The sequence below is a fragment of the Perissodus microlepis genome, chromosome 1 (genome assembly GCF_051167445.1).
Source record: "Perissodus microlepis isolate ML-2025 ecotype Zambia chromosome 1, ASM5116744v1, whole genome shotgun sequence".
Classification (NCBI taxonomy): Eukaryota; Metazoa; Chordata; class Actinopteri; order Cichliformes; family Cichlidae; genus Perissodus; species Perissodus microlepis.
This window is the reverse complement of record NC_140461.1, coordinates 4,681,432-4,736,903: the sequence shown is the minus strand read 5'-3', so window position 1 is coordinate 4,736,903 and position 55,472 is coordinate 4,681,432. Positions and strand designations below refer to the sequence as shown.

General features: G+C 38.1%; 3 protein-coding genes across 3 annotated transcripts in view; all 3 read right to left on the bottom strand.

The window, feature by feature from the left end:
- Window positions 1–10,058: 10,058 nt before the first annotated feature.
- On the bottom strand, window positions 10,059–23,633 carry LOC146393183 (adhesion G-protein coupled receptor G1-like). The gene is made up of 14 exons (XM_084927509.1): window positions 23,607–23,633; window positions 23,330–23,415; window positions 21,974–22,049; window positions 20,941–21,082; window positions 20,564–20,680; window positions 17,194–17,319; window positions 16,849–16,894; window positions 16,639–16,733; window positions 14,128–14,261; window positions 13,540–13,808; window positions 11,828–11,924; window positions 11,394–11,523; window positions 11,070–11,226; window positions 10,059–10,598 (listed from the first exon to the last, which is right to left on the bottom strand). Exons 2-14 carry the CDS (start codon window positions 23,412–23,414, stop codon window positions 10,489–10,491), a joined length of 1,584 nt encoding a protein of 527 aa, XP_084783635.1. The 5' UTR covers window position 23,415; window positions 23,607–23,633; the 3' UTR covers window positions 10,059–10,488.
- An 11,004-nt stretch (window positions 23,634–34,637) lies between these two features.
- Window positions 34,638–48,237, bottom strand: LOC146393182 (adhesion G-protein coupled receptor G6-like). The gene is made up of 12 exons (XM_084925053.1): window positions 48,204–48,237; window positions 47,024–47,145; window positions 44,062–44,125; window positions 43,704–43,845; window positions 43,189–43,305; window positions 42,396–42,518; window positions 42,172–42,217; window positions 41,896–41,990; window positions 36,433–36,554; window positions 36,054–36,322; window positions 35,887–35,983; window positions 34,638–34,773 (listed from the first exon to the last, which is right to left on the bottom strand). Exons 1-12 carry the CDS (start codon window positions 48,209–48,211, stop codon window positions 34,638–34,640), a joined length of 1,341 nt encoding a protein of 446 aa, XP_084781179.1. The 5' UTR covers window positions 48,212–48,237.
- A 6,868-nt stretch (window positions 48,238–55,105) lies between these two features.
- LOC146393181 (adhesion G-protein coupled receptor G5-like) overlaps window positions 55,106–55,472 on the bottom strand; it is a 4,810-nt gene continuing 4,443 nt past the window's right edge. The window contains exon 7 of the mRNA XM_084927477.1: window positions 55,106–55,472. This exon is cut by the window's right edge and continues 549 nt beyond it. The gene's annotated coding sequence lies outside the window, so the exon portion shown is untranslated.

Below are 55,472 nucleotides of genomic sequence, written 5' to 3'. Positions count from 1 at the left end.
TCGCCTTCCATCAGTATGTAACACCTTCAGTTGAGCCATAAGGCTGCGGTGAGAGTACTGACAGGGACTAGAAAGAAAGACCATATTTCTCCCATATATCCTTCTGTTTATTGGCTCCTTGTTTAACCTACAATCCCTCTCCTCACATACAAGGAATAACTAAGCAACACATTAAGTTAAAGATCTCACTTTACTCTTAAACAGTTTGGTTACCTCTGCTTTCTAAGGTTTATCAGATTAAAGACAGAAAAACACATCAAATCCCCAAACTACTGAATAACAACTTGAAGAACCCAAAAAAGACCTCAAAATGTTGATCTGAAACCAAAATCCTAAGACCTTGATCTGATTGAGAATCCACATACACTGGAGCAAGAACTATCAACAGCTGCACCGCAGATGCCTCTACTACATCCCAGTATCATATACCACAGAACACCCACAGGAATATTGTCATTGTCAAACTGTGGCAATACAGCTTTATGGAAATCCTGATGGTGTGTCTCTATTTGCCATACACCGTTACTGGATTCAAGGTATTTATAGCAACCTGTATTATGATAAAAAGGTATGGCAATTTTTACAACTTCTTAATATAACTGTCAAGAAAATGTTAAAGAAAAACATGTACGCACTTACTCATGTTTTCACCACACTTTTTAGCACAGGCTGCACAGGTGCCAATTTCTGAAACACAATTCTGAGAGAGCATGTCCAGAGAAACAAAAAGCACCAACCACCAGACTGCTGACCACTTCATCCTGTGAAGTTTAGAACAAAAACCAGCACTATTATTTCTCATCTTTAACTAACAAAAAAAAAAAAAAGAACTACATAATAAAATGATTAAGATCACAATCCTACCTCTGCATGTTGCTGAGAAAGAAAACAATCTGAAAAGAGATGAGTTGATGTAACTGCAGGAAAAAAGCAAATAAATATTCTTCCTGGCTTGGAATAGGATCATGCAATGAGAAAACCGCATGTAAATAACATTCTGACACAGAAAGAGGAAGCATAACCTGATAGAAAGCTAAATGTACTCCCACTCCTCTTTTGCCACTAACTCCGTATCACATACAGACTAATATGATTAAAATATTAAATGAAATTTGAATCTATTCAGTTAGTGATGAAGAAACTGTATAGATTTTATCTAGCTGTACGTCCCGCTGGAATTCCCAACACAAGAGTGGATGCAGGATAATTGATTTGGTTTGGAGATATTTACATGTTTCAGCAACTTGTCCTTACAGGTATACCGAATGTAAGGAGTTTATTCTCCATGCAATTTGCCATACCAGTACGCTACTACATTTGTGTGAATGTGTGTGTGAATGGGTGGATGACTGGATGTGTAAAGCGCTTTGGGGTCCTTAGGGACTAGTAAAGTGCTATACGTTGTAACACCCATTATTTCTGAGTGTGATTTCAGGTTTTGTTAAGATACAATAAATGCCATTGAGTCAAAGCATATTGGCAAGACAAAAAGATGAAACAAAAAATAGTGAAGAGGAACTTACAAATCTTGGATCCAAGTCTGTAGCCTGTGTAGTTGCAGTATTTGTTAAGGAGGCCATAGCAATGGGACTTCAGCGGTGGTAAACAATTTATTTGATTTTATGAAATGCCATCGAAAAAATTATATCAACTATTATTAAGAATTTTGTGAGAGGGTCAAGAATATATTACATATAGTGAATAACTGCATTTCTGCTGTTACCATTTGCTTTGAATCTACATTGAATAAAGTAGATTATGTGTAAACCTTCCCTTTCAGCATTTAGCCACAAATGGTATAAAAATACAGATAGAATGTGAGTCGTGTCCATTACATAAAGGCCTTGTCTGAACTTACACACTTTTAGCAGTGAAAGTATATTCACAAGTTAAAAAGTGTGAAGCAATTAGGACCTTTAACAACAGAGGAGGAAGCTACAGTTAACTACTCTTCAATGAGGAGAAATTATTTGAAAGAACTTGAATTACTGAGATACAGGGTTTGATTAATATATTTTATGGTGTACAGACTCTCAACCATCATGGCAGAATAGGAAAGGAATAAAATAATACAGAGTAAATAAAATATATTTATTTATTAACATTGCAGTGGTTTGGGCATATGATTAGGATGCCTCCTGGACACCTCTTAGCCAAGTGTTTTGGGCATGTCCTTCGGGGACAGATCCAGGACTCACTGGAAAGATTATATCTCTTGGCTGGTTTGAGAATGACTCAGCAGCAGAAAATGGTAAATGGCCTGTATTTGTATAGCGCTTTTCTATTCCCTAAGAACCCCAAAGCGCTTTACACAACCTGTCATCCACCCATTCATATACACATTCACACACTGGTGATTGCAAGCTACATTGTAGCCACAGCCACCCTGGGGTGCACTGACAGAGGCGAGGCTGCCGGACACTGGTGCCACCGGGCCCTCTGACCACCACCAGTAGGCAACTTGTCTTGCCCAAGGACACAACGACCGAGACTGTCCAAGCCGGGGCTCGAACCGGCAACCTTCCGATTACAAGGCGAACTCCCAACTCTTGAGCCACGATCGCCCCAAAAAATGCATGGTTGGATTACAATACTTTTATTGTGTTTAAAGGAAATAAGAACACTCACTGTTTTTAGTTACACTGCAACATTAAAATCATGTTAATTTTGTGGTTATGCCTCCCAGGTGTACCTATCTTCCTTCTAGTACGAATCCCTACATTTGGTAAATTTACATATTTTTTCCACTGGAAAGAAGGAAATGCCACCCACCCCTGCACCATCTGTTTACGGAAACCTGTTCTTTTTCTGTTTTTGGAAACCTGTTCTTGTCTTGTTTTATTTGTATGAAAGTGATGCAGCAGCATAAGAACTTGCTATCTTGCTTTAACCCTTCTTTCTTGCAATGTTGCAGTGGTGGCAAAGGTACAGAAATTCTGTACTTAAGTGCAAGTAAAGATCCATTCATCCATTCGCGTCCGCTTATCCTTTTCAGGGTCGCGGGGGGCGCTGGAGCCTATCCCAGCTGTCATAGGGCGAGAGGCAGGGTACACCCTGGACAGGTCGCCAGTCTGTCGCAGGGTCAACACACAGGGACAGACAACCATTCGCACTCACATTCATTCGCACATTCACACCTAGTGACAATTTGGATTATCCAATTAACCTATCCCCACAAGCTGCATGTCTTTGGACGGTGGGAGGAAGCCGGAGTACCCGGAGGGAACCCACGCAAACACGGGGAGAACATGCAAACTCCACACAGAAAGACCCCGGCCTGATGTTGGAATTGAACTCAGGACCTTCTTGCTGTGCGGCAACAGTGCTAACCACCGTGGCACCGTGCTGCCAGCAAGTAAAGATACTAGTGTTAAAAAAATACTCTAGTAAAAGTTGAAGTACTGATTTAACTTCTTTACTCAGGAAAAGGTAAAAATGTACAGGCTCTGAAATGTACTCATGGTAAGAAAGTAAAAAGTACCTCTTTGGAGGACATTTCTACCAGCTAAAATGATAAAATAAAGCTGTTTTGATGATTTTTCATATATAAATTGCAAATTATGTGCTCAATAAAAGCTGACACTCACTCTAAAAAGTAATTCAGAGGCTTAATCACTATAAATATATATACTATAAATATATATACATCCAACTTATATAATCACTATATATAAGTTGGATGAGCCTGATAAAATCTATGAATATCCTTTTAGTAATTATTTGAGTTTGATAATTTGAAATAAATGTCTGAAATGTTAACGTATGTGTTTGTGTAAAATTAAGGTATTTATTTACATTTATCTCAGACAAAAAATTCAGTATGTGGTTCACAGAATACCTTCTTTGCATGTACTTAATATTTTTGTTTAAAACTGAATCAAAATATTTGTGAAATAGGTATCTATACTCATCACTATCTTGTACTAAAATCATTAATTATTCAAATCAATATTATTTATTGTCAGCAACTATAACTGAAAAGTGTAAGTAAAACACGATAACGTAGAGTAATTGAGTACCATGAGCCTTTTTCATTGTTTTGTTCATTTAGTTCTTTGAATACTCTGAGCCTTTGTGTTTGCTCTCCTGGTTTGCCATTTATCCTTCACGTATGTAAGGCTTTGAGCTAAAAAGGGAAAAGGCTCTTGTCTTTTTAGTGCTTGTTTATTTTGAGGTAAAAACACTCTGCAAAACACACTCATTTCAGCAGGTTTGACATTTTTTCCAAAGTCGACAGTTTGTTATGCAAGATCAGCTTAGATCCTTCTAATTGTGATTGTGTGAAGGGGAGAAGCAGTGATATTATTTAGATTTAATTATAAAGGTCATGGTTGTTATTTCCTGGTGTACGTACGTTCCTGTATAAATGTGTATTAATTTACATTTTGTCTGTTACTGAAAAAACAAAAACAACCTCTGCATCACTGTGATTCTCTTTCTGTTTGGTAGCATATTTCAGTCAGAATGAAATGTGAAAATGTTGACCAACTCTTTTATTTTATGTTTTATAATAATGTTCTATTAAGAGCATTTAAAATGAAATTTACATGACTGAAATATTTCTTCACTGATCATCACCAAAGTACTACACAAAGTTATATTTATTCGCTTCATTGCAGTATTTAAAAATCACTACAATACAACTGTATTACTCTGTTATAGAATCATTCAAATAAAAAAAGGAGATTCATGAAGACACATGTTTACACTTAGTTGTAAATCTAAACAGTGCACTACAATCAATAGAAATTACTGAATGCTTTTCCAAAAGCAGTTCTCAAAAATACAACTCAAAATATTATTTTATTATTCATTATCATATTTTTATAGTGCAACTACAATGCAAAGTTGGTAGGCATCTAATTTTGACTATAGCTAATTACAGCACTTTAAAAACTTCATATGTAGTCTCTGACCTTGTTTGTTTTAATGTTGGAGAATATAATCTTGTTCATTAAAAACGCCAAAAACAACATGTAAAAAACACTTGGGGAAAAAAGAGGAAGTGTAAACTGATACAAACTTTGAGTACTTGGAGTACTGTAGTCCTGGCCCACCCCACCTTAGGCCTGACCATGCAATGTTAGGGAGCAATTCCTAAAGTAGGAATGTCATCACCTATAAAGGCTGGTGCAGAAGAACTGCTTACAAGCTCTCTCTTCTCCTTGATCAGCAATATTGTGTTTGTCTTTTGATAGTTTCTGTTCAACGATTTTCATTTTCTTTGTATTTATTTATTTTTACTTTGAGACAAAAATTTAAGTTAAAACACCCTTGAGAGATTTTAATTAAAAAAAATGAATTATTTTATCTCACATGGTATTTCTGTAAACAGCTTTACATCCTATGTATAAACCTGGTTTTGTACATTGTGTTTTTCACCAGTGGCAACAAATTGAATTTAGCGTGACCAATTGGTTGTCTTTAATTGAGATTGACTTATCCCTTAAATCAACACTAACATATATTTCTGAAGTCTGGCTTTTCTTAAATGGCTTTTTTCTAATGCAGGTTACCTTTCCCAAAATCTTTCTCCCTAATCTACCCAGACAATGCAAAATTGCGAGCCACAACAAAGTTACAAGCCATGTAAATTTTTGTGTGATATGATGATAAATACAAAGCATAACAGAAAATGGAGCTGCAAAATACATTGGGAGAACTGCTAGGGACAGTGAGCCTCAGAAGGGTTTTTGGTTGTTTTTGTTAGTTCCTGGAGCCAAAGAAAAATTTTGTACCAGCTGATGAATGTAAAGATTTATACACAAAACAAGGAAACGAAATGACAGTTAACAGTTTTCCCCCCTTTTTTGTGTAGGTTGTCTGTGTAGCCAGTTAAAATTAAAAACTTAGATAATGTCTTATCCCATAGTGTAATCTTCAGGTGCTTTATCCAAAGCATGTCTGTGAAGGTTCTCAGTCATCCAGGTCATCGTAGTCAAAGGAGCTTGCAAAGAAAAGCGTCTGGACTTCTTTAAGTTTACTTGAAGACGTTTCACCTCTCATCCGAGAAGCTTCTTCGGTTCTAAGGTCAAATGGTGGAGAGTCCCAGATATAAACCTAGTGGGAGTATCCCCCCACAGAGGGACAAAAGGACCCCCTGATGATCCTCTAATCGCCTGAGCCAAGGTGTGAAACTGGGTGTGGGTCCCAATCAGCCAGAGTTTCCAAAGCACACTCTATCAATTCACTCGCTAACTATATTCACTGTCTTTAGGGATTCACAGCTCTGGAGGCCAGTATCACTGAATTGGAGACCTGACTTTGCACCGTTGAAAAACCCAGCTAGCCAAGCCCTGTAGCCTGGGAAACTTTCTGGGGTAAAGCACTTCTTGTTAGGAGAGATGGATTGGATGGAGCAGCTCTTATTTATAGAAATCTGACCAAATTTATTAAAATTCCCCAAAAGTGACTATCCAGGCTTAGGACTAGGAGTTGCAGTGTTACTTGCCTCCCTGCAGATTCTCTATTCTTGTTATCTCCCCAAACGTCCATCTCCTTAGACACTGTGTCTGCTCCCAGACAAAAAAACAAACCAAAAATCTGGAAAAAAAAAAACAAAAACAACTATTTGAACACAAAAAGTCACTGGCTGTGGGGGTTGCGGCAGTCTTCCACTCAAGCTTTTTAATCAACCTTGTTTTCTGCCCAGTGCCCAGTCCCTGTAAGGCAGAATATGGCATTATTTTTGTGCCACTATTCTGAGCGCACGTATAAAAAAAATTGAGCCCATGTAAAAAAAATTAGCAGGTGCAAGTGTTGCATTTTGAGGAGAAATTTATTTTAAGCGAAGAAAAGCTAAATTTGAGTGAACAAAATGCATTGCTGCGTGCAAAAAATGTATTTCAATGTTTGCTATTATCCATACACACACACAATAGCAGCCCCTTTCGCATCTCCGAAAACATTAGAGCACTTTTGTAAATATGTGATGTCTTGATAAATCGAGCAGATATTTGAAGTTTACACAGCACCATTCTCGCATGAAAATATCTTAGAAGTTTATTTTGTGACCCAGAAAGAGTAATACTTCAAACTCCGCCACTCTGTGTTCCTCCGCCACTGCCTCGTTTGAGTTTTGGACGAAATGCATTCTGGGATAATGCATTTCGTCATTTCGAGCTGATTGGAGACCAGAACAGCCAATCATATTTTTTTGCATCCAAGTCTGTGATTGGCTGGTTTTGTGGCACAAATATAATGGTGTAGAGAAAGAGTTGAGCGCGCACGGGCAGAAATGTTGAGAGCTACACATTGTGAGCAAGCGCAAATGCAAAAACTGAGCGAGAGGGGCTGCTGTTGTGTGTGTGTGTATGGATAATAGCAAACACTGAAATACATTTTTTGCACCCAGCAATGAATTTTCTTCACTCAAATTTAGCTTTTCTTCGCCCAAAATAAATTTCTCCTCAAAATGCAACACTTGCACCTGCAATTTTTTTTAACACGTGCTCAATTTTTTTTTACGTGCGCTCAGAATAGTGGCACAAAAATAACGCCATACCAGAAGGGAAGAAGACAGAACACACACATATAAAGAATGCTCTTAAAACATGTGGTTATCCCAATTGAGCTTTCATCAAATCAACAAAGATGCACAGAAAAGAAGATCAGACTCAACCAGAGAGGATCAGAAGGACAAAAGGAACAATATTCTCATCCCCTATGCAGCAGGTATATCAGAGAAACTCAGGAGCGTCTTCTCCAAGCACTTAATCCCAGTGTACTTCAGACTCAGCCAAACATTCAGACAAAAACTGGTTCATCTCAAACACAAACTCCCAAACACCAAACTTAGTAACATAGTGTGTGTTATGCAATGCAGCGAGGAATGCTCAGACCTCTACATTGGAAAAACCAAACAGCCGCTTTATAAACGCATAGCACAACATAGAAGAGCCACCTCAATGGGACAAGACACAGCTGTTCATCTTTATATAGAGGTCAAAGGTCACTCTTTCGAGGATGCCAATGTTCATTTTGGACAGAGAAGACAGATGTTTTGAAAGAGGACTGAAAGACCACTGTGAACGACCATCTTTGAACAGAGGCGGAGCTTTACAACACCAAATGTCTGCCATCTATAATCCAGTTCTGAGATCTCATCCTAGACACCTTACACCCACTCACATCCTGGGCCATCTGACCACAGGAAATCACATGATAGGGTGGGGTTTGGACCCGTATGAAATATGGCCGTGGAGTAGAAACCCTGAAGACCTACCGCTATTGACGTAGCCTGACATATTTTCGTACCTTGTCTGTGGAGTCACCGCTTACAAGTCGTCATTCAAACAAAGGTGAGTCAGCTTGAGTACTGCGTTTGATTTTCCCCCGAACATTCAAATTAGTGCAGCATGAATTCATTCACGAGGGGGAAATTACAGTGAGAACATGTGGAGGTTCTGTTAGAGGGATAACATAGTGAGTTCAGTGCATTGATGTGACATTGTCCTGAAGAATTTAGTTATTCTTTATGGTTAAAGAAATTAAATAATTCTAATTATACATCGTGCTTCCATGTTTGTGTCCTGTGTCACTAAAATACATTTTATTTTAGTTTTATACATTGATTAATGACCTGCAGAATCTCCTTATCATATTAAGTGATTCATAATTGTCACTTTACGCTTTCTCCATCTTGAAAGTGATTACATCCTTGCATTACATACTTTAGGTTAATTTTCTGCAGGCAGGTTTCTGAGAGAGAACAGGCAGATTTAGAATTTAACATGCATTCTGTCCCCTTAATGTAGATGGGTGGATGTGGGTCAGCATTCCTCCTGTAGTCCACGATGAGCTCCTTGGTCTTCTCAGTGTTAAGCAGTAGGTTGTTTGTGTCGCACCACTCAGCCAGACGATCCACCTCCTCCCTGTAGGCGGCCTCATCGTTGTCCTTGATGAGGCCAATCACCGTGGTGTCATCTGCAAACTTAATGATGATGCTAAAACCACTGGTAGTTCTGCAGTCGTGGGTGAAGAGGGAGTAGAGGAAAGGGCTCATCACACAGCCTTGTGGTACCCCGGTGTTCATTGTGATTGTAGATGAGCAGCGGTTATCCAGCCGGACATGTTGGGGGCAGTTGGTCAGGAAGTCCAGTAACCATTGGCACATGAGGGAACTGATGCCCAGGTCTGTCAGTTTCCTGATGAGTTGTGAGGGGTGGATTGTATTGAATGCTGAACTGAAGTCTATAAACAGCATTCTGGCGTAGGTGTTGTTGTTGTCCAGGTGTGATAGGACAGAGTGCAGTGCGATGGAGACTGCATCCTCTGAGTTCCTGTTCTGACGGTATGCAAATTGGTGGGGGTCCACGGTGGGGGGGAGACAGAATTTGAAGTGTGCTAGGACTAGCAGCACTTTGTGATGATGGGGGTGAGGGCTACTGGGCGGTAGTCATATAGACACTTATTCCAGTGTTTATAAAAGCTTGACATATACCTTGTGTCACCATGTGTTATAACTTTCAAAGCTGTTACTGTTAAATATCTTGACTCACTCAAACAGCACATCAGTGAGTGCTTTTTCTTCAGCCACCCTTTTCATTCACTACGTGTTTATACACGTCTCTGCATTTAATCATTAGTTATTATGCTCATAGGGTGTCATGTGATTGTTGGGCTTTTCTCTGTTTACTGTATTATTGTAGGAGCTTTATTTCTTGGCATCTGGTTACCGTAGGCTGAGTTTAATGTCCGGACAATTTTAGAGTAAGTGATGCTTTTAGAGACCTGAATGTGGTTAAACCAACTCCCTATCATCAACTACACCAGTGACCTGAGGCAGAAACACCAATGTGTACAGAATGAGTATAGTTTAAACTTGGACTATCTTTTGATAAAAGCTATTTACTTTAGCCACTTACATAACAGTCATATTTAAATTTCAGCCTGTTAAAGAAGGTTCTGTCTTTATAGCTGCAGTTGGAAATGTTAATTTTACATGTTCAATAGTTCAAAACATCAGGCAGCAATATGACTGCATTCATAAACACAGATTTTAGTGAAATGTGAATGTATGCAACTCACAATGTGTGCAAATAGAGGTTCAAATATACATGATTTTATTGAAAGGATTCATATATTTTATTTTATACATGTGATAAGAAGATATAGGAAAGATATTTCAAATATCACATGAAATAGGATATAAGTATACAGCAAAACACAACAGTGATGGTGTAATCTGCATGATAATATCAAAATTACTCAGGCTACTGAAACCAATGGCAGTTGGTTCACACACAAAATGAATGAAGATGCATCATATCAGCATTTTCTACTTTCACTCCCAGAAGTGCCCTATTTTACACTGGATGTATAGTCTGTTATAATCACAAAGCATCAAACATAACATTTAAATAGTGCCTTTAAAAATTTCACAAATATCACATTCATTTAAATAATTTAAAAATCAGTCGCTGTAAACAACCTAAGGCAGAAATAATAATATCAGACAAAAATTCCAACAACTCAGTTCTTGAGCTGTTAGTTTTTGTTAAGCTTTCTGTTGGGGGAAGTTGCTTCACTGCTTATCTTAGGGGCAGAGCTTTTACCCTTTCTCAGTGACTTCACAAACCACAGGAAGATGAAGAACCCTGCACAGCATACAGGGGGAGAAACGGTGAAATAGGTTTAGGCTGTGTACAAGAAGTACAAATCATGCAAACGAAACTGATATTCAACTCTTTCAGACATTACAGTTTCATACAGAGTATATAACAGTAATGTCAAAAATCTGCCCCAAGTATAAGGATGTATATTAACATTATGCATCACTCATTCAATCCCAACACTGTAACATTCCCAAACTGGCCTATAAAAAAGTTTACATTCTTGTTATTAACTGTTTATGAGCATAAACAGGTTTCATAAACCTAAAATAAGACCCCAACATATGATTTTGTAAAAAATACCATATATAGCATAAACAGCAGCCAAATGGCTGTTGTTTAATGCATTGTTACCCTGGCGCTGCATATGCATGTTAAAAATGCCAGCTTCAGCACTCACAGTGACCGAAGTCGTTAAAGAAGTGAGATAAATGAATAGGAGCAAACTATACTGACCTTGCAGGGAGTTCAGAACACAGAAGAGGTAGAGGGCAACAGTGGTCAGGTAACCAAATGAGAAGAAAACCAGGCCCCAGGTAATCCCAAGCAGAACGCTGACACCCAGCAGGGCGCAAATTGCTTTCCTGACCTGTTTATGGTGAAGCTGCCCAAACTAATTTGTCAAAAACACAATGACATATGACACAGCAGGTTATTGACAATCTGAAGCTAACAGAGGCCTTGAATTGTGTATGAACAAAAGCTGTTCTTCAGTGTCTAATTATTGGAAATATCAATGGTTAATGTTCATTTAAAAAAGATTGCAAGAATAACTCATACCTCTTTGTTATACCCAACATTCAAAACACGCTTGACTGTCACCATAAACATGGTCATGTTAAAGAGGAACACCATGGTGAACAGTCCAGTAGTAGTGACCGCCTTCACTATTTCATTAGATATATAGCATCTACAAAGAAAGGAAACAGACAGTGATTTCATCTTACCCGTTTATATTTTTGTTGAGTGTATATAGATGACTCAGTGCCTCAGCATTGCTTAATATTTTTTTCAACTTGTTAACTTATAGTTATAGTTTATTTATATAGCACATTAGCACATTTAATTACAACAGGAGCGTTGACCAAAGTGCTGTACAAGACAATTTAAAACATTGAAATATATATTGAATCTCTAATACACATCCAAAACAGTTAATAAGTCAACATTAATTATAATTCCTAATTTTACACCCTTTAAAAGGTTTTCCTTACATTTTAGTGTCATCATGGTTTGACTTGTCTAGAAGGACATGGCCATAAAAGCCTCTGTCTATGATCACCAGCACTGACACAATCACTGCAGGAACACCTGAAACACAAGAATCGATTAGTCACTCTGAAGTTTGCTGACTAATAACCAGTGATGCGAATAATGGCATCACAAGTAACGGCGTTACTAACGGCGTTACGTTTTTAAGTTACAAGTAATCTAATTACTGATTACTATTTCTATCATTACAATGCAGTTACGGTTACTAACAAGAAAATGCTGTGCTGTCGCGTTATTATTTTTCAACAAACAGACAGCTGAAGCTGTGTTCAGCTTACCGCACATAAGTAATCTGGGCGCTACAGCTTTCAGCAGCTGTGCGCGCTCCGGCGGATGGCAATCACAATCACTTTTTGGCACAACACCTGGAGCTAAGGGGGCAAACTTTCGCATGAGTGCTGCTGTTTGACTAAGGAGGAATAAAGTAATCGTGGTAAGCCAATCATATGACCACTTCAAGGTGACAAAGCAACAAGGTGATATATACCAGTTGTGTTGATAGGCCACGTAAAACCAGAGTCATGATAATCAATATATACGCGGCGTTTTTTCCTCAATAGTTTCGTCACGTTTACTGTCTAAGGACAGCGCTAGCAAGCACTCTCTGCTTATGACCAAAAAATAAAACAGAAAACAGCCCATTCGTGTTGGTGAAAAAATGCACCATGTCGACCAATCAAAAATGATATGGCAACATGACATTTGGTTGTTTAGGAAGAGGGGGAAGTTTTAGGAGTGACTGCGAGAAAGAGCGAGAGAGAAACAGCAGAAAACGAGAGAGAGCGAGTTTTGAGATGTGAGAGATTTGTGACCTTCAGCATGTTTGGAGTGTGTAGTTAATGTGTTGTCTTGTGTAGTTAGTGTGTAGTGTTGTAGATAGTTTTGTGTTGTGTGTCAGAACAATGAGGCGCCAGGTAGAAAAAGGAGTGATACACCTGCTGCTGTCAGACCTGCAGGTATCAGGCTGTGATGTTCTCCTTTATAGTGGAGAGAAATTATTTTTTTTGGAGTGGCACAAATAATTTGTGTGGAATCTTATTTAATGCAGAACAGCTGATTGTTATGTCAACAGTTTGAAATGTGTTTTTTTTTTAAAAAGAGGGTAAAAGGTAAATTGCAGCAGATAACTTTGTTGTTGGCAAAACTTGTGCATAGGATTTTAAAATTGATCATTTATATTTGCATTTAAAGTTCTGAAATATGATTCATTAAACATGTTTGTGGTTGCTGCAGTAAAAAATATAACTTTCTACTCAGATTTTATGTTTTTTTTGTCTGATTATAGATCAATTGTTTTAATACAGAATGTCAAAATGAAAACATAACTGTAAATTCAGACGTGAGGTTGTGCTGAAAAGAATGATACCAGACAAAGTAAAATAAATCATTTTTAAAGGTCAAATGTAGAGGTAAAATTAAAAGTGGTTAAAAAATGGCCATTATACCCTGGACCCCAGAGGGTTAAACATTTTTTTTAAAGTGACTTAATAGTTACTTTTCATGTAATTAATTACTTTTAGGATCTTGTAACTAAGTAACTGAGTCAGTTACATTTTTGAAGAAGTAACTAGTAACTATAATTAATTACTTTTTCAAAGTAACTTGCCCAACACTGCTAATAACCACCGCTTCCTGTTTGAAGGATTCCACTTACCCCATCCCACCACACTGAGTTTGAGAATGTATCTGCTGACAGAAATGTTGAAGATTTTGACTAAGAGAAGGTAGAGGTGGAACCCCTCCAAGGCCATCCAGGTGAAAGTGGCCAACAGGGAGTAGTGAAGGGCAAGAGCCATGTAGAAACAGAGCCAAGTGGAGGGGTGTGCTGCCACTGCCTGACTGGGCAGGAAGTGCAGGTTGAGGAGGATCAGGGCGATGACGAGATTGATGTGAATGTTCATAGAAAGATCTTCTCTGAGTGTCCTGTTGGACAGAGAAGAAGGGATCTGTTGTAAATAACTTTCTATCAGTCATATCTTTATCTTTAAATTAAAATTTTACAAAAGAATGAAAAAAGATGACCTTTGCAAAACACAGATGGTGGGGAAAAAATTGACAAAAAAGGAAAAAAAAATGGGAAGGAGCAAAAAAAGAAACACATTGGTGCACAAATGTGCCAGAAAATGGAAGTAAATATATAGTAAATAATAATAAATACAAGGTGGAATTTACTCATTTCAGATCCTGAAAAGGGAAAAAATAATTAGAGTTTGGAAAATACAACCAGAGAAGAATAAATTACCTGTTTGTGATGAAAAGTAAAATGGTGATGACCAGGGCAGCAAGAGAAAAGCTACAGCCAATTATTGTAATGTATGATAGTATTTCCATGTCTTTTTTTGAAAGAACAGCATCCCCCCCAGACGAAGCAGAAACCTGTAGAGAAATACATATTCATGCTATCTTGTCACATTATTAGCAGGACGGATATTTTAAGTTTTACTTATCCTGTATATAAAAGATATACAAATCCTCAACTTCATGGTACATTTTTTTAAGATGACATTTAACAGTTTTTAATTCGCCAGATGTTTACCTTTACTATCTCTAACTTGTGCTGTTTTTATTTGTTATACATTAGTATTTTTTAATGTAGTTAATAGGTGCTGTTGTAACAATAGGCATTTAAAATTGAATACGTACTGGCACATTAAATCGGTTTCACCTCTGCTAGTTTAAACACAACACTGCTAATTTTACGTTAATGTGTCAGTAATAATAACCTCACAGTAAGTATACTATAAATAATTTAACTTTTAATTCTTTAAAATGAAACTTTTGGGGGTAAATACTTTGCATGGAACTTTACAATTATTCTGTTTTTTCTGTCTTTGTTTTTTTGTACCATTTCTGCCATCTAGTGGTAGAAGTATGCTGTGGACATTAATTACAGTCTTTTGCTTAACAAGAGAGGATTTGTGTACTGTATAATGGTGTATTTCTATTAGAGATGGCACGATACCACTTTTTCATGTCCGATACCGATACCAATATCATAAATTTGGATATCTGCTGATACCGATATGAATCCGATATCTTGCTGCTCTTTGTATAAGTTCATACTCAAGTTAAAAAAAATAGTTCAGCAATACTGATCAATCTAATAAACTTAAACCTACTCCATCCTCCCTATTCTGGTATTTTAAAGAATAAGCAACCTAACTAATAGGGCTCTAAAACTCCTAGCAAAAAAAAAAAAAAAAAAAAAATTGATGGGACAAAAAATCGGCCGGGTGTTTTGACCGGCCCACCATTATAGGAAAACTCATAAAGCCTTTGAATGAAAGCAAACACTGTTGTGACAGTGATGTACACTGTTTTCATGGTATATATGTATCAATCTATCAATCATTTGATGTAAGATTCAGATAATTATTTTTTAAAAGCGACACATTTTAAATGAGAATAAGAAAGAAAAGTATTTCTTTGTGCCCCCCCCCCTCTCCCTGTTAATGCCCTACCTGGCCCCCCTGGCAAAACTCTGCTAGACCCGCCCCTGCACAGTTACCAGCTGTCAGCTACAAATGATCCTGGTGTTATTTGTCTCTCAGAAACAGTTCATAACTTCCCTTCAACTCATTCATGTCACCTATAAGGTAAACCTGTTTCTCCCTCACCTGTTCAGCTCTGATGATTCAGTAAGAACATCTCCTGGTTTCATCTTCATGTTTCCCTCTCACCACATATCCAAACCGATATCATGACCCAGCAGCTTTTACAGCTGTGGCTCCATCAAACCTCAGCTGATACTAGAAAGTAATATTAAATAAATTCTAACAAGAGCTGACCAAGCTTAAACATGCTGCTGTTGTTTAACGCGACATCCGCTGGTTTCTTCTTTCGGGCGCAAAGTGGGCGATAAACAAACAAGAGAGAAAAGCCGATCAGCTGATAATTGATCAGTTTCATGATTGAAGTAGAAACAGGAGAGGGAGGGAGAGAGAATGAGAGAAGAAGAGGCAGCTGTGCAGCAAAGACACAGAATAAATTCAGCTTTGTGTCTTTTTCATTGTAGCTGAAGTCCAGGACAAACTGTGTTCCTTTTCAGCTCAGTAACATCATAGCATGCCGCCCAGCTGTATAGAAACTCCTCGTCCTAGTACTGAGGATGAAAAAGTCAGCATAACGAAAATAAACTACCCTTAAACTTGGTTTATATCTGACCCAGATAGACTGCAGGTCATAACTTCTTACCTGAAGTTCAGCTCACCTGACACTCAGACCGGTGGCCGCCTCGGCTGTCTCTTCCTCCTGCGTCCCCTTTCCCTCATCCACCTGCTGGCCTCCACCACTTGCTAATATTACTGAATCTGTGGAAGCTCCGTGATGCCACCACACGTAGTAACGAATAACGACCCTATCTAAATCCCAGTAACGATTAACACGTTCCTGATTTTGGCATAATAACTAGTTACTGTGCTTGTTACAACAATAATAACGTAGTTACTGTAACGCTTTACTTAATAACGCGTTAGTCCCAACACTGTTTATAAAGAACACAGGGCTGAATTTAGCAATAGATCTCAAACATGACACTACACATACTACATCCAGAAATGGATCTGCCACCTTTAGAGCAAATTGGATGGAAAATTTTATAGAAACCCAAGATGCAGATGGCAAATGAAGAGATGGATTAACTTCTTTGTGCAATTTTATGACTGTATTTTGTTGAAGAAAGGTTCCTTAGTTCTCAAGATATGGCATGACATTTTGTATACTGAAACACAAACAAACAAACAATCCTACCTACCATGAGCACACCGAAGTATGTGAAATGGTCACAGGAACATATGACATTACTCTGATCATGTGTCCAAATGGTGTGGCAGCCATCTGTACTAAAATCTGAAGTCAAAGTCAAAGAGATGAATGAGATGCTGCCACATTTCAATTACATCAGCTCATTCAGAAATCTATAATGGTGAGTGAAACCAGAGAAATGTCATGCTTGGTTACTCACTGTTTGTTGAAAAATTTAAGAAATGACAGGAGGGTGTCTGGGGTTGCTAAGACAAAAAGAAAGAAAGAAAGAAACAAACAAAATGTATGTTTATATCTGGTTAATATTATACATCTATATATTTCTACTTATGTTTACTGATAAAATCTACACTTCTACTTTTACATGTAACTAAATATTAACTATATTAAATATTATTACTATATATATATATATAAAAAAATACTACATTTTTACAGTAATATTTCATACATCAAAATACACAGTTATTTTGTGTTGTGTTAACTAACAATGATATAAAACCATTGAGAAAAATAGTGGAATAAACAATTAAATTGTAATTACAATTATATTCTTGTTAAATTTCATGGTGATGTTGACAGGTTGCCGAAGTCCCGATATGTTCTTGCCCTTCACACTCAGGATTGTCATTCTTCTATCATAAACTTCAAATAAGGCTCCAGGATCACTCTACAATGCAAAACTTTGGTCAGTTGGTTTGACTGTTTCTCCAGTACAATTTATGTAATATTTTCTCACTGTCCTGACTGTCTGAAAGGAAAAAAAGCAACCCAGTGAGACAGTTAATGTGTAGTGAAAGTCATTTACATCTTAGTAAAAACATTATTTCCTGATGTACCTACCTGGTTATCTCTAAATCTGTATTATTTACATTTTTGATTTACATTTTGCAAATGGCAAACTACTTACAGAACACTGTGGTTGAGTACCCCTTCCTCTTTCTAAAACATTTTGGTCTGCATAATATATGAACATGGTGACCAACTTTTACTGTTCTGAAAATTTTATCTTATTTTTTTAAGAATCAATCCGTGCACTTTTAGCTTTTTAACTCAATTAAATTCAATTTTATTTATATAGCGCCAAATCACAACAACATTCACCTCAAGGCGCTTTATATTGTACAATAGACCGTACGATAATAGATACAGAGAAAAACCCAACAATCATATGACCCCCTATGAGCAAGCACTTTGGCGACAGTGGGAAGGAAAAACTCCCTTTTAACAGGAAGAAACCTCCGGCAGAACCAGGCTCAGGGAGGGGCGGGGCCATCTGCTACGACTTGTTGGGGTGAGAGAAGGAAGACAGGATGAAAGACATGCTGTGGAAGAGAGCCAGAGATTAATAACAGGTATGATTCAATGAAGAGAGGTCTATTAACACATTGTGAGTGAGAAAGGTGACTGGAAAGGAAAAACTCAATGCATCATGGGAATCCCCCGGCAGCCTACGTCTATTGCAGCATAACTAAGGGAGGATTCAGGGTCACCTGGTCCAGCCCTAACTATATGCTTTAGCAAAAAGGAAAGTTTTATGCCTAATCTTAAAAGTAGAGATAGTGTCTGTCTCCCGAATCCAAACTGGAAGCTGGTTCCACAGAAGAGGGACCTGAAAACTGAAGGCTCTGCCTCCCATTCTACTTTTAAATACTCTAGGAACAACAAGTAGGCCTGCAGTGTGAGAGCGAAGTGCTCTAATAGGGTGATATGGTACTACAAGGTCATTAAGATATGATGGGGCCTGATTATTTAAGACCTTGTATGTGAGGAGGAGGATTTTGAATTCAATTCTGGATTTAACAGGAAGCCAATGAAGGAGAAATCTGCTCTCTCTTTCTAGTCCCTGTCAGGACTCTTGCTGCAGCATTTTGGATTAACTGAAGGCGTTTTAGCAAGTTTTTTGAGCATCCTGATAAAAATGAATTACAGTCGTCCAGCCTGGAAGTAATAAATGCATGAACTAGTTTTTCAGCGTCACTCTGAGACAGGGTATTTCTAATTTTAGAGATGTTGCACAAATGGAAGAAAGCAGTCTTACATATTTGTTTAATATGTGCGTTGAAGGACATGTTGTGGTAGAAAAATGACTCCAAGGTTCCTCACAGTGTTACTGGAGGCCAAGGTAATGCCATCCAGAGTAAGAATCTGGTTAGATACCATGTTTCTAAGTTTTTCAGGGCCGAGTACAATAACCTCAGTTTTATCTGAGTTAAGAAGCAGAAAGTTGGCGGCCATCCAGGTCTTTATGTCTTTAAGACATTCCTGCAGTTTAACTAATTGGTGTGTGTTACCTTCCTTCATGGACAGATAGTGTTGGGTGTCATCAGCGTAGCAGTGAAAATTTATGCTATGTCTTCTAATGATACTGCCTAAGGGAAGCATGTATAATGTAAACAGAATTGGTCCTAGCACTGAACCCTGTGGAACACCATAATTGACCTTAGTGTGTGAAGAGGACTCTCCATTTACATGTACAAACTGGAGTCTATTAGATAGATATGATAAAAACCACTGCCGCACAGTACCTGTAATACCTACAGCATGTTCTAATAGGATATTATGGTCAACAGTATCGAACGCTGCACTGAGGTCTAGCAGGACAAGCACAGAGATGAGTCCACTGTCAGAGGCCATAAGAAGATCATTTGTAACCTTCACTAAAGCTGTTTCTGTGCTGTGATGAGCTCTGAAACCTGACTGAAACTCTTCAAATGAGCCATTCCTCTGCAGATGATCTGTTAGCTGTTTGACAACTACTATTTCAAGGATGTTTGATATGAAAGGAAGGTTGGAGATTGGCCTATAATTAGCTAAGACTGCTGGGTCTAGAGATGGCTTTTTGAGTAAAGGTTTAACTACAGCCACCTTTAAGGCCTGTGGTACATAGCCGATTATTAGAGATAGGTTGATCATATTTAAGATTGAAGCATTAATTAATGGCAGGACTTCTTTGAGCAGTTTTGTAGGAATGGGGTCTAAAAGACACGTTGATGGTTTGGAGGAAGTAATTATTGAAGTTAACTCAGAAAGATCAATTGGAGAAAAAGACTCTAAATGAATATCAATGGTACTGAAAGTAGCTGTAGATAATATTACAGCTGTGGGATGATTATTGGTAATTTTTCATGAAGTCATTACTAGTTAACGTTAAAGGGATGGTTGGCTCAATAGAGCTCTTACTTTTTTGTCAGCCTGGCTTCAGTGCTGAAGAGAAACCTGGGGTTGTTCTTATTTTCTTCAATCAGTGACGAATAGTAAGATGTTCTGGCTTTGCAGAAGGCTTTCTTATAAAGCAGCAAACTATTTCTCCAGGCTACATGATGATCCTCTAAATTTGTGACACGCCATTTCCTCTCCAGCTTACGAGTTAGCTGCTTTAGGCTACGCGTTTGAGAATTATACCACGGAGTCAGGTACTTCTGATTTGAGGCCTTAGTTTTCACATGGAGCTACACTATCCAGAATCGTGAGGAGGTAAAATTATTAACAAGATAATTAACCAATTATTCATTAAAAAAAAATTCAGTGGAACCCCGATTTACGAATACCCCATTTAACAAAAAATTCAATTTACGAAGGTACTGAACAGCAATATTTCTGCCCGTGTTACGGCAAAATGCCCTTGTAACGAAATCCACTGGCTCTGATTGGCTGAGCCTACAATGCCCACAATGCCTTCCGAATCATGTGACATCCCCTTAGCTTTCGTAATTGCACTTCGCTGTTCCACTTGAGCGACGTATTGTTGTTCTAGTTAGCTTTTAGCCTATAGCCTATCGTTCAGCATCGCCTCACTCAAAAGGCGCAATATATATAATATATATATATAATATATATATATGTGTGTGTGTGTGTGTGTGTGTGTGTGTGTTTCACCTCTCATTCGAGAACCTAGTAGTGTAGTTTCTGACCTTGTTTGTTTCAGGGAGCTTAAGGTTGGAGAACACAATCATGTTCGTTGGTCCAAGGTTCAGTTCTTCCGGGAGTTCAACACTGACTGTCGTATTGGAGACATTCTTCAAGCCTGCCTATTATATTGTAACAAACAGAAAGAGAAGCTTTATGTCTGTTTTAGATATTTTTAAAAAATATTTGTGACAAATACGAGGAAATAATATTACTTGCTTGTGGTGAAAAGCTGAACGCTAAGGCATAGCTGTACATAATTTAGAGCTATTTTATTTAGATGTTGCTGAGATATTTCTGCATAGACCACAGTGGTGATGTTGATATTATTGGAAATCTGGAAGTAAGTATAAAAGCCAATGAGATTTTGACTTTTTCTTACTTGGCTGTCACTGGCATAAAGTGTAAGGCTTTTGAAGGGAGCAGTCGGTATAAACAGGAGAGCCACAATATTTCCAAATGATATCGATATAGTTGCATTTACATTTATGTTCTCAAGAGTCTTTTCTATGTTCTCCAAGTCCCTTGTGGAAAAAGACAAAAAAAAAAAAGATCATGTGCCATTTTGACATTGTGGAGGACTATAAATACCTTGGAGTACACATTGACACTAAACTGGACTGGGCTAAAAACACCACTGCACTTTACAGGAAGGGCCAGAGTCGTCTCTATTTTTTGAGGCGACTGAGGTCCTTCAACATCTGCCAGAAAATGCTCAGGATTTTCTATGAGTCTGTTGTGGCCAGTGCGATCCTCTATGCTGTTGCATGCTGGGGGAGCAGGCTGAGGGTCGCAGATGCCAACAGACTTAATAAACTAATCCGTAAGGCCAGTAATGTTGTGGGGATGGAGCTGGACTCCCTCAAGGTGGTGTCGGAGAGGCGGATGCTGTCCAAGATAAAGACAATGTTGGATAACACCTCCCACCCACTCCATGACATGCTGGTCAGTCACAGGAGCTCGTTCAGTGAGAGACTGAGATTACCGAAAAGCACCACTGAACGACACAGGAGATCTTTCCTGCCTGTGGCCATCTCCCTGTACAACGCATCCACTTAACACACTGGTTACTGCTACAAATACACGTTTCTTTTCCAGCTATTTATTTATTTATGAGTGACTTATGTATGTATATATATGTATATATTGTACTATTCTTAGTTAGCGTATTGTCTGTCTTGTCTTAATGTTGGTTTATAATGGAGCACTGTAACAAAAAATAATTTCCCCCAGGGATTAATAAAGTATTCTGATTCTGATTCTGATTTTGATTTATACTCTTTCATTAATTCCATAACATAGAGTAACTTAGCTTTAAATCAGAAATTAATCACATTTCTATGCAGCTTTTTTCAAATTACTTACGAATTAATAAGAAAAGAAATCTTTTCTGTGAAAAGACTGAAAATATTTACTTGATAGTGTTTGCATAGCCTCCAGTTCCTGAAAGGTTGACTTTATATTTCATACATTTCTCAGCATCAGGGCTCGCTGTAGAGTAAAATGAAATAAAAATATTAAGACCCCTTTTAACAAGTTAAGAACCACACAAGTCCCCAGAATATTCCAAAGTTCAGCTCAAAGGGCTACTTACAAGCATTTTGTTTTACACTTTTTAACATTTCACAGTTCTCCATGGAACAACTTGGGGTTTAGTATCATTCCCAACAATACTTGGGCTTGCAGATTGAGTGTCTGCACCCAACAGTCACTGTGCTGGGATACCTGTCAGCGGAACCAGACACATCACTAACTCCAGCTGCTAGAGCTGGCAAAATCAATCTTGCAAAGACTCCAATAAAGCCCACTGGATAGCTTTGGAAAATGTTAAGTAGAAGAGAAATTTCAGACATTTAATTGTATTTTCATATTTTTTACATCTTTTCCTACTGATTAGGATGCCCCCCATAGCCATTAATGCTACACTAAAGTAAATAACTTATAGAGTTAAATTTCACTGGTTTTCACTGGTCCAGCCCACATAAGATCAAAGCAGCTCTTTCAGTATCTGTAGCTTTTAATGCAAGTGAGCTGCAGCAACCCACTTACTTTAAGAAGGGCAGTCTTACTTAGACATGAACAATAAAGTCTGTTAAATTTCTCGATAAATTATCACAGGTGAGAAATATCTGATTGTGCTAAAGCAGCTCCAAGGATGAGGGTCTGCTATGCATTGAGTATAGTTGAGGGTGGGGAGTCTTGCAACGTTATGGAACGTATGAGTTCTGTAGACTATTTTGATGTCTTTACAGTATTTATAGCACCTTGATCTGTTAATATTTTTAACAAGCATAAAATTTCTACCCCGTTCATATTCAAAACCAACCCCATATAAACGGGTAATAAACACGCTGGTCAATAGTGTGGATGGCCTACTTTGTTTATCATAAGCAAGAAATAGACAGTCCTGCTTAAGTACTAGCAGGGGGAGATACTATATTTAAAGGCATCAAGTCACTAGTGAACAAGAAAGGCATGAGGCTCATTCCTTGCTCCTTCTATACCAGAAATATTTACGCTGGATGGCTAAGATGTATTTACATGTTACATGTAAATACATCTAAAAGAGACATGTTAGCAATGTTAGCAATGTCTATTTTTGCCATGACTATTTTCACGTTGACTTGAAATAGAATAGCACCCTCTTAAACATGTGTATCCATTTCATGCTTAGCAGAAGCAAAACATGACATCCGATGGTGGACCAGTGCGGCTATTACATGTTTTGCTGTGATATAAACAAAGTTAAAAATGTATATTATCTCACTTACCATTTACAGAAATTTCTGGAAAGTTCTGAGAGAAAATGTCAAGATACACAAAAAACACCAGACAAAATAAGATCCACCACTTCATCCTGTAGGGTTAAGAAGATTTATTAAGATTAAAAAATAAACAAGCAAACAAAACCTCTCTGCTTTACATTCAAATTATATACGTCTCTAAAACAATTCATGAGACATAATAATGAAATGGTTTAAGTTATTTACATTAACATTATTCGTGCATGTATGTATATGTGTGTATCATTAAAAAAGCATAGCCTACCTTTTGTCTGTTGCTGAGTTGCTGTACAAATGATTTCATCTGAAAAGAATACAGGAAGCCTCAACAGCAAAAAAACAAATGACTAAGCATATTCAGCTGTAATGTTTGCATTTACAGTTTATTTTGAGGTTGGCATGACAATATGTAAATTACACTGTCAAAAAGGAAGAGGCAGTGTCAACTGACAAAAGGCTACAGTATCTGAATTTACACTCTTCTGTGCCACTAAGTCTGTAGTAAAAATATGTGGACATTAAAAGTGTTAAACTAAATACAGGAAAATGCACATATATTCTGTCCATATATTCAGCACAAAGTTATGGTTTTCGAAGTCAGTTTATCCTGAATCTGAGTTTTTAATTTTCTTTTTCAATATTGTAGGTCAATAGAAACTGTGTGGGGAACAAAACAGCTGAAAACTACAGAGCTTTGACTTCCACAATAAAGTAAATGATATGCTTTTGAGCTGGACAAATTTACTTGGCCTCAGGCTGTTGATAAAAAATAATTAGACTCATGCTTGACTCTAGAAGTAGATGTCATATACACAGACCCTTGCAGTTAATATTAATGGAATATGCTGCTCTGAAACATACTCAGTCCTTTTCAAATTGCAAACCTCAGCCAACACTCTGACACATTATAGAAGTGGTTGCCAAAGTGTTTGTGTGTGTGGGTGCGCGTATGTGGGGGGGGTATGGATTTAAAATAATAATGGACATGTTTTTGACGGGGGTCCCACACAAACACAGAGCAGAAGTCGAATCATTGCCAAATATGCTTAGAAACCAGCTTGCTTCCTTCCAGCCAAAGACTAGAAAATATGATTAAACTTATCTTGCCTTTGGCTTCACCTGCACAACGCCGGTGCCAAGGTAGGTAGGTATCCCTGACAGAAATAGTTTTTCCTGCATCGGGAGCATGCGCTGGGCTGTCCAAATCACGGAGAAACAGTCTCCCACATTCCTGATTTTTAGTTCACAAACACTTCTTATAATGAGATGATGATGATGAGATAGCCTTTATTTGTCAGTTGCAGGTCTTTTGCCCACAACCGAGATGACAGACCTTGCTGACCGTACATACAATACACAAACATCACATTGGGGAGACATGTCAGGCTAGGTAGCGAGGAAAAAAAAACATTGAAATGTGTAACACAAAAGGATAATACAGGAATGCACAGATATCAACACACCATAGCACAATAAACACAGACAAGCAACATGGGAAAGAGTTCCAGTGTGTACATCTGATCTGGGACCGCTGCAATCTTTCGACTGCGCCTCCAGCTGACCCGATGTCCACATCAGAGGGGAGGTAAGCATTGGAGGTGGCGTTGGATCCGGGGTAGGGAGGGTGATGCGTCGGTGAGTGCTTATCAGTATCAGTATATGTATGTGTGTGCGTGTCCATAGTTCAGCTGAGACAGTGTCCTTCGCCCTGCCAGGCTAAGTAAACAGTCTTCCAGCCAACCCAGGTGGCCTTGCATGGAATGGGAAGGAAAAGACTAAACACAGTCGTTATCAGGGTGTTTTGTTCAGCTTGTTCAGCCTTGCAGCTGGCGCCAAAGGGGTATCCGCATAAGTGATGTTATTTTTTACTTTAGTGCGAACAGCTCATATGAATTTCAAAGCAGTTCTACAGTCCAACACTGGTCTCTCAATCTCCCGTTGGAGAGCTGCGAGCTTCGCCATACTTGCGTTCTGTGATGTTGTCATTTCTTGTGCTCAAGGAGCCAGTTTCTGAGAACTCACGGCAGTGTGCCTCCCCGAGATGTCATCCAATTTTTTATAATGAAATTTTGGCGATATTAGCTTTTTATAAAAACAGTGGATACAAATAATATCAGGCTGATCCTGCCCCAATTTGTTCCCTGGGTTCAAATCACGGACAAACAGTATCCCAGAATTGTTTATGGTTTTTAACCCATTTTGCACAGAGTTACTTTTTTAATGTACTGATAGCAATGTTAAATATTCTTAAAAAAAAAAAAACAATACATAAAATAATTACACCATAAAGATGCTTTGTTTAGTGGTTTATTTTATTGCAACCTTTAATTTATTGCAGTTTACTTTTATGTATTTAACTGTTTACAAAAAGGTTTGAGATGTGAAATAAACTGCAATGGAGTTTGAAACTCACACATCCAAAAATATGGATGTGTGTGGTTGGAGGATGTGTTTGTGTGGGTGCAGGGGTGGGGTCTTGTAAAACAAAGGGGGGACTAGCAAAACGGTCTTACGGCGTTACCTTCGAAAGCAATCTAAATAGCTACATTATTATTAGCATTATTTCTGTGCCACTATTCTGAGCACAGGTTAAAAAAAAACTTTTGAGCGCACGTAAAAAAAAATTTGCAGGTGCAAGTGTTGCATTTTAAGGAGAAATTTATTTTGGTCGAAGAAAAGCTAAATTTAAGTGAACAAAATTCATTGCTGCATGCAAAAAATTTATTTCACTGTTTGCTGTTATCCATACACACACACAATAGCAGCCCCTCTCGCTCAGTTTTTGCATTCACGCTCGCTCGCATTTTGTTGCTTGCGCTCTCAACATTTCTGCCCGTGCACATTCAACTCTTTCTGTACACCGTTATATTTGTGCCATAAAACCAATCAATCACAGACTTGGATGCAAAAAACTTGATTGGCTGTTTTGGTCTCCAATCAGCTTGAAATGACGAAAAGCAATATCCCAGAATGCATTTCATCCAAAACTCAAACGAGGCAGTGGCGGAGGAACACAGAGTGGTGGGGTTTGAAATATTACTCTTTCTGGATCACAAAATAAACTTTTAAGATATTTTCATGCGAGAATGGTGTTGTGTAAACTTCAAATATCTGCTTGATTTATCATATCACATATTTGTAAAAGCGCTCTAACATTTTTGGAGATGCCTGTTACCCACTAGCTGACCGGGTGGTCAAGGCGCAGCTCCCAGCACATTGTTTTCAAACCCCCCATGGTCTTCCACTACTCGAGTTAAACATATAATATATAAGTCACTTAGATCAGCGGTCCCCAACCTTTTTTGCGTCACGGAATGGCTTAATGTCAGACAATATTTTCAAGGACCAGCCTTAACATTTCACAGATAAATACAACAAAATAAAATGATACGACCAAAACAAAAACTGTGGTATTGTGTAAATATAATAATCAATACAAATTCACTGTGTAAATGTGTAACTTTATTAGCAGTGTCCTTCTGAAATGTGCCAACAACATTGAGAGTAACATCCTCCTCTCTGCCCCTTAATGCTCTTTGGTCGATATGGTAACGCAAAAATATTTATTTCAAAATAAGACACACAACACAAAACAAATGTAAAGTAAATGAAAATATATAATTCACCATACGCTAAATCAATGAGAGCCCTGTGCTTGTTTCTCTGCAACGAATGTAATGATGGATAATGGGGGACAATCACACCCGAAGTGTGCTGTAATATCCCCTGATGTAAAATGTTCTGTTCTTATTTAAACAGCTGACTCTGAATTAAGTCGAACATAAAAAATATTTAAATTGAGGAGGAAAACTTTTCATAATATGACGGGTGAAATTCAAAACAGACTTACAGCTCTCCAAAACTTCAGAATTAAATTAAACGGTCCAGGTATAAACAAAACATTACCATTTAGAAGTTATCTAAGTGACTTATATATTGTGTTTAACCCAAGTAGTGAAAGAAACGAAAAGGGTTTTTAAAACAAAGTGCCGGGAGTCCGCGCCTTCACCACCCAATCAGCCAGGGCTGGACTGGGACAAAAAATCAGCCAACTACACCACCAGGTATTACAGGAAAAACCTTAAAGCCTTTGAACTAAAACAAACGCTGTTGTGACAGTTATGTACACTGTCTTGTTGGTATATATGTATGATGTATCACCTTCATGTTTCCCTCTCACCAGATATCCAAACCGATAACATGGCCAGCAGCTTTTACAGCTGTGGCTCCAGCAAACATCAGCTGATACTAGAAAGTCATTTTAAATATATTCTAACAACAGCTGATCAAGCTTAAACATCCGCTGGTTTCCTCTTTCTGGCACAAAGAGAGACGGGACTTTCAGCAGAAAAGCCAACCAGCTGATCATTGATCAGTTTCATGATTGAAGTACCAACAGGAGAGGGAGGGGAGAGAATGAGAGAAGAGGCAGCTGTGCAGCAAAAACACAGAATAACTCCAGCTTTGTGTCCTTTTTTCATTCTAGCTGAAGTACGGGACAAATCGCTTCCTTTTCACCTCAATGCAGATGTATTGTAATTGGTCCAGCTCAGAGTTGATCATGACCAATTGGCTAATCCACCACCTTTCATTGTATAAACCGTTACAAAAACAAACAAACAAACAAACATAAAAATGAAAAATCACCATCGGCCCACCGGTCAAATGCCTGGTATGCCCAATGGCCAGTCCAGCTATGCGGTCAGCTGGTGGGTAACAGGCATCTCCGAAAACATTAGAGCACTTTTGCAAATATGTGATGTCTTGATAAATCAAGCAGATATTTGAAGTTTACACAACACCATTCTCACATGAAAATATCTTAAAAGTTTACTTTGTGACCCAGAAAGAGTAATATTTCAAACTCTGCCACTCTGTGTTTTGTACTGAGTTTTGGACGAAATGCATTCTGGGATATTGCTTTTCGTCATTTCGAGCTGATTGGAGACCAAAACAGACAATCAGACTTTTTTGCATCCAAGTCTGTGATTGGCTGGTTTTATGGCACAAATATAATGGTGTACAGAAAGAGTTGAACATGTACGGGCAGAAATGTTGAGAGCGCGAGCAATACATTGCGAGCAAGCGCAAATGCAAAAACTGAGCAAGAGGTGCTGCTATTGTGTGTGTGTGTTTGTATGGATAATAGCAAACAGTGAAATATATTTTTTTGCACGCAGCAATGAATTTTGTTCACTCAAATTTAGCTTTTCTTCACTCAAAATAAATTTCTCCTCAAAATACAACACTTGCACCTGATTTTTTTTTTTTTACCTGCACTCAGAATAGTAGCACAAAAATAACGCCATATGTCGCTAGATGCCTTATTGTAACCATGGTTTTAGGGTGGACACAAAGAAGATAAGAGGATATAAGAACAATTTACAGTGCTGTTTCAGTATGGAATTATTTCTACATGAAAGCTTAGCATGAGAAAAAACATTTTATTTTATTTACATTTTATTAGGGCGGCTTGTTGAATTTACATTTTTCATGAAGAAAACATCATGCAAATGTGAGTGGCTGCTTTGCATGTGCTGCTGCAGTTTTATGTGTGTGGGTACTTGAATGCCCTGAGTTGAACCCTGCTCATTTGAATCAACTGATCTTTGTCAGAAGTGGAGAATGAAAGCACCAGTGGTCCCCGTGGTAATTGGAGTAGTTGGGGCAGTGATCGCAATCTTGGTGACCGTTACCAGCACATCCCAGGAACGGCATCTGAGATCTATATGCAGAACAGTGCAGTCATAGGAGTAGCAAAGTTAATGCATGGGACCCTCGAGCTCCCAGGCCTCTGGTAGAGGACCTGAGCTAACTACTGCATTATATATACATGACACACACACACACACGTGTGTATAATACAATAATACAGTACCATCAAAATGGAATGTTTCATAGTACAGTGATGTGTGCAGTAACAGTACAACAAAGTTCACAACTCAATATTGCTTTAAAACAACATTATAATTGAATATGGGCTGTATGGTGGGGAGTCCAAAGTATTTAAACCCTAGTGGGTGGTATCCTTAAGGGGATCATTGACCCGCTATTAATCATGTGTCTCCCATGAGCTAAGGTGTGAAAAGAGGGGACTCTCCACATCCAGCTTTTAAAGGAACTGTAGATGCTCTTGGATGCGAGGTGAATATCCGAGAATCATCTTCAAGAATCGTCTTCAAGATTCACCTCGCAGATTTAACACTACATGCATCTACTTTCAGTACTAGTAGTAGTATTTATAGTTCCTTTGAGCAATCACTTCCTTCAAACCATCAACATGCCCATTATACCTGATTCCTACAAGACTCCCCCAAAAAGTCCTAGACTATACTCACTGTTTGAAGGCACTATTGGCCTTCAAACAAATAGTAATTAAATCATTACTTAAAAAGTCAGTACTTTACCCAGCTTCTGTGGTACAGACACCCGCCTAAATTTACGATTACGTTTAAACTTTCCTTTTGGATAAAGCATATACAGTTGTATGGCAAAGTGTTTGCCCACCTGATTTACTTTTTTTGTATGTTTGTAACAGTTAAATGTTTCAGATCATTAAACAAAATTTTAGTATTATTCAAAGATAATACAAGTAAATACATAATGCAGTTTCTAAACGATAGTTTTTATTATTAAGGGGAAATTAATCCAGACCTACATTGCCCTGTGCAAAAAAAAAGTGATTTCCTCTTAAACCCACTAAGTGGTTGGGCCACCTTTAGCAGTAAAAACTGTAAACAAGTACTTGCAATAACTGGTAATGAGTCTTTTACAGTGCTGTTGAGGAATTATGAGCCACTGATTTTTGCAGAATTGTTGTGATTCAGCCACAGTGGTAGCTTAACCTCCATGAGGTCTCTGGATGTTAAAATCAAACTAGTTACCAGTCATCAGTTACACCAGCCAAGTGACACAGACGCACAGATGTATAGAGAAGTACAGTTTGACTTGGAGTTAGGAATGGGGATTGAGAACTGGTTCTTGTAGAGAACTGGTTCCCAGAAGTTCAGTTCCTTGGAGTCAATAGCCTGCTTTCCTATCGATTCCACTTGCACTTGCACAACAATCATCTGATTTCGGCTGAGTTTGTGTGCTGGAGGAGGAAAATGCTGGCTCAGTTTGCAGCGTGAATATTGACAATACTTTTACTTTTATTGTACAAAAGCGAGAGTCTAATGGTAAAGTGAAAACTACATCCAGGACACAAACAACTGCATTATACTGATAACTGAACTTTGGCTCTTTGCGAGCACGTGCACAGCCAGAGTGCTAACTCTAAGCTAGCCAAGAACACAGAGTTATGTTAAAGCTGAGTAGATGCCGATCCCAGCTCAGCAGTCAGACTCTGAACTTCTAACAGCTAACAAAAACAATGATGAGCAGTCAGGCTGCAACCTCCATTTCTACCTGTTCATATTTCAACACAGAATCACTGTGGTGATGACTTTAAAGTCTCTGCACTGGTTTTCATCTTTTGCTGTGTGCTGTCAGATTTGTGTTTATACCTAAATAATAAGAGAAAGATCATATCTGACTTCATTAAGATGGGATTTGTGTTGGTGTGTGGGACTGTAGCCTGTAGGTTTATATTATTAACTGATAATTATGAGACAGTGTGTTTCAGATCAGAATCACAAACCAAATAATTCCGTAAGATAAGATAATATAATATAAACCTTATCCCATAAGTGGCAAATTTGCTTGATAACGTACTGCATTACTTTTTAGAAAGGTTTTCTGTGTTATATGTGTAATACATTACTTATTTCTTTTGAGCAATGACCCCAACACTGATCACAACAGATGGTAAATACCTCCAACTTTTACAAACATTTGACCACTCAGCATGTAATTAATTTGCACAAATGTGTCTTTGATATGTTGCTTAGAGATGGTGGTGACTCTCAAATCAGAGTCAATGAGAACCCAATGAGACTTGGTATCAAATTGATAGCAATAATGGAATTGCTAAAATCATCTCAATTACCATCCCTACTTGAAAAGCTTTTTTAAAAGTCAGGCTTTTTCATTTACCACTTGTAAAATCAGTATTCATATGTCAGTCTTTTAAAGGTTTGTCTTTATAGTTGCAGCTGGAAATAGTATCTTTACATGTAAAATAGTTTAAAACATCAGCAAGCAATATAATGACTGCAATCATAAATAAACATTTCAGTGAAATGTTGTAAATCAGGTATGTCAACTCAAATATACTCACACAAAGATGCCATGATGCAAAAATAGAATGAAGCTGCACAATTTCCAGTTTTTAATGTTTATATTGACATGATATCCTCTGGTAAACTCAGATACAGATACATGCTTAGATAAGCAAAATGGTACTGAAAGTATTCACAAATGCATTTTATATATGTAAGAAGACACACCTGAAGATATATTTAAAAACTTCACATAAAATATGATAAAAATGTGCAGTAATTATCTAGATAACAATACCAGAATATCAGAATTACAAATGTCAGAGCTCTACACAACTAAAACTAAGATCAGATCCTTATGCATTGTATAAAAGTAGAATAGATGACTTGACAGACAATGAACCAGGACCAATCAGGACAGAAAGATCAGGTAAGATCAGGATTTTCTGCAGAAATTATTCTCTCAGTTTCACCATTTCACAACTTTCACAGAATTGCCCTTCATAGAAGAAAAGAAACTTGAATAAACATCTTATCTAAACATAATATCTTGGAAAGATAAATCCCTCATCCCATTTCATTACACATGGTACATGGTTATACATGCAGACTATCTAAAGCCAAAATTATAATGTGAAATTAGGCAGTTCCCTGACTTTTATGCTGATGATATTCAGCTCTACTGCTCTTTTGAGCAGTAGAGCTGAACAGTTTATGGAAGTCCATAAACTGTCCTTTTAAAAACTGACTTTAAAGCTTTGAATCATGACGCTCCTGCCTATATTTCTGATCTCTTAGAACCTCCCACTCCCTCTCGCAGCCTGAGATCATCTAATCAAAGGCTGTTGGTAGTTCCCCAAACACGTTTTAAAACCAGAAGTGATAGATCTTTTAGAGTGGTGGCCCCCAGGTTGTGGAATTCTCTCCCTCCGGGATTTTATTTATTCTTTTAAACATCATCTTAGGACTCACTTATTTAGACTAGCTTTTAATTAGATTTGTACTGTATGTTTGATTGTACTGTTTTATGTTTATGTGTTTTATATTATTGTGAAGCACTTTGTGCTTTTTATCCTGTGAAGAGTGCCATATAAATCAAAAAAGTAACGTAAAGTAAAGTAAATTCCATGAACACACTTCTCGAACTCTTGTTATTTGCTGTTGATCATCTTATTGGAGGAAGTTGCTTCAGCTGATTTTTTAAGCTTTCTTAATGAACATACAAACCACAGGAAGATGAAAAAACCTGCAAGGCAAACAGAAGAGAGAGCAAGAGAGAGAGTAAAATAGAGGTTTGGACAGTGAGCCAGAAATACAAATCATGCAATAAACCTGATATTTCAACATTGTCAGATTGCTGTAAAAAACAAAAACACACCCCAACAGAAACAGTTGTATTGAAATCTACTAAAAATAGAACCATCTATTTGATAGTACAGTGGCTTGCAAAAGTATTCGGCCCCCTTGAACTTTTCCACATTTTGTCACATTACAGCCACAAACATGAATCAATTTTATTGGAATTCCATGTGAAAGACCAACACAAAGTGGTGCACACGTGAGAAGTGGAACGAAAATCATACATGATTCCAAACATTTTTGGTCTTTCACGTGGAATTCCAATAAAATTGATTCATGTTTGTGGCTGTAATGTGACAAAATGTGGAAAAGTTCAAGGGGGCCGAATACTTTTGCAAGCCACTGTAAATAATACTAACATTAAGACTAACAAGTGTGACTTTTCTTTAGTGTCTGTAAAATAATTTTTAACCCTTTCATGCATGAATTATGACTCTCAATCAGGATTTTTTTTCTTAAGTTTTTTCATTTATTTTTAGGCATAAAATGATTTTTGTATTTCTATGTGCATTTTTAACTTCATTTTTTTAAACATGTAATTTTTTCTTTTTTTTTTTTTTTAACATGGCAGGGTATGGAGTGACATGACACATCAGTGTCCAGTGTAGTGGTTAATGTGCAAGTAAACCATCAACAATGACACAAATACAAGAAAACAGCCTTCGAATAGCTGTCCGCTGTAGTCACTACTATGCACGAAAGGGTTAAATGCGCATTTTCTGGTCATTTCAACTTTTATTTCAACCATCTATTTTCTCAGCCACATATCTAATTTAGATTCACTGGGGGACTGGATTTTATCTGAGCTTTGACAGGTAGGGTATGCCCCGAACTGCTTACCAGTCCATCACAGGACTAATATAAAAGTCTTTTTATAATGTCATACAGTATTCTTGCAAAAGACCCCTCATACCCAACTGATGTGACCACAAGGGAACCCTAACCCATATTTTGGGAGTCACTTGTGGTTATTTCATATTAAAACCACCAAATCTGAAAAAAGTTCAGATCTGATCCTGTAGAATCGGCTGATTTAAATGAAGTCATGCATAAATATGTTTGGCCTTTTAAAAACTGCGATGAAATTAAGTTTACATTCATTTCACTTGTTAAAATCCACAATTATTTTCTATTATTTTGGTTAGATTTAGTAGTAATTTTTGATTGAACACACACAAACACACGCACAGAAGAACTAAATGAATGAAACATAATATACAGACCTTGCAGTGAGTTCAGGAGACAGAAAAGGTAGAGGGAAATGTTGGTCAGGTTACTGAACGAGAAGAAGACCAGGCCCCAGGTAATGCCGAGCAGAGCGCAGACACCCAGCAGGGGAAAAATTGCTTGCTTGGCGTTTTTGTGGCGAAGCTGCCCAAAAACAAAATGACACATGACACAGCAGATTAGAGACAAAATCTGAAACTAACAGAGGCCTTCACATGTGTTTTAAAGGTAATGACAGGAATTCTTCAGTATTTTTTTTTGTTGTTGTTATTTATTTTTTATAGACACTGTAATGGAAATTAGGTTTTAGGTACTGAAATATTACTGGAATGTAAACAGTTTATTTAAAAATCCACATTGAACCATTTCTCATGCAAAGAAATGAAAATTATCTCATTGTCAACTAATTGTCAAAAAACCAGCAGTCCTTGTTGTTAAGACCAGTTCATTGTTGGCGGGCTTATCAAAGGATACAATTTTGTGGAAGGATTTGGAAATTACTATAAATATCAAAGGTTGAAGTTTATTTAAAAAAGGATTACAAGAATAACTCATACCTCTTTGTTATAACCAACATTCAAAACACGTTTGACTGTCACCATAAACATGATCATGTTAAAGAGGAACACCATGGTGAACAGTCCAGTAGTAGTGACCGCCTTCACTGTTTCATTAGATATATAGCATCTACAATGAAAGAAAACAGACAGTGATTTCATCTTACACAGTTTTTTATATATATATATTAGGGGTGCAACAATACTCGTATCGATATTGAACCGTTCGATACAGTGCTTTCGGTTCGGTACGCATATGTATTGAACAATACAACATTTTTAATTTTTTTTTTTATCAACGTTTCTTCTGACGATGCTGTCTGTGTTGAGAGCTCAGTGGATCTGCGCTCGACAGTGCAGCCTAGGCGGCAAGCTAGCAAGACAGAAGCTAAGCTCGTTGCAACATGGCAAATTTAACCTCCCCCACCCTCATTCAGATCTGGCCTTTGGAACTATTTTGGTCTTCATGTGAAGTATGACCCTGAAGGTAAGCGCGTCATGGACAAAAGTAAAACAGTATGTCGGATGTGCCACGCAATGCTCAATTACATGGGTGGGGACTACTGCGTTAGTGCAGTTTGCTCGTTAACGTGTTGACGCCGTCCAGCCCCACGCACGGGGCGATCTGCGGTAGCTCGTTAACGGAGATTTGCCATGTTGTGCCATTAACGTCATTTCAGATTAACGCTGACAGCACTAGTGGGAACACAATGAATATAACTGCACATTTACGCCGACATCATCCTAGTGCAAAGACAAGTGGAAGCAGACAAAGACAACAAGCACGCATGCTACAAACTTTACCCGAGTCATTTAGACAGCCGTTAGCACATGAGTCTCCTATGGGGACCTGATATGTTTAATATGCTGCTGAGAGTATACCCCAGAAGAAGCAATATTGTACAGCTTTTATTTTGGAAAGAGCCATTTCTCTGTAATAAACTCTCTTTTCCAAAGATGAGTGATTTCTCGATCAGATAGATTTATTATTTTATCCCTTTGTTGTTTCAGCAACATTAAATTTAAAAACTGTACTATTGACTTAAAATATATATTTATAATTTTAATAAATGACAAATTAAACATCAAACCGAACCGTGAATTTTGTGTATCGTTGCACCCCTAATATGTATATATATATATATATATATATATATATATATATATATATATATATATATATATATATATACAGAGAGAGAGAGAAAGATGAATGACTCGGTGTAATAAATATTTTCCTTACATTTTCATGTCATCATAGTTTGACCTGTCTAGAGGGACATGGCCATAAAAGCCTCTGTCTATGATAACCACCACTGACACAATGACTGCAGGAACACCTGAAACACAAGAATTGATTAGTCACGCACAAGATTGCTGACTGCTTCCTGTTTGAAGGATTCCACTTACCCCATCCCACCACACTGAGTTTGAGAATGTATCTGCTGACAGAAATGTTGAAGATTTTGACTAAGAGAAGGTAGAGGTGGAACCCCTCCAAGGCCATCCAGGTGAAAGTGGCCAACAGGGAGTAGTGAAGGGCAAGAGCCATGTAGAAACAGAGCCAAGTGGAGGGGTGTGCTGCCACTGCCTGACTTGGCAGGAAGTGCAGGTTGAGGAGGATCAGGGCGATGACGAGATTGATGTGGATGTTCATAGAAACATCTTTTCTGAGCGTCCTGTTGGACAGAGAAGAAGGGATCTGTTGTAAATGACAACTTTCTTTGTCATATTTGATTGACAAATATGTTGATGGGGAAAAAAACAAAAACAAAAAAACACAAATTACCTGCTTGTGATGAAGAGTAAAACGGTGATGATCAGAGTAAAGAGAGAAACGCTACAGCCAATCACAGAAATGTATGCTAATATCTCAATTTCTTTTTTTGAGAGGTGCGCAGAAGGAGACGTCTGTGGAGCAAATACACTTTCACATTATCTGTTCACATTATTAGTGGCACAATTGAGGTTTTTAGATATTTTAAGTTTAGTGATTCTATATTTACTAGGTGGACAAATCCTAAAAATGGGGGGGTTATTTATTTAAGATAATTTTTTTATATGTGTTCATTTTACAAAATGTTTAAGTTTAGCCTTTTTAACTTTAACAACAATATTTCAGACCTAACTGCTTTTGTTACAATTGGCGCTCCCCTAGGGAAAAATGGGACCCGCTTGGGTACTTTTGGATTTTTGATTCTCAATATATCAGTCATTTTAAAGACTAGTTGCATGAAACTTGGCCAGGATGTGTGTTTTAGGATTATTTTTTAAATTCAATGATCCCCTCTATGGTGTGGTGTATAGTAAAGGAGATTCACATATGTACTACCTCCCTTTACCCTTGTACCCGCTTGGGCCCCATTGACTCCCATTATAATCACATATTTTCGATATACTGTAATCCTGACATGTGATAATGCTTTTCTCGTGAATACCTAATGGATCTAAGCCTCTGCCTTCAAAATAAAGGAAAAATATGTTTTGGATCCAATGAGCACAATATTAGGCACAGCACCACCATAGACATTTTCAGTGGTTTTGAATGCAGGACATGGTTATCTTACCTTGCAAAATGCATGACAATAAAACATCTATGTGTGTGTGTGTGTGCATGTGTGCATGTGTATGTGTGTGTGTGCGCGAGTGTGAGAGAGAGAGAGAGAGAGAGAGAGAGAGAGAGATTATCAAAGGCCAAAGGGGCTGTGTTTATGTTTTTTCTTGATCAAGAGAGAGCCTCCTCTCTCTTATTGGATGCATGGTATAGCATGTTTATGCAGGTGCACCTTTGAAGTCTATGAGAATACTTTGCAGCCTGGTCTTAGTGGTCATTTCTGCACAGACACCATGAAGCGCACACTCAGTTTAGAGGAGGCTGTTGCTGCAGTTTTGCACTCTTCAGAAAGTGAAAAAGATTCCACAAGCAGTGGAGATACTTCTGACAGCGAAGAAGGGGAGGAATATTTGCCAGGCACCGAGAAGCTTTGCAGCTCGTCTGAGGAGGAGCAGGAGGAGGAGGAAGAAGAGGAAGAAGAGACAAGACTGGAGGATGACCATCAGTGGAAATCTAAAAATGGAGAAATCATGTGGCAGTAAGATTCGATGATCGACTTTCTCGTCCAGGTCGCTACAGGGGGGACAAGCTGACTCCTATAAAGGATTTATGGAGCAAATGGAGCGACCGCCTGCCCAAATTTTTTAATCCAGGGAGGGATATATGTGTAGATGAACAGCTGGTCCCTTTTAAGGGCCGCTGTTCATTCAAGCAGTATATGCCCTCCAAACCAGCTAAATATGGGCTGAAGATCTGGGCCCTATGCGATGTGCAGACCTCCTATGCCTGGAGGCTTCAAGTGTATACAGGAAAGTCTGCATCAGCGAACAGAGAGATTAACCAAGGCATGCGGGTGGTGCTTGAATTGACAGAGGGACTGCAGGGCCACACAGTCACCACCGACAATTTTTTCACTTCATTTCCTCTTGCAGAGGAATTGAGGAAGAGGAGGATGGCCCTGGTGGGCACGCTGCAGTTGAACAAACCTGAGCTGCCCCCACAGCTGCTGAACATTCGACAGAGAGAAGTTCTGTCCTCTCTCTTTGCCTTTAGCCGCAACAGGGCTGTCGTATCTTACATGCCCAAGAAAAGCAAAAATGTTGTCGTGTTGAGCACCAGGCACCGTGAGCCACAAGTCCAGGACTCTGGAAAGAAAAAGCCCCAGATCATCCTGGATTACAACAAATGCAAAGGGGCTGTGGATCATCTGGACCAGGTAAGCACAATTATAAGTCATTTATTTGCCAAATTGTTTACTGTTTCTCATTGTTATAACTGATAAAGTCAGATAATGTGATTATGACAGTTTTGATATGAGATGATAGTTTTAGACTATGATAGTTTTGATAGTTACAGAGGGGGGGTCTAGTTTGACGCCAACAGGCAGAAAGGATCTCTTGCTTCTGGCTGTATAAATTCATGTCATCTGATCATTTCTTTTTGTTTTGCAGGTTTGTGGCACCTACTCCTGCCGTCGGCAGACACGTAGGTGGCCCATGTGTCTGTTCTACCACATGATCGATGTCAGCCTCTACAATGCTTTCATCCTCTTCACCGCTGTGGAACCAGAGTGGAACAGAGGAAAGCGCTACAGGCGGCGTCTATTCATAGAGCAGATTGGCAGAGCCCTCATCACCCCGACAATGATGAAGAGAACACGCCTGCCTAGAACACCATTTGCAGCCAGCCTGGTCTTACAGGCCCAGGGCAAAGAGCAGCAGCAGGGGCAGCAGGGGCAGCAGGAGCAGCAGGAGGAGGAGGAGGAGGAGGAGCAGCAGGAGGAGGAGCGTTCCATGATGCGAAACCAGTGTACATCATGTAAACAGCGCAGAAGAATCCGGACGAGCTGCTGCAAATGTGGTGCCCCGGTCTGCAAAGTCCATTGGAAAATGCTTTGTGGTACATGTTATAAGATGTAAATAACATCTTTGTTCAGTTTGTTGTTTTGTTTGTTTAGCTTAGTTCAGTTTGTTTTTGCAATAAATTTTCATTGTTCCAAAAATAATAATGCATCCAAATCAATGTTGTTATGAATTATTTACCTATTCAAGGCTGTAATAACCTCATGCTAAATATTTCTATTTGCAACTAATTTTTTGAAAATATTGCATATTATGGGTTTCCCCCCCCCAAAAAAAACAGGGGTTTTTATGACAATAAAGCCATAAAAACCTAAAAAATATTTAAAAAATAATGAAAAACTTTATATCTGTGGTTAGGTCTGAAGTTGGTTAAAAGATCTGATGTGAAAAAAAATGAAAAAAAAAAATCATATATGATATTGCTATATCACCTTTTGTCAGGGGACCCGTTTGGGTACGAAGGGTAAAGGATGGGTGTAAATTTTAAAAACTCTTATTACTCCAAAAATAATAATGCATTCAAATCAATGTTGTTATGAATTATTTACCTATTCAAGACTGTAATAACCTCATGCCAAATATTTCCATTTGCAACTAATTTTTTGAAAATATTGCATATTATGGGTTTTTCCCCCCCAAAAAACAGGGTTTTTTATGACAATAAAGCCATAAAAACCTAAAAAATATTTAAAAAATAATGAAAAACTTTATATCTGTGGTTAGGTCTGAAGTTGTTTAAAAGATCTGATGTGAAAAAAAATGAAAAAAAAATCATATATGATATTGCTATATCACCTTTTGTCAGGGGACCCGTGTGGGTACGAAGGGTAAAGCATGGGTGTAAATTTTAAAAACTCTTATTACTCCAAAAATAATAATGCATTCAAATCAATGTTGTTATGAATTATTTACCTATTCAAGGCTGTAATAACCTCATGCCAAATATTTCCATTTGCAACTAATTTTTTGAAAATATTGCATATTATGGGTTTCCCCCCCCCCAAAAAAACAGGGTTTTTTATGACAATAAAGCCATAAAAACCTAAAAAATATTTAAAAAATAATGAAAAACTTTATATCTGTGGTTAGGTCTGAAGTTGTTTAAAAGATCTGATGTGAAAAAAATCAGAAAAAAAATTCATATATGATATTGCTATATCACCTTTTGTCAGGGGACCCGTGTGGGTACGAAGGGTAAAGCATGGGTGTAAATTTTGAGGGATGCTCAAGGGTTAAATCACCTCTGCTGTTTTTAACAGAAAGCTAATTAAATGTTACTGTATCCGTTATAATAAACTCACAACTTTTATTCCAGTAGCTGGTGTGTAGGGGTCATTAGCTTGTTGCCTGACCCAAGCTTTAGCTGTCAGACAGACTGCCTCACATTTGACACTGGAATGCAGAGGTACACCGTGAATGCAGTCAGCTCAATGACTGCAAGGTACCACATCATTCCACGCTTGACCGTTAGTATGAGCTGCGTTAACCTTTCCATGTTTGGTATTCTTGTGCGTTGCCTCCATTTTGTTCTTGCCTGTCTGAAGGACACTGGACCTCATTTACTAATATTTGCATATAAATGTTCTTTCCCTGGCTAGGGCTGCCACAAACCATTATTTTGATAGTCGACTAGTCACCGATTATTTTTGCGATTAGTCGACTAATCAGATCATGCATCCATTGGACGTAAAACGTACAGCTTATTGCACCAGCATGCGTCTGCTCTTATTTAACTATCATTATCTTACAGCTTTAAGTGTTTAAGGTATGTGCTAACTAAAAAAGACAAGATGATAGTTTATTAAATTTTAATGAAATTTGCAGATTGTTTCGGTGGAGTTTAATAAACTCAGCCGTCTGCTCCTTGCTATCTAAAATATAACGGGACACCGGAGTATATTCTCGAGCATCTCACACTTCTGATAATCAGATGTCTGCTTGGCGTTTATTCAGCTGTGTAAAAACTATAACTTTAATCTCAGCCAAACCGATTTACTCAGGAACAAATAAAATACTAAAAAAAAAGCAAAACAATAACATTTTTAAGTTATCTAAGTGACTCATATATGTTTAACCTAAGTAGCGAAAGACAGCGGTGGGTTTGAAAACTGTTTGCCGGGAGTCCGGTGTTCTCACCGGCGCTAGTGAGCCTTGAACCCCGCTTAGCTATCGAGCTAGTGGGTAACAGACGTCTCCGAAAACGTCGGAGCGCTTTTGAAAATATGTGGTGTCTTGATAGACTGAGCAGATATTTAAAGTTTACACAGCTACATTCTCGCCTGAATATATGTTAAACGTTTATTTTGTGACCCAGAAAGAATAATACCAGTAATATTCAAACTAAGTAGCTACCGCCATTGTTGGAAACTGAGCTGCGCTATGAATTCTGGGACATAGCTTCTTCTTCTTCTTCGGGGTTTAAAGGCAGCTGGCATCCTTGTACATGCAGTGCTGCCATCTTCTGTTTCGGTCCGTTATTACATGCTTAAATCCTACTACTTATTCCTGCGTCTTTTGGGATCTTACAAAGCTTCAAACGACGCGTCGACTATTAAATTAGTCGTCGACGATTTTGATAGTCGACGTAATCGTGACTAGTCGACTAATCGTGGCAGCCCTAACCCTGGCAAACCTTCATAGCAAGCAATACTTGTTTAGTGTTTTCCTAAACTTTTAGATTTAACAAGCCTAACTGAGGCATGACAAAACTGTGATGTAATTCTTTTTAAAATTATGCTTTTTATTTATTTCTTTAAAAGATTTCTTAAATTACTGGCACAATTTTATGCCTTTTTTTGTTCATTATACTTTGTATAATAAAAAAGAATAAATCTACCATGAGCACGCCGAAGTATGTGAAATGGTCACAGGAACAGGTGACATTACTCTGACCATCAGTCCACCGAGTGAGACAGCCATCCGTACTGAAATCTGGTAAGTGAAACAAAAACAACTATTATCCATGAGATGCTGTCACCTCTTAATTATATCAGTTCACTCAGAAATCTGTAATGTTGAGTGAAACTAGAAACCCAGATGACTACAAATTTAAAAAAGACATAGTTATGGTACATATTACTTTTTATGAGAGACATCATGCTTGGTTACTCACTATTTGTTGAAAAATTAAAGAACTGACAGGAGGGTTCCTGGGTTTTCTATGGCAAAAATAAACAGACATAAAAATAACAATTTTATATCTGTTTAGTGTTATGCGGCTATATTTTTTTTACTAACTTTTAGTAATAATAATAATTTACACAGACTTCCATAATATTCAGGATTATATAACAATATGCAAGAGTGGAACAAATGATGAAATGAAATTATAATTACATTTATATCCTTAAAGTTTATGGTGATGTTGACAGGATCCTGAAGACCTGATATTCGCTTGCCCTGCACACTCAGGATAACCAGTCTTCGATCATATACATCATATAACACTCCCGCATCAGTCTAGAATGCAACACATACATCAGTTCATTTGAAAGTTTGTTCATAATGATTTTACGTAAGATTTTTATAAAATTCTAACTGTGCAAAAGGGGAAAGCAACTCAGAGATAATGTCACACTGTTTTGAATCTGTCATTTACATCTTAGTAAAAACAAGAGGTTTTTCTTTTCCCATGTACTACTACTCTACTCCCTAAATTCAAATTTTTCTAAATTTGTATTGCTTTACATTTTGATTTACATAATACCAAAAGATCAACTTCTTGTGCACCACTGTGTTTGAGTAACTCTTCCTCTTTTTTCAAAACATAATTCAGCCTGCATGATTTATAACACAACCCTTAACCCATTTACTTCTTTTCCTTTGTAATAATAATAAAGTAAATTATGTACAAAAATACTGAAAGGAATTCTGAATGACTGTGAACTTGGCTAAAACTTGGCCAATGGCTAAAAAGGCAGCGAATGATATACAATCAATCACAAAAACAATGTATGTGAATTTGCAGTTGGAGTTACGTGCAGAAATAAACTATAAACACTACAACAGTAAAAGATAAATCAGGTTTAAAAATGGTACCTGCTCACAAATCAAATAACAAGATAGCTCCCCAATACCCAGAATACAGAAGAAGCAAAAGTATTTTACAGAAGCCCATATGCTGCCCTACCCTGTTTGTTTCAGGCAACTTAAACAAGGCGAACACAATCTTGTCCTGTGGTCCAATACCCAGAGTGCTTGGTAGCTGAACATGCACTTTGCTCTTGGGGACCTGACTCAATCCTGCCTATATCATTCCCAGAAACAGAGGGAGAAATATTGCATGTGAATACATGAAATGGTATGATAGAACTGTCATAGCTACTGCACAGTTGATGGTATTTAAAAGGCTTTTTGAAGTATTAATAGCAAGGAAATTTAGAAATGGAAATTTGTTCAGTGATGTAATAATTGATAAGAAAATAATATGACCTGCAAATTGTGCTCAAGGCAATGTCAATCAAAGCAGTAATCAGTAAAAGTCATCATCTGAGATCAAAGTGTGTGTGTACACATTGTTTAAATATCTTCTAACAGTTGTTGAGATATTTCAGCCCAAGCCAAAGAAATGATTGGACATGGTTAGTATTGCTCCCAAAAAGTGAAAACAGCAGTGTCAATCCTTTCTGTCTTTTGGGTTTTTACCTCATTGTCACTGGCATAAATTTCAAGGCCTGTAAAGGAACCAGTGAGTTTGAAGAGGAGAGCCACAACATTGCCTGAAGATATATTTATGACTCCTTTTACTGGAGTTTCTTCTAGAATTTTTTCTAGGCTCATCAATGCTCTGGTGGAAAAGGACAAGAATAGTTTATCACAAGTATTATATTAGTTTACACCCTGTCATCGATTCAATAACACAAAAATATTCTTAATATTACCAAATTCTTCATGTTTAATGTAAAGTGTTTTACAAATTGCACTCAGACACAAATGTTCAAACACCAAATTCTGACAAACTGAAAAAAAAAAATCATGTATTTAGGGTGAACAAAATGCTTACTCAGCAGGGTCTGTTTGGGTTGAACCTTCCAGGATGTTTGTTGTATACCTCATACAGCAGCTGGCTGTAAAGTAATTAAAGGAAACAATATAAATTAACTTTTTATGGGGGTATTAAGTTTCAGCTCAAAATAGACATTATTCATTCTATCATGAATTTTTAGCCATAGACTACTTTGTACAAAAGAAGTAAATGGACTGGTTCTGGTTCTGGTTCTTCTCACCTACCTAATGGAATAGTCCAGGGGTGAGTGGACTATTTAAGCAGGTGAACGCAGGTGTTCAGGAAGGAAGGACCAGGTCAGTGTAGCTGTATGCAGTTTGACCTTAATTTCCGTTGATTTAAGTTTAGTTATGTTTATTTGAACTGAGTTAATTATGGAATTGAGATTTTTTTTTATTTATTTTTGTAAATATGGTTTGGTCACAAAATGGTGAATAAATCACTCGCTACACTGGACAGCATCTGTCTCCTGCACTTCTTTGGCCGCTTAAGTCAAGTTCTACCACATTTGGTGGCGGCAGCAGTGGGTTTCCAGGCCAATTAATGAGTGGAGAAGATGTCTACCCAAGCAAAGAGAGGGCTTGTTCCAGAATGTGAAGCAGGTGATTTACAAGACGGCAGCGACCAACAAGGGGCAGTAAGTGGCTATATTGATGGACAAGAGAATGTGGCTGAATTGTCCAAACGTTTGCGAACTCTGATGCAACAGCAGGCTGAACTCGATGCTAAACTGGAGCAAGAGCACAAGCACCAGGAGGATAGATGGAGGCAAATCCGGCATCAGTTTGCCCAGGTTCACCAGCAGGTGCAGCAGGGCAACCAATAGCGTCAGTTGCTTGAAGTTCAAGCATCTACATCTGCGTCTTCAAGAGGACCTACTCCAGAACCATCTCCCAGCACACAAGAATCAAATAAGTTTGACTTGGAGCCAGTACATCAACCCAGTGAAGCACAGCTTTCAACACTGATGAGACATTCAGACTGGAAGGTGCCAAAAATTCAACCTGACAGTGAAGGTAAGGACATTGAACATTATTTGATCACATTTGAAAGAATTGCTAATGCTTGCCAGGGGCCACGAGATCAGTGGGCTCTTCACCTAGCACCACTGCTAACTGGGAAAGCTTGTTCCGCCTATGTAGCTATGGATATTGATGACACTATGGACTATGCAAAAGTAAAGTGTGCTGTCTTGCAGAAGTATGAAATAAGTGTTGACACCTATCGAATGAGGTTTTGTTCTAGTACTTTTGGAGAAGAGAGAACCCCAAGAGAGCTGCAGGTCCGCCTAAAGGAGTTATAGATTAAGTGGATGAATCAAAGACGAAGGATCAAATTGGATATGCCATTGTTATGGAACAGTTTCTCAAGGTTCTGAATCCTGATATGCAGATGTGGTTTAAGGAACATATCCTAAAGACTTCCAAGCACGCAGCAGAACTGGCTGAAGCTTTCTTAGCAGCTTGTCGACCATCAAAAGACTTCATTCAACTTCATTGAACGCTAAGCACACATAATGGACAAAATGGACCACCCCAGCCTTGCCGTATTGGTCTATTTGATTCACCTTTGCTTTTATTGTTTATTTTAATTTTAATTTCATTTTAATTTTAATTTTGTTTATTTTAATTTTAATTTCATTTGCTGAACACGGGACAGACTTGACTGGGGAAAAGAAAAGGGAGAAAGAAAGAGGGAAAGAAAAAGAGCGGGGAAGAGGGACGGTGATAAAGGGCAAAAAACAACAAAACAAACAGACAAAAAATACATATATCAATGACCTGGATCACCTGTTGAGAAAGAAAAAAGAGAAAACAAGCAAAGAAAAAGAGAGCAATATAATAAACAGCGGAGCTCATGGGCAGTGACGTGCCCGTGAGCTCCGCTGGCAGCCAGCTGTGCCAGAGTGACCGAGCCTCAGGCCGAGGGAGCCCCAGGCTCCAGGCCCCAACAAGCAGCCACCAGGAGTGAGCCGGTGGGTACCTGGACGCCCATCCATCCACCCTTGTCTGAGGGCGTCTGCCACTGGCAGGGGAAGTGGTGGGGGGAGATAGGCCTCCACAGTGAATGTGTGCTGTATTCATGGTGATAAGGTATCGTACCCAATTGTAGAGGTTGCAATTGAAGTTGAAGGCCAGTGTTACACTCTTTCAGTGGGAGTGCTGCAAACTCTGCCTTATCAAGTGGTGTTGGGCCGTGATCTTCCAATATTCACAGAGCTAATAACCAAGCATTCATGTCAGGCTGAAGCAGTTGAAAGTTTGTTAGTGGTCACAAGGTCAAAAGCAAAGGAGCAACAGGTTAATGCTTTGGGTTGGGATGAATTGCCTTTTGCAAATGAGGATGCGCCATTGGACGAGTCTAGCACTCATTCTAAACCAAAAAGAGCAAGTGACAGAGAAGACATGAAAAGGTGAAGGGAACAAGAGTAGCTGAACACATTTTATAGCCTTTGAAGTCCGAGGCTCTCCCTAGTGCTAGTGAGGTCGCTAGGCTACAGAAAGAGGATTTAACACTTGAACCATTGTTCTCTAAATGTGTTCCAGAGGCAACTAAAGTTGAGGGAAGGAAGGAAGTGTTTGTGGTTAAGGAAGATTTGGTTACCACAACCAGGGCTAACACAGAGAGATAGACAACCCTTCACACTCACATTTTTACCTATGCCTAATTTAGACTCACCAATTAACCTAGGCCCATGCATATATTTGGACTGTGGATGAAAACCAGAGTACCTGGAAAGAACCCACCAAAGCGTGGAAGAACAAGCAAATGCCACACAGAAAGGTCCCAGAGTGAATTCAAAACCTGGGGCTTCTGCTGTGAAGCGACAGTGCTAAGCATTGCACCACGCTGCCACCCTAATAAATAAAGAATATTTATGAAATTCATCTAAAACTTGTCCCTGTCTCTTCTCAGTTTACTTAAGATAAAGTTAAGAGAAATGCATTAAACCACTTACAGAATGTTTCATTACAAACTGAACTGCAATAATTGCCACAGGAAGCTCCTGATACACAGCTCCAGGAGAAACTTCCATGAGATACAAAAGACAACAGCCACCAAAGCATGCAACATGTTATCCTGGGGAAATGGAGAGAATCAGTTTAGAATAACAACAACAACAACAAAACACCACTTATTCATTTATAGTTACATGTTTTTTATCAAGGTGAATAGGCCTTGTGATAAACTTCATCATCATCAGTCCAATGTGAAGAGCATCTGTTTATATAACTATCACCCCAATTTCAATTATAGCTGGGCCACTGTGTTAAATGTAAATGTAAACAAAATGCAATGATTTGTATTCTAAATATACATTTGATTATAAATATGAACCCATATTTTATTCACAATAGAACACACACAAAACATCTAACATTTTTAAGCTCAGAACATTTTAAGAAAAAAAATAAGGTAATTTTGAGTTTGATGGCAGGAACCCTTCTCAAATAGTTGGGACAGGCTCGGGTGCAAGGTGCAAGATGCTAGAATGCCATAAAGTGGCATGCATAGTATACAGGAACATTTGTGCCGAGCATGACCTGAAGGCCCCAGGGTCAAAATGGGACGAGCTTCCCTAGTGTGGTTGAGAATGACCAAGCTATGATCCTATATATAAGATGTTATTGTTTATATTGAAAATTTGATGCAATTGCCTTCTGACATCAAACAGGCAAAGAATTGGCGTGTTAATTAAAAAAAGAAAACATTAGGAATAGTGAGGCAGGGTACTTTTGCATTTGTGTTTCAATAAGATTGCACAGTTTCCCCTTACTGCACATGTCAGTAAGAGAATTAGCAAAATATTTATCTGAATGTATCCTCATTTAAATGAAAAATGTTTTGGATGTGGAATACTCATCCAATGAAATGGAATATATGAAAATAACAATAACAACAACTACAATAATCATAATGATAATGATTATTATATTCATAGAAAAATATGTTTAGAAAAAACATGCATGTAGAAACCCCCACAATCTTACTGCCATGTACCTTTGCAAAAATCATCAATAGGCAACTTTTAGTCCTGATATTCATATTTATTTTGTGTTCTTAAACTAGCATTAAACAGATTAAATACTTAATAAAGAAAGCATCTCTAACATAAAGAGAACAAAAATGAAGCATACCCTTGCATGATGCTAGATGCCCTTGTAGAATTCATTTCCCCTGAAAAGTTAATGGAACACGAATTATGTAACAATTGGAAAAAAAGAAAATGAGTAAACCTGCTGTCTTTGACAATGTTTTTGGTAAATTTATAAAAAATGACATGTAAATGACCTGAGACATCATAATGTCTGTTTTCAGCTACACAAAAACTTGCCTCCTATTAATGTCAGAAAGGTTTCCAAGAACACATAGTAAAGGTAAATTTCTTATGCCTTTGTTTAGATTCCATATATATCTTATTTTATGTCACTTTGACCTTTGATTGTACTTCTGATTATTTAGATACTTTTTGCATTTAAGAAATGCTTTCTTTCAGTTCAATTCAATTTTATTTGTACAGCACCAATGGCCCTTTATATCGTAAAGTAGACAATAATACATATGATGCTTGACATAGAAACAGTTTATTTTAAAAATTAAATTTCAATATGGCACAGACATAAAATCAAATGATTTAGTTGTTGTTTTTGGACAGATGTTGAATGGAGTTCAACTTTTAAAAAATTGCAGTTTCTAAAATGGAAACCAACCAGCAGTTCATTCTTAAAGACCTGTGTTTCTTCTTATTTGAATATTTATTATTGCTCATTGATAAGCCAAAAGCATTTCTTATCTAATTTCTCGATGAATCAATGAAATAATTGATAGATCACCATAATAATCAATCTACAGCCCTACTCGGAATACTAAACATCAAGAGGGCTCATCCCCTGCACCACCATCCAGTGATAACGTTAGCTGAACAAACTTGTCCAACACTAAACGCACTTTGAGCTTGTTCAGAATACGGAGAATCAAACAATCACACAAATACAAATAGGATTGCAACCTCCTTGAATTAACAACAACAAATGAAAACGAATCAGTGGCAGCCTGGTGGCTCTTTTTAATGTTTTCACATTCTCCAGCAGATTATAACTGGTGGATGCCCAGAACTTGAGGCTCTTGAACACTCATGACCACTTTTGATCACACTGCAATTGCACAGACTGCCTGATAGCCACCATTCTGCAAAGAGTGACAGTCTGACCTGGACTGATTGCAGTCCCTCTCAGAGAGATTGTTGGAAGTTTGCAAGTAACTTCTTTGTAATTTAGAGAGAATCTCCAGACAGATTTCAATCTGTATTCCTGCAGCCAGGTGTATTTGTATGGCATTTGTATTGTGGTTGTAATCCTTTAGAACAGGAAGGATGTTGAATGGACATCTAATAATTAAATGTCACATTGATATAAGTTACGTTAAATGAGAATTTCGGCTGTAGACGTAATTTTCAGTGAATTATCACAGCAAGCTTGACTTCATTCAGTTGCTGACTGATAGCAGGTAAGCTGCTTCTGGCATATTTTAGTGACAGTGTTGGGATCTCACATAACTGAAGTGACATACTTCAAGTATCTGGCATAATTTGCAAATTATGCCAGAGCTCACTGTCTCATTAATGGCTTATTTACATCATGGACCTCTGCTCTCTAAAACTGACCTAGATGTTACACTGTCTGTGAAACTGGATATCAGAAGTAAGTGCTAAAAGTTTACTTTTTAAGGAATATATGTAGCGCCATTGTCTTTCAGTATGGTGTCTTGTGGTGGTTGTGCCTAACAAACTTCCATTACATTATGTTAGATCTAGAACCTAGGCACAGAAGAGACAAGTCAGAGGAAAATAAGGACACTAAAACTAAAAATTAGTCTAAGGAGATCATATTTGGGATGCAACAATGAGTTTTATGTTAAAAAACCGAGGATGCACTGTCCACTTCCTCACTAAAAAAGGCATCAATAAGTAAACCGCAGTTACACATAAACTAGTACTGGACACATAAAAACACATACGACGAAATACTCTAATTCAATACACTAAAGGACAATACACAAAGCTAAAAGAGCTCTCTAATATAAGGAGAACAACATGATAGCCTACCCTTTTTGGATCTCATTGTAGAAATGATTTCACCTGAAAACAACCCAGAACACACCTGATGTGACAGCAGGAAAAATGCAAATGAGTAAACCTGCTCCGCTTGGAAAGATTCCTGCCAAGTTCATAAAATGACATGTAAACTACCTGAAACAAGAGGCGGAACTATCAACATATATCTATCTCTACTACTCTCTTCTCTTTTCAGGTTGGCAAAACCATTTTTGGCTTGTCCCTTGTCATTCGCCAGCTGTGTTTGAGCTGTTAGAGTTTTTTAAACACCAGACAACCTTCCTGATGCAACCCCAAAGAGAATCTGTGTTGCAAAACAGAAAAAAAAAATATAGAAAGAAATACCAGTTGAAAAACATGGACACCTAACAGCTCCCCTAAACAAAGCCAAAACATCTCTATCGCCTGCTGCTCTCTGGCTGCCAGTGACGTGCAATACTGATTTCTATTCCGATCTGATAGCAAGTAAAATTCAGGATGGCATCGATGATACAGTATACTATAATGTATACCTTTTGTAATGAATAAAAGACATCAGACTTCTTGTTCTTATTAATTAGAAAGAATTATTATACAAGAAATAAAAAACCATGAAAAGTAAGTACCTAAAATTTCAAATCAATCATTCAATTAACAATGAAAAATGAGTGTGACTGATTGAAAATCATAAAACAACTGAGAAACATTTTATCAATACAGGTTATATTGATCTATCTTATGTATGAAATATTATGAGTTGTAGCTTACAGCTACTGCATATATTTTAATGATACCCAACCTACGTAATGCTCTTTAAATGCTCTACGCTATATCTTTACCTGACTAAATCTAGTCCAACTGAATCCATGTGATGGCAGGGACACACATATGACCCCCAAGCTAAACTAATACAGCTATGTACTGTAGCATGTATTTATTTACTAATTACTAATTTCATAACCATATTTGTGAATGTAAATTTGAACAAATGGGATTCTGTAATATTTATCATACGAGGAAGTCCCTGTTGTTTAAATGTCAACAGAACGTCAACACTTTCCAAATTCAGCTACACGTGTGCTTCCAGCTCCACATTTTCTCCCGCTGCACCTGGAAGCACACGTGAGCTGTGACGCATTTATACAGCTGTATTTTACATATCACTGTGACAGGTTTGTCAAGTAGCTTCTGTTAATCATTCCGATGAACCCGATAATATAACTACTTTTCACTGTTTTTCCGTTAATGTTAAAGTATAAATGTACCCTAAATTATTAAAATGTGAATATTTTAAAATGAGAATCAATTCTAGAGAATAAATATCTGGCATCGGAGGAATCAATATTCCAGTATTTATCTGCACACCATTATCCCACAGACTGAAAGTTGATGTATCCTTTGACCTACAGACCCGAGCGAGGATATATTCATGTATATCCATGTGTTACGGGCCTCCTGAAACTACTCTTGTGTGGGTGTTCTCTCTGCCTCCTCCTCTCTTGCTCCACCCCTCTGTCTCTCTCTCACTCGTCTCTCTTCCCAGGACACAGCTGCTGTTCATTGGGCTTGTTTACCACCTGGGTCCAGTCAGCAATCACCTCTCTGAGGTCATATAAGCTGGGGATGAACTGGATGAGGCAGGGTGGTATTCTCTGGTGTCTACAGATTGTGTCAGAAGAGATCCTATGGTGTGGAGTTGTGGAAGCAGTGGGGGGGTGTAGCTGCTTCATGTGAGCTTGTGGGCCTCAGCCGCAGTAAAGCTAGCTGCTGGTAGTGACAGGATGGGCCTGTGGGCCCCTGGAAGTGCTTCCTTGTGGTGTGGAGTTTTTTGTTTGGTTGTGTTCTTTGTTGTTGCGACCTTTTTTCTTTTTCTAGTGTTATTGGAAGAACGGCCTTGCCGGCTCTTCTAGTTAGGATTATCTATAATAAAAACGATTTTATTTACTAAACACCTCTGTCTGTTTTCCTTTCCTTCTGTTTTGGACCCATTTGTTACCAGTCCCCACACACACCCCTTGAACACATGTAAATGCATTTTATCCAGCTCCTTCCAATTTAACAAAATGAACAAGATTACCTGAATAGCAGCAACCTGAACATGGTCTTTATCTTTAGACACATCCTCCTCTTCTGTGATCAAAGCCTCCATGGCTGTTTACATCTGCTGTTCATTTTGTAAAACTCTATATGGTTTGCTCCAATCCTGGTGAGTTTCCACTAAATGTAGGTGGAGTTTGCCCACACAAGGGGAAAAGGGTCCCATCAAAAGTCAAAACAACCCTATTTTTGCAAGAGGTCAATAGGGAGTGTATGTTTGTTTGTGGTGAAATATGTCTTTTGACACATCTGAACCCTTAAACCTGCACTTTTATTTAACTTTTAAAGTGGGTCAATTTGACCTGCAACATAACAGCAGTGCTAAGGTCAGATTAATTAACTAAATCACCTAACAGTGCAATTCTCCTGTGTCACAAACCATGCTTTTGCTGTTTGTGGAGGTGAAATCTCTTCACACATGATTCCACTTACAATCTATACCGGATACAGTTATTCGGGGGTGGCTGTGGTTCAGGAAGTAAAATAGGTCACCTACTAATCTGAAGATTGATGGTTTGATCCCTGTCTCCTCCAGTCTGCATACCAAATATCCTTGGGCAAGATACTAATACCAAGTTGCTCTCTGACCCATCCATCAGATTATGAATGTGTTTCGATGTTAGACAGAAATACTTAGGTTTTTGGTTAAATCTTTTGGTCATGTTCTTTATTCCTAGCCTAGCTCTCTGAGTGTCTTCTCTGTGTTCCGTTCCTTTGTTTCTCCGGTCTGTCATGTTTTCATGTTGTTTCTCTCTGGTCTCAGAATCAAGCCCCCTGTGTGTTAGTTCCTGTTTTACTGCAAACATTCGTGTTGCTCACAATAAATCAATTTATAAAGTTAAACATAAAGAGAAAAGGCTGCTGTGTTTATTGTTATAACCACACAGGTAGTCTCACATAAATGTAAATGTTGTAATTTGATTATTTTAATAAACCATGTAACTTGGATGGATTCGATGCTGGCGTGATCACAGTGCACACGTCTGCTGTTGCTCACAGTGGTCCAAGGGACCGCTCAGGGAGTTTGTGCATTCGCTGAGACACATGAAAAATTAGAGGGAACATTGCTCTTCATAATATTATAACACTCCTATTTTGTTTCTTTTGTGTGCACCAAGGGTAGCTGGTGACCTGCAGTACCACCTTCTCCCACTAGTTGGAGACAATTCCCCTCTCACACACTTCCACACTGTCTCCTCTCCTTTTCTTTCTTTTTCTTTAGTTTTCATTGCTTTATTTCCTATTTTTCATTGGAAAAAAACATTTTTCACCCACACATCAACCTATTAACTCACTTCTCAAACATCTCTTTTTCTTTCTCTCCAACTGCTTTTCTAACTTTCAACTGGTTCATGCTGAACCCTTTCCCACAAAACCCTTCTATGTCATCTAACACAACATACTTTTACCCACATTTCTTGACATACAGTCAGATATTGAGCTTTGTCCCTGGAACGCCCGCCGGCTTACTGGATCAAGCTTCCCTTTACATTCAGAGCATCCTCTGCAATGGCTTTCTTCCATTCCCGGCAGAAAAGTGCTAAAATACCGTCACTTAACGCATTGCGGTACGCGGAAATGATTATCAACAGTGGACTCGAACCACCATTCCCTGTGATGGCCCAGAACCAAACACAGGCCTGGGGACTCGAACCCGAGGATTTTTCCTACGGAGACTCGAACTCCGGAGTCTGCAGGCACTCCACCACGGCCAGACAAAAAGTCTCCAGGACTGTACATAAGTTAGCTACAGCTCACCCATCTGCAGGAGTCCCCTCAGAGTCGAATGTCTCGGTGGTGGCTAAAACACACAGTCTAGAGGGTCCTCCATTTCCTCACTTCAACAGCCGGGAGGACAAAGGTACCTTTTCCCTCAGGGGTGATGAGCCCGTCCCGGGAACCGTTGTTCACCAACCACATGGACCATCCTATTTGTGATGCCATCTTGTTGTGGAAGTTTTCCATTCAATAATGCTTGCAGACAAATGGTGAGCGTAGCTAACATCCTTTTATCAAAAAAGAACAAAAACCCAAGATCGGTGAAGGCGGCATCGCGGGGCAAACAACTGGCAAAGTCTCTGCTGAACCTGGCACAGCCCTGGGTTTAAATACCTTCTACAGAAACAAAAGGCAGTTTTTACACCTTTGGTCTTCTCCCAAAGAAAAGTTCACACTTCCTTGCTACCTCTTACAGTGGTTGAAGAGACAAAAGTCTGTTCCTGTTGAATTGTCTGCTTCCCCCCAACTTCCTGAGATAAAATAATCCGGCTGTTCAATGGCATCAATGTGTGAGACATTGAGACATGCTAAAACCCAGTGGCACCAAGGCAATATACAATAAATAATGTGAGTAATACATAAATAACACTCTCTGATGATGTGAGTGAATGGAGCTCACCCAGCAGTATCTCTTTATTTCATCTATATGCTTCTAATCATTTGAATAATGTATTTAAATATTATTCAAATTTCTATATCATATTTACTTGATTACACTTTTGATTCCACCTGTTGAAACTGGAATGAAATGAAACAAAACTTCAGATTTTGTAGTGTACTGGGTGCTTTGAACCTTGAAGGTCCTCATTGTTTCCCTTCAGTTCAGCTTATAGTGAGTGAGTTTATGTTACGTCTGGTACAGTTTACTTTGGTATTTTTGCCTTTTGTTTTTGTTGCCCTTTTCACCAGCATTAAAGCCATTGTTCTGTGTTGCAGAGTCGTGTGTTTTGAATCCACACCTCTGCCTGCCACACACTTACACCCTTGACAAACATGTTACATAAACAATTTAAATTTTCTTTTATTGTTGATATTAATGTCACAGCACTTAGTGAATTAATAATGCTCGTTCAGATGTACAAAGGACACTACAAAGGACTAAACCAGTACCAGGTGAGGTACTTTCCAAAGCCAAATCACATCAGTAGGCAATGCAGAAGGTGTATTTTTCTTGACCTCAGTGGAAAACGTCATCATATCAAGGAAAGGTTTATAATAATAATTAGGAGAAGAAAATTGATAAACCTGCCGACACTTATTCTAGACTCCTTCACAACGTTGCGCAGGGTGTCTGATATGTTCCCACTACAAAATGTGCATATATTTTGCAGTGGCATATATTGGTTTACTCCAGAATGCTGTTATTGTGGTAATTCGTGCAAGTCGTATGAATGAGAACAACCAGTAAAAATCATCACTTCATTACTAAGGAACATAT

Bases quoted from the DNA above. Each gene is read 5' to 3' on its own strand.
- LOC146393183 (XM_084927509.1), bottom strand. From the start codon at position 23,414: ATGAAGTGGTGGATCTTATTTTGTCTGGTGTTTTTTGTGTATCTTGAC. The intron at 16,734-16,848 runs GTGAGTAACCAA...CTTTGACTTCAG, and splicing joins CTTAAATTTTTCAACAAACA to ATTTTAGTACAGATGGCTGC. The intron at 13,809-14,127 runs GTAATTTATTCT...TCTGTCCAACAG, and splicing joins TTACTTTTCATCACAAACAG to GACACTCAGAGAAGATCTTT.
- LOC146393182 (XM_084925053.1), bottom strand. The intron at 41,991-42,171 runs GTGAGTAACCAA...TTCACTTACCAG, and splicing joins CTTTAATTTTTCAACAAATA to ATTTCAGTACGGATGGCTGT. The intron at 36,323-36,432 runs GTAATTTGTGTT...TCTGTCCAACAG, and splicing joins TTACTCTTCATCACAAGCAG to GACGCTCAGAAAAGATGTTT.